Here is a 70713-nt window from a genome sequence, read left to right as displayed (position 1 = left end):
GAGCCTGCTTCCTCCTCTCTCTCTCTGCCTCTCTGCCTACTTGTGATCTTTCTCTGTCAAATAAATAAACAAAATCTTAAAAAAAAAAAAAAAAGACAAAGAAAATGTAACCCTGGGCACTGCAAAGAGGGCGAATAATTAATGTGAAGGGTGACCTGACGTTTGTCTCTGCGGGCACAGAAGTAACGCAGCCGAGGCGTCTATATGTGTTGACTCTGGCCTCTTCCCAGAGTCAGATCATACAACCACCACTTACAGGCCAGTTCCACTGGCTGCCTCTCACACGCTCCAAATTCACATCTCCCAAACAAACTCATCTTATCCTGAGCCTGCTCTTTTTTTGAGGTGACATTTTCATTGCTATAAATTTGCATAACTTAAAGTTCATCGTTTAACCCGTGGGAGTGTACAATTCAGTGGTTTTTGTATTTCACGGTGTTGTATGACCTTCATCATTAGTTCTAGAATATTTTTATCACCCGCAAAACAACCCTGCCCTCGATAAGCAGTCACTCCCCATTCGTCTCTCCCCTGAGCCCCTGACAACCACTAAGCTACTATCTGTCCCTATGAATTTGCCAGTTCTGAACCGTTCGTGTAAATGGGACCATACAACATGCGTTCTTCCGAGTCTGACTTCTCTCACTGTACACTTTGAAGGTTCATCTGTGTGGTGGCACGTGTCCCTACTTCATTCCTTTTTAGGGCCGAAACCTATTCACTGTACAGATCTAGTACAGGTCTTTATCCCAAACCAGTTCTTGTGCCAGCCTTCCTTATCTCTTGAGTGGTCCCATCCTTCCTGCGGGCTCTACACCAAAAATCAGGGTGCCTTTTTTTTATCTTTTCCTCTCACTCACCTTCATAACTCGTTCAGGTAAGATAAAAGTCTTGTGAATTCTATACCTCTCTCTATCTCCACCCACCCACCCTCCTATCAATCATCAGGGACCCTACCCCAGTGCAGGACACCCTCCCCTCTCACCCAGATGACTGCCCCCTCCCCCTAGGCTGTCACCCTGCCTCCAGCCCTGTCCCTTCCATACACCCTTTACAACATGGTGGGCATGGTCTTCCTTATTTTCAGAGCTGACCACGTCTGGCCCTGCTTAAAATCCTTCACTGCCTACCCACTGTCCTTAGGATAAAGTCCAAGTTTCTCAGCACGGCTTACAAATCCCTGCTGGCCATGTGCCCTGCCTGGCTCTCAGGCTTGTCTTGTATCCCATGCTCCAGCCCACCGAACATCTTGTCCTGAGCCAGCCAGGCTGTTCCCCTGACAAACAGCAGCTCATTGAAAAAGACTCCTGTCAGTGGCCACTTTCCATCTGACACTCTTCATCTCTTGCCCAGGCTCCAGATGGGACTAGACCCCACACAAGCCTCTCCACGGCAGCTGGGCACCTTGTTCACACCTCCACTGAGAGGTCACCGTGTCACCTCCACAGATAGGCCTTCCCTGACCATGCCATGCCACCATCCGCCCTGGTCACTCCACTTCACTTTTAGCACATATAACTACCTGAAACCTTATTAATTTGATTGCTTCTTTGTTATCTATTTCCCCGCACTAAAATGTAAGTGCCATGAGAGCAAGAATCTTGTGTTTCTTATTTATCTTGGAGCCCAACCTCAGAACACAGCATGTCACATGGAAGGGACTTGATAATCATATATTAAATGACTAATATGGGACGCCTGGGTGGCTCAGTTGGTTAAGCAGCTGCCTTCGGCTCAGGTCATGATCCCAGCGTCCTGGGATCGAGTCCCACATCGGGCTCCTTGCTCAGCAGGGAGCCTGCTTCTCCCTCTGCCTCTGCCTGCCACTCTGTCTGCCTGTGCTCGCTCTCACTCCTCTCTCTCTGACAAATAAATAAAATCTTTTTAAAAAAATAAATAAATAAATGACTAATATACGGGGACACCTGAGTGGCTCAGTTAGGCATCCGTTTTCAGCTCAGGTCATGATCCCAGGGTCCTGGGATCAAATCCTGCATCTGGTTCCTTGCTCAGCAGGGAGCTTGCTTCCCCCTCTCCCTCTGTCTGCTCCCCCTGCTTGTGCGCTCTCTCTCTGATAAAAAACACATATATAAAATTTTATCTCTCTGATAAAATATATATATATAAAATAAATGACTAATATACATTTAATGTGAAAATAGATCCTGTTTGCTAAAAATCACATAATGGTTTTTTTTAAATTGAGGTGAAATTGGTATAGAATATTATACAAGTTGCAGGTGTACACCAGACTCTGATCTTTGTATACGCTATGAAAGGATTACCACAACAGGTCTAGTTACCATGTATATACCATGTGGCCATCTTTTCAAGAATGAGACAGCTCCATATGTATTGATTTGGAATAATTTCCATAATATGTTATGTGGGTAAAAAAGATGTAGAATATGCCAAATCCCTATAGCAGCCATGTCTGTAAGAGCCAAACATTGAAAGAGCCCAGATGTCATCAACAGACGAATGGATAAAGATGTGGTATATATATTCAATGGAATATTATGCAGCCATCAAAAAAGAAATCTTGTTATTTGCGACGACATGGATGGAACTACAGGGTATTATGGTAAGCGAAATAAGTCAATCAGAGAAAGGCAACTATCATATGATCTCCTTGATCAGTGGAATTTAAGAAACAAAACTGAGGTGCATAGAGGAAGGGAGGGAAAAATAAAATAAGACATAACCAAAGAGGTAAACAAACCATTAGAGACTCTTAATCATGGGAAACAAAGTGAGGGTTGCAGGAAGGGAGGTAGGTGGGGGGATGGGTTCACTGGGTCATGGGCATTAAGGAGGGCATGTGATGTAATGAGCACTGGGTGTTATATAGGACTGATGAATTAGTGACCTCTACCTCTGAAACTAATAGTGCACTATATGTTAATTAATTGAATTTAAATAGAAATAGTATCATTTCAACATATTAATATGAAAAATTATTAATGAGATATTTAACTTTTTTTTCATATGAAAGCTTTGAAATCCTAAGTCTTCAAGGTGTACTTTACCCTAACAACACATCTCCCTTTGGGCTGGCGGTGTGTCAGGGGACCCACAGCCGCCCACGCTGGGGCCGACTGGGTTCATGACAAGCACCCAGCAGGAGACAGCTCCTCAGCTTTCATGTCCCCAGTCATCTTTCCCACTTGAAGGCTTTCTGGGACACTGGTGACTGACCATGGACCATGGGAGCAGTTGGAGGACCCCTTAAATGTACACTCTAGATCCCACCCATGGCACTGCTTAAATGCCCCAAAAGGTCTGCCATTCAGGGGGACATACGGACTCCTCCTGTTTGTGCCCTGATGCTGCCTCCCCTAGGAAGCAGACTAGCTCCCTTCATCCCAGGCTCATTTTCCTCATCCTCTAGGTGAAATTGGTCAAAATCAAACATTCAGCCAGTCCATCAACTGCGGCCTTACTTTGCGCTAATTGCTTCCCAGGCCCTGGCACGGGGGAGGGGTGGGGGAATGGGGAGACATGAGATACCTGCTTCTGGTCCTCCCGGAGGGCCCAGGCTAGTGGGAACTTTCTCCCCAGACCCCAGTCCCCCAGCCCCCGCTCCCTCTGCCTACCCCTCTTCTTTTTTTTTTTTTCACCTTTAATTTAGTTCTCCTTTGTTTTTTTTTTCAATTTATTTATTTTCAGAAAAACATTATTCATTATTTTTTCACCACACCCAGTGCTCCATGCAAGCCGTGCCCTCTATAATACCCACCACCTGGTACCCCAACCTCCCACCCCCCCGCCACTGCAAACCCCTCAGATTGTTTTTCAGAGTCCATAGTCTCTCATGGTTCACCTCCCCTTCCAATTTACCCAAATTCCCTACTCCTCTCTAACGCCCCTTGTCCTCCATGCTATTTGTTATGCTCCACAAGTAAGTGAAACCATATGATAATTGACTCTCTGCTTGACTTATTTCACTCAGCATAATCTCAGATGTCGTGAAAAGAAGGGCCATCTGTACCCCAATGTTTATAGCAGCAATGGCCATGGTCGCCAAACTGTGGAAAGAACCAAGATGTCCTTCAACGGATGAATGGATAAGGAAGATGTGGTCCATATACACTATGGAGTATTATGCCTCCATCAGAAAGGATGAACACCCAACTTTTCTAGCAACATGGACGGGACTGGAAGAGATTATGCCTACCCCTCTTCTTAAGCCTGATCCCCTTCCTGCCTCTTTGGGGCCTCAGATCTCTGCCCTAGACCTGCAGGCGTGACAGGCGGTTCCCCCCAGTGCCAACCACACCTTTTTTGGGCTTGGTTTCCATTCTAGAGTTCAGGCTGGTCTCTGCTTTTCCTGGGGAGGTTCATGTGTATTAGTCACTGTGTTCGGGGAGCACGGGATGGCAGAGATGATGCGGTCACTAGGAGGACGGGGAGGAATTCTGGCCTGCAGACCAAGGACTTGGCTCCTGGTCTCACAGCATCTGGGCTGCTCCGGAATGACCAAGGCCTAGCTCACGGAAGTCACTTGGGGTGCCACCTGAGGAAGGAAGCCTTGGGCTGTGGTCCCATCTGCCCACCCAGGCTCTGAGGGCCCAGCACAGTTCAGGGAGGCCCAGGTGCACTCAGCTTCGAGTTCCTGGAATTGCCCTGTGTCCACATAGAGGGTGACCCTAAATGAGGTTTATTCTTTTAGGTGATAAACAAACCTGGCCACAAACCTTGCAGCCATGCAACTCAATAAACAACAAACACCCACAAAGCAACCCGTAGGGGAAACCAGAAGCCTTGGGTTCAAATCTTCCTTGCTTCCCACTTACTTAGCTGTGTGAACTTGGACAAATTACTTAACTTTTCTGAACCTGATTTTCTTAGCTAAAGAGAGGTAATCTTAGCTTAAGAGAGGTAATAGCAACACTTACCCCCTAAGCCTACTGGGAGGATTAGATGAATAACCTGTAAAGTTCCAAGCACAGGGTTTTCTCCAGGGACTGAGGGTTGGAAATGAGGACAGTGATGACCCCTAGAGGACAGTTTGGGAAGTGCCGGGGGTGCTTTCCAGTGTCAGCATGCCTCAGGCCACTGGTGTAAAAGGCCCGCAGTACATTGAGCAGTAAAGTACAACGAGAAAATGCCCTCTATTCTACACGGCAAAGCAGGTTTTTGCATAATTTGAAGACACACTGAATTTCCAGGAAAGCAACTACTGGGTAAATTGAGGGAATTTCATGTGTTTTGTTTGGCATTTTACCAAGAGTTGTTCATGGATTTAGCAAATCTTACCACTGACAGTATTGTCACTTGTGGTATCTGAGCGGTCACGAAGTGAGCTTTTCATATTCTACCGTGCACACGCATCCCCTGGGGACCCTGCTAAGGTACCGACTTCATCCAGCCGGTCTGAGGTGAGAGTGAGTCTGCAGTTCTCCCAAATTCCCAGGAGGGGCCGCTGTTGCAGGGTCCTTAGCGCAGCCGCACACTAACATCACCGAGAACGTGTTTTATTAGAGATTACTTCTCTTTTTTCTTCCTTTATATGACAGGACACCATCTTCGGGTGAGTTCCCCAGGAAACAGACTCTGAGAGACATCTGTGTGTCCCTGGGGTAGGTTTTCAGAACCACCCCCACGAGGGGTGGGAAACGCAGGACCGGGCAGAGGAAGTTGTGCAGTGATGGGGTCACCCGGAGAGACCTCAGCTGACCCCTGCCGAGCTCAGAGCTCACAGCTGACCCTTCAGAGATGTCTCCCGTTGAAGCAGGAGGGGCCGGCTTTTATCCCACATCAGGGGGTCCCTGGACCATAATCTTTGGTCTCTGCAATTCCTAGGGAGGTGTCAGCTGTGAGTGGTTCAAAGCCAACACTCCTGCCACTGGGGACCGGGAGGACCTCTCCTGCATGAGGGATCCAGGCAGGACACCTGGCATCCGGTGTGAACATATTCAGAGTTTTTTTTTTTTTTAAGATTTTATTTTATTTATTTGAGAGAGAGAGACAGTGAGAGAGAGAATGAGCGAGGAGAAGGTCAGAGAGCGAAGCAGACTCCCCATGGAGCTGGGAGCCTGATGTGGGACTCGATCCCGGGACTCCAGGATCACGCCCTGAGCCGGAGGCAGTCGTTTAACCAACTGCGCCACCCAGGCGTCCCATATTCAGAGTTTTTTAAATAGCATAGGTGAATAGGTAATATTACCTAGGAAATTTCATTTTACCATAGTAAAGAGGATGTTTCAAAATATTGGTTAGAGAAGGGGAGCTTTGGGTTTAATTTAGAGCCTTTGAACATGGTCATTGGTGTACATGTCTATTAATACAAATAATAGCTCACCAAACTTGACATTGATTGGGTGCTTACTATGTGCCAGGCACTGTTTTAAGCACTTGAAGATCCATCAGTGAACCAAGCAACAAAGCCCCTGCACCTGTGGAGGTTACATTCTAGCAAGGAGTCAAGGGGTTACAGACCCAGTGATCCCGGTTTTCAGTTTTGGGTCTGCATCTGCCCTCCCGGTGGTCCGCTGCCCATCCCTTAACCTGTGCCAGTCAGGGGGTACCTCCTTCACGGCGAAAGCCTCTCCTCTCTTCCTGCTCCATCCAGGCTGTCTGCATGTAACTGTTTCTCATCCTTCTGGCTTCATCACTCACCTCACTCATGATCTCATTTCTAGCCCTAGAAACTTTCTCTGGCTACTTTCAGCAGAAAAGGAATGTGTCACAGATCCTCTGGGAGGGTAAGAGGGCCACCTAGTAATATGGGACAGCACTAGCCCAACGCCTGATGAATTCCACCCTAAACACCCAACAAAGTAAAGTAGAACCGTTTCTTCAAGGAAGATGTCCTCTGATGCCTCTTCAGTCCTCTCTGAACGCTGTTCACCAGATAATAATCCTCAGGCACAGAAAGAGCCCCTCAAAATAAGTGACTGACATGGTGGGAAAGTAGACAGTAGAATGGACCCACACATGATCCCAATATTGACAGCATTATTCAAAGACTTAATAATAACTAGGATTACCCTGTTGAGGGAAATGGGGCAGATGGGTGAGAAGGTCTTTTTCAACAGCTGAAAGTACTTGTCACCAAGCAGTGTGCACCGTGAGACAGACTGAATGAAGTTCTCATGCTGAAGGAAAATGGCCGCAGATAGAAGCACAGACCTGCAGGAAGATGAGATCATTAGAAAGAATAAATACACACGAAAATGATTATGCAAAAATGCATAACTAAAACAAGCTAGTAAAGGAGAAAAAAGTGGAATAATAAATCTGTCCAAGATTAAAAGGGCTCCGAGGGCTCTAGGAGGGAAATCACATCTAACAGGCTGAGGAGAGTTTCCAGACACCCAGGACTGCGACCCCCGGACAGGACTGCTCCGAAAGTGTAGGTTGTTTCCTTGGGGGAGGGGAGGATCGAGGTGGTAGACTGGGATAGATTTTATTACTGGCCCAGTCTCCTCTGCCCCTCCCTCCGGCACCCTCCTTGTGTGGAGCCCCGTGTTGCCAAGCTTGGCCATGCCACTTCCATTGGAGTGGAAGTGAAGTGTGTGCATTGTGAGGCAAAAAGTTCCTGAATTACTACCTTTGTGCTGTTTTCCAGCCCCCTCTGCAGTGAATATCTGGTATGTCCCAAGATAGGGGGTCCTATCAGCCTGGGCCCCACAATAAAGAGCAGAAAACAAACGCTGTTTCGGTGACGTGAAGGGCAGGCGGTGGCTCAGGAGTGTCTCTGCCTCAGCTCCAGTGGAAAACCTCTCCCAGGGTTCTGCTCTGACGGGCTGGATGATTTCTTGCCCAACCTTTCATTCGATCATTTATTTATTCATTCATTCAATTCTTACTAAGTGCCTGAACCCAAAAGTGCTAAAAAACAAAGATGATTGATTCAGTCCCTGCCCCCTTGTCCTAGCCATCAGGGGAAGAAGTTAACAGCTCTAAGAGAGAGGCACTAGTCACAGCTGGGGTGGGGAGCCGGGCGGGGGGGGGGGGGCGCGGGGGCGGTGGTTGAGTCAATGCAAACAATTTGACAAGAAAGTAATAGTAGGGACGCCTGGGTGGCGCAGTTGGTTGGACGACTGCCTTCGGCTCAGGGCGTGATCCTGGAGTCCCGGGATCGAGTCCCACATCAGGCTCCCAGCTCCATGGGGAGTCTGCTTCGCTCTCTGACCTTCTCCTCGCTCATGCTCTCTCTCACACTCTCTCTGTCTCAAATAAATAAATAAAATCTTTAAAAAAAAAAAAAAAAAAGAAAGTAATAGTAATATGATAAAGACCATTAAATCCCCCCAATCTCTTCCAATCCTGCCAGTGTCCCCCACAGACATGTTATATAGCTGTCACCAGCGTCGTAGGGTCATTTGAGGGTCATCCCTCACCGCTTCAGCAAAGCCCACCCACAGGTCAAAATGGATTCACAGGGTAGTCTGAGCCCCATGTTTACTGAAATGCCCCGGGACCTGGGCCAGGAAAGGGAGGTGCTCAGACCCTCACTGCGGGCGGGCCAAGAGCTAGCGGGGAGTCACACGCTCAGGAGATGGGGCATGACTGTGCAGCAGGATGACTATCCTGCCAATGAGTTTGGGAGCATAGGGGATGCTTCCTTTGGATGAAACTGGGGTACACATTGCTGGGTGAGCCAGAGGCCACCTTCTGGGGCTCTCGAGGCCCACTCTGAGCTTTCCCTCTGCAGCTTTCCCTCTAGCACCCAGGCCCTCATTGACTCATTTCTGGAAGAAATGTGCCCAAACTGGAGCCCAGGCAAGGAGCTAAAGAGAGGGTCTTGGGCAGGAGGCCCTTCCACAGCAACCCTTGATACCACTGGCCCCTCCATGGGGTGATCCCAGTTTCTGTCCTGAGTGTGGGTCCTCAAGGCTCATCTCCATCCCAAGGCCCCACGGACACCCAGGTAAGGGCCCAAGTGCGGGGACAGAACAGTTATCTTTGTCAATGAACATGTACACACTTTTCTGCATTTTTTGAGAGTCTAGGAGCTTGGATTTCCAGACCGGCTCCTCTATAGACCCCCTGCGGAATCAGGAACCATCAACCTCAGATAATTTTCTAACTCACTAATAAACAAAATTATTACAGTGGGTCTATTTCTATCATGTTTGATTTCCTTTGAGTACAAAAGTATACAATGGAACCGCTATCAATAGCTGAAAGGCAGATCCCTGTTCCATCTGAGATATGCTCTTTGAGACCCTGAAAAGTAAACAGTGGCAGGTGGACCCAGGAAGAAACCCAGACCTTGAAGGAACAGTGAACCAGCAGGGAAGCTTGCATTTTTTCTCCCTCTGGCATCTCCTAGCTTGGACTCAGAAACAGCTGAAAACTGGAATTGTTGCCTGGGGGCAGAGAGAAGGAATTCCAAAGAAGCTCCCTATTTCTGGTCCAAGGAACAGGAAAGGGACTCAAGCGTCTAAATGAGTGGAGGAAATCTACACTCGTGGTTCTATCCCTGCTCCCTGACCAACCTACACCAGCAGCGGCGGCAGCAGCCAGAGAGGCAAGCACAGCTCCAGGGGTGAGGTCCCTTGTCCCTGACCAGACAGCCTATCGTCTAGAAGGACGAGAAAAACCCCATTGCTTCCCCCCACCAGCACCGCTGTTCCCTCTTTGCTTGGTCCAAGTAGGATGTGTATGATAGAGCACACAAACTCAAGTCCTGGCTGTCACACCAGAGAATCAGAAAGAGGGGTCGTGGGGGAAAAAAAGGGCCAAGGAGGAACACCTGGGTGGCTCAGTTGGTTAAGGTCTGCCTTCAGCTCAGGTCATGATCCCAGGGTCCTGGGATCGAGTTCCGCATCGGGCTCTCTACTCGTTGGGGAGCCTGCTTCTCCCTCTGCCTCTGCAGCTCCCCCTGCTTATACTTGCACTCTCTCTGAATAAATAAAATCTTAAAAAGAAAAAAAAAGTGCCAAGGAGATTGTGAAGAGGAGGAACCTCAGGAAATCAACCCCATAAAGGTGTAGATGAATTAATTCCTGGGCTCATTCCCCAGCCACCCATGCATGGATCGGAACCTAACAAATGCCCCAAAGGCTCTGGGAACTAAACTCTGGGAGAGACTGCCACCTGGGGCCCAAACTGGCCACGTGATGCATACCTGGGCAGATGGGAAGGATGCTACCAAGCACTAGCAAAGATGACAGGCAAACTGGCACTGGAACCACAGCTCACAGAAGGCAAGTAGTAACTTGTAGTCTGAACCTAACTGGATCAATTACATGCTAGAACAAACAAAACAACGTTATCCGTAGGCTTTATAAGACCAGAGTCTTATAAGAGAATTTTCACAATGTCTGCATAACCAAAAACTACTCAGCGTACATCTCAAGGGGAAAAAAAGACAATCAGATGCCAATCCCAAGATGAGGCAAATGTTAGAATTATCTGGGAGGCTTTAAAGCAGCTATTTTAACCATGCTCCAAGAAGTAATAACAAACACTCTCGACCTGAATAAAAAGATCATTTCAGGGGCGCCTCGGTGGCTCAGTCAGTTGAGTCGCTGCCTTCAGGTCAGGTCATGATCTCAGGGTCCTGGGATCAAGTCCCGCATCAGGCTCCTTGCTCAGCAGGGAGCCTCCTTCTTTCTCCACCTCTGCCTGCCACTCTGCCTGCTTGTGTGCTCTCTCTCTCTCTCTCTCTCTCTGACAAATAAAATCTTTTAAAAAAAATTTTTTTAAAAAGATCACTTCAGGAAAGAAATAAAAAATTTAAAGAACCAAACGGAAATTACAGTAGTGAAAAATACAATTGCCAAAATTAAAAATTCACTGGATGGCACAGTATCAGAGTGGGCCACAAGCCATGGGCTCCACAGATTTGCAGACTAGGGTAGAGCCACAGAGGCCAGCTACAACCAAGTGGCTTTGATCCCAGAACCCTTGGTGCTGCAGCCATGGAGGCCTATGTGCGAATGCACCCAGTCCTCCCTGGCCCTGGGCACACCAGATCCCTGCTCAGAAGCCTGCTGGGCTGCCCTTCCAGCCTACCGTTTGGATTTGCTTTACCACCTCCTCTGTGAGCCCATCTCCCCATCCTGGTGTCAGCTCCCTAGGGGGGGTCCTGGTGGTTGTTCCCTCTCTTCATAATGCCCTACACACAGCAGAAGGCACCAAAAAAAAAAAAAAAAAAAAAAAAACGGGATCTGGCAGGCCAAGAACTCACCTCCAACTTGGCCTGTGGGGGAGAAACAATAGTTAGCAGGTAATAGGATCTCATGGCTGGAAACCCTGACACTTTGGCTCCCTCACAACTGATCAGCCCCATTTCTGCACTCCTGAGCTCTCTGTATTTAAGAGGAATCATATACATCAAAGCTTTTCAAAGTTTCACTAAGGATTTCATTTTTGCCAAAATTTAAGAAAAAATATGGGGCACCTGGGGGGCTCAGTTGTTAAGCAACTGCCTTCAGCTCTGGTCATGATCTTGGAGTCCCTGGATCAAGTCCCATATCGGGCTCTCTGCTCAGTGGGGAGTCTGTTTCTCTCTCTCTCTGACCCTCCCCCCTATCATGCTCTCTCTCTCATTCTCTCTCTCAAATAAACAAATATAATCTTAAGAAAGAAAAAGAAAAATATCATTAGGTATAGATGTGCTTAATCAATACCTTGCTAAAATAGCATGATGGGTAATTATTTTGTAAGGAATACACCAGATTAAATGCTAAGCACAGAAAGAAGTTGATTAAATAAAAGAAAAATGGGAACTACTTGTATGCCCAACCAAAGGGCAAAGACTGAGGATATTTAAGCAGATATATTCAGGGGACTATGTTTATGAAAGTACGAGGAAGTGAACACAGTGGGGGGTAGGGAGGAGACCAAATAGCAAGATGTTAAATGGTGGTTGTCAGACTACACATGAGCTAAAGACCTTATTTTCTCATGTTCCAGAAATTCTAAAATGAGAACGTTCTTTGGACAAAGAAGAAAGTGCTTTCTGGGGGAAGAATAAAACAAAACAAATCACTCTGTTTCTTTTGGTAGGGGGCATAGCTGGAACAATGGCTTGTCTGATGTCCAGCAAACACCATGCTTGGTAGCGCATTCACAGTTTGCTCCTGACCAAACCTCCGCATCTAGATCACTGTCAGGTCTAAGGTAAAGGCAGGCAATGTTGGTTGAATAAACGGATGGATGGCATATTTGGAAATACTTGATACTTGACTTTTTCTTAAAATACCTAGTAGAGACATAAAGGCGTTGAAAATAAGAATTATTCCAAATGGGAACTATGTAACTGAGACAAAGAAAAATAAAGGCACATGACACGAATCTCTTAGCGTCCTCACTTGTGGGTTAGGCTGTCGGGAAACATAGCGTGAGCATTAGGCAAGACACGGTGCTCATAACCCCAGGGCTCTGGGCAGCCAAACCACTTCTCCAAAACACAGGCCAGTCATGGATTTTCCGCAGCTCTGCCATCCCTCTCTGACCAGCTCTCCCTTACCTCTAAGGCCACAACCTTCCTGAGGTTCTAAGGGGAAGGAGGTAAGTGAGAAAGGGGGACAGCTGACAAGACAAGAAGAGGGAGAGTGGGGGACTTCCCCTGAGGCTGAATCCTTCAGGAGGATTCACGAGGTGCTCACTGCGTCCAAGGGCCTCTCTGGTGCTGGCAGGGAGGAAGGGACTGGGGAGCCAGTGATTTGCCACCATTGACAGGATGTCTTACATTAAATACAATGAATGTATTCTAAGTACCCGCTCACTCAGTTCCAACGGGAAGGAAGGGAGGAAGGAGAGAGGGAGGAAAGGAAGGAGGAAGGGAAAGGAGGAAGGAGGGAGGGGGAGGGATGGAGAGAGGAAAGGAAGGGAAGAAGGAAGAAATGGGAGGTAACAAGGGGAAGGAGGAAGGGATGGAGAGAACGGAGGGAGGAAGGGAAATGAACTAAAAATGCTACAAAAGCAAATAATACACTTTTTTGGAGCACATAAAGAGGAGTAAGATACAAGTCTGCTCTCTACAACTTAAACCCTAATCAGAGAGGCAAAACCATCCCCTGAGGCCACATTACCAACTTTTTTTCTGGGTGAGATCTCTCCTGCTTCCAGGCACCCCTGTCCAGCCACCATTTCCTACCACACAAGAGCTTCTGTGATTTCAGATCTTTGCTGCTTCGAACCTGCCCTTTTTTCTCATCCACCCACAGTCCAGAGCGCCTGATCTCCCTCCACGGAGACTCTGGGGTTGGAAAAGCAGTGCGGGGCAGCAGGCCTGTGCGCACACGCGGGAGGCAGCCTGGCCCCGAGGGGCTGGGACCGCCGTGGGGAAGGTGGCATTCCGAGAGGCTTGGAGACCATCAGCAGGAATGTAAGCAGTCCTTGGACAAGTGTAGAACCAGGCTCGATGGGGATGCCAAAAGACACTCTGCTCCTCCAAGAACAGGCTGAGAATACCCTCAAAAAAGAAACAGCCATGACAGAAGGTGCTTGTGGGAGAGCCAAGCAGAAGGGGCATGGAGGGAGAGCCAAGCCCACGTCCCATGCCTGGAGAGAGTAGAAAGGCAAAAGCAGTACTCAAGGCCAATGAAACCAGATGGTGGGAGATGAGGCCCTGGTCATGGTGTCTAGCAAAAGGGCTATTAGGACAGCAAAACCCAAGTAAGCCAATTAAGGAAATGGAAGACAAAAAAAAAAAAAAAAAAAAGAAAGAAATGGAAGACAAATGACCACAAGGACATGAAAGATGTTCCACATCACTAATCATTAGGGAAATGCAAATCAAAACCACAAGATACCACCTGATGCTCATTAGGGTGACTGCTAGTAAAAAAAAAAAAAAGCATGTTTTATGGTATGTGTATTTTACCACAATAAAAAAAAATGGAAAAAAAAAACTATAACAGGAAGCCATTTTACAGTAGAACGGGATACAGAAGTTTAAAAAAACACACTCTCATATCTCAGAAATAATCAGTTTTAATGTTAATTGAATATTAATCAATACTCTTTTAAGGATTCTTTGATTTGCTGTGTTGATTCCCATTCTGTGGATAAAATAGTTAATATTCAACCAATCCTCTATTACAAAACATGTTGATGGCTTCTAGTTGATTACTATTATGAATGCTTGGCAATTAAATTCCTTGCATACATTTTTTTTTAAAGATTTTATTTATTTATTTGACAGAGAGAGATCACAAGTAGGCAGAGAGGCAGGCAGAGAGAGAGGAAGGGAAGCAGGCTCCCTCCTGAGCAGAGAGCCCAATGCGGGACTCGATCCCAGGACCCCGAGATCATGACCCGAGCCGAAGGCAGCGGCTCAACCCACTGAGCCACCCAGGTGCCCCACCTTGCATACATTTTTAAGTGAATTATTTATTAGCAATAATCGCGCCTCGGATAAACCTCATTGGCTATGATACTGCCACTGCGCAAAGCTTAAGTGAATTATTTATTCAAAAAAGAGCAGTTAGGATGGGTGATGGGTCATGGGAGTGGGTGGGTGGGACAGAGCAGGAAGTACAGCTCTGGCCTGAGAGACCAGGGGCTCCTGGCAGCCAAGAGGGGTTACCCAAGGCCCAACAGCTCTCTGGGATTAGAGCAGAGCTGCCTTTAGTTCAAGGCTTTACACACTTGATCATCTCCATGACCCCCTGGAAATCTTGGTAGAAGATTCTAGTTCCGTAGGTCCAGGATGGGATTTGGCTTCTGCATTTCTGACAGGTTTCCAGGTGATGCTGCTGTGGCTGGACGTCATGCTACCCTTTTAGTAGGCCTCGGGATAAAAGGTGAACATGGGGGATGGGGCCTGTGACAAGGCTGGTGACAGGACTGGAGAGGTTTCTCTCAGGATTTGGTTCTGTGGTTTGTAAAACTCCACCCTGACTCTACCTCACAGAGACAGGAAAGAGAAAGGGGTTCTGAACACTCTGTGCCGGGGCCGCAAAGGGGGCAAGTCACTCATCCTGGGAAGCCTCCTGGTTGTGGCAGCGGGAACAGGAAACCCACAAAGGCAACTTCAGAGAAGACAGGGGCCCCAATGGGAATGTTCCCAGCTAGAGGACGCATGCATTTTTGCTTCTCTTTTTCTTGTGGAAAGGAACATTCACCATAACCCCTCCTATCCCATCATCACCTTCAACAGCTATCAACTTGTGGCCCATTTCCTCCAACTATCCAGACTATTCTCAACAGATCACTTCACTCAAAAATATTTTAAAACAAATCTCCAGAATATGAGTCCTCTCTTTACTAACTATATGCTTTGTTTTAATAAAGAAGAGAAAGCTTTCTCAAAAGCCATTTAGCAGTATTTGGTAAAATAATTTGTCACCAAATACAGGCGCGTGGGTGGCTCAGTGAGTTGAGTGACTGACTTGATTTCGGCTCAGGTTATCATCTCGGAGTCATGGGACTGAGCCCCACATCAGGATTCAGGCTCAGCGGGGAGTCTGCTTGAGGTTCTCTCCCTCCTCCCCTCTCCCAGCTCTCCAAAGCCCGCATACACTCTCTCTCTTTCAAATAAATAAGTAAATCTTTTAAAAGATCATTTGTTACAAAATAAAAATGTTAACAAAACAGTGGATTAAATTAACAAAATTTCTGCATTTCATTTCTACAGAATGAAAACCATGCAGTGTTTTAAGATTTGACATTTAATGACATTTGAGAGAATTAATTTCAAGATAGGAAAAAGTATCTTTGGTATAAAATATTAGGTAAAAAAGGGTTATAAAATAGTCAAAGCAGGGGGCACCCAGGTGGCTCAGTGGGTTAAGCCTCTGCCTTCAGCCCAGGCCATGATCTCGGGGTCCTGGGACGGAGTCCCGAATCGGGCTCTCTGCTCAGCAGGGAGCCTGCTTCCCTCCCCCTTCTCTGTCTGCCTCTCTGCCTACTTGGGATCTCTATCGGTCAAATAAGTAAAATCTTAAAAAAAAAAAAAAAAAATAGCCGAAGCAGGATGACCTTAATTTCTAACACTGTAACACACACAACATGTATGTGCACAGGAAACAAACTGGAAGAAAATATATCAAAGTTCTAGGTGGCTTTCAGGGTAATTTTAATTTTCTCACTGTGCTTTTCTGAGTGTTCAGTGACCAGTGAGAGTGTACGGCAATCATAAAAACGTTAACAAAAGATACAGTGGTGCCTAGGGTTTCCCAAAGGGTGCTGGTGTCATCCTAGGACTTGTCACTGGTGAGTGACTGCATGCACTCCTTTAGCCCACAGCATCCTCCCAGGCAGCCCCTGGTTTCTTTTCACTGGTCTTCAGAGCCTCCTACCCAGTCCGTTTTGCAGGCATTAGATCCTAGCTGGCCCCCATTTGGCTCCAGATGGTGGGAAAACCGGTTCCCTCCCCTCCCAGGTTCTCTGGGATGAGTCCTTTAAGCACCAATGGGCCCGGGCCAGCAGCTTTTGGATTTAATGGATTGATTGGGCAATGACTTTACACAATCTTATCTCTTTGCAATCTGAAATTAAATCAGACTGCAAAGTCTTATTTGGCCAATAGGTGGTGCTGTGCAACACAAAAGCACTTAGTGCCCTGCGGTTCTGAAGACAGATTTCAGGGAACCTTGTAATAATTGCTGGAGAGGGCGAGCTAACATAACATAGCTACTTAAGGGCTTGCAGACAAACTTAGCACCTGCCACTATCCCTACCATCATCACACAGGAATAGCCATTTCAATATAAATGTAGGAAGACAGAAATCTCAGGATAAAGGCAGTTCTTGAACGTGAATACATTTTAAGAAAAACTCCGTTGTATGATTCTTATTCTTGTCATTTCAACTCAGACCAATGAAAACTTGACCCTAGACCAGCACTGATGCTGAACTGGCCTTTGGGAATCCCTGCTCTAGCCAAGGATTCCAGGAGTTGAAGGTCCCTCTATTCCCCGACGTCAAATTTCCATAAAAATCAATTTGCTTCAAATTAAGAACACCTTTATGTTCCCAGCGTGCAGTGAGACATATCTACTAGACCTTTCCTCCACTCGTGGTTAAAGTGGAGCAGTGAGCCACTTTTAAGCAGAGCTATCTCTTAAAGACACAGGTTGGGAATGCCCAGGTGGCTCAGTCAGTTAAGCGTCTGCCTTTGGCTCAGGTCATGATCCCAGGGTCCTGGAATCGAGTCCCGAATCAGTCTCCCTGCTCAGTGGGAAGCCTGCTTCTCCCTCTGCCTGCTGCTTCCCCTGCTTGTGCACGCTCTCTCTCTGACAAATAAATATTAAAAACAAAAACAAAACACCACACAGGTTGATCACACCGTTCCTCTGCTGTCGAAAGGACTCAGGATATCACACCAGCAGCTTCATGATCGAGGCCTGCCTCACTCACCAGGATCAGAATCGAACAAGAGCCACCTCCGGCTCATCCCAAAAACACAACAGAAGGATGGCTTCCAGCCTTACCAACTTCAGCACTTAAACCCAGTCTGTTCCCTCCAGCTGCAATGTTGACATGTCCCTCACCTTCCCGATACCTGCCTATTTTTTTTCCAGCAAGTCAGCACAATGTCACCTCCTCCAGGAAGCCACCTCCTCTGCTCCCAAGGCACCTGGCACATAATGATCTGAGAGTACCTGTCACCTGGTTAGAATGGTGGCGTCCCCTGGGCACTGTCTGTTCAGCTTGTGTTCCCTCCTCAGGACTTGACTCAGTAAGATACCCAGTGAATCCTTGCTGATTCTTTGATTCTCCTTGTTGGCAAACAAGCCCGGGTCAACTTTTTCAAAAGCCTCCCTTAAGATCTTTTCAGTAAACCCAGGAGATGCTGGCAAAAGCTGGCAGGCTGGTTGGAGTGAAAGAAACAGCAGGAAGCCCTGGGACTTAGGGAACGGGGGATCTGGCAAAAGTACATTTGGTTTCCTGATACACTGAGTAGCCCCCGATCCTTTGGAGTCACCCTTGCAAAATATCTTTCTGAAATGTACTAGCTCTGCAGTTGCTTACCAAGAAACAACATTTCAAAAAATGAAGTTGAAAATGTCTATGAGTGACAAAAAGGAATGACTCTGTAGCAAAAGAACAAATTATTTTTCAAAAACAAAATGATATTAAGGGAAATGGGAAGAGAAGACAAGTGTGTGTACACCAGAGTTGTGGTCCGTGAGTAATGAGAAACAGCAGAAACATGAAGAAATAAAACGTACAATGATTACAGTTTACTGGGTACTTGTCATGGTCCACACACTAAGCGAAATACTTGATCTGTGCAACCATTCTAAAAAGCAGGGATGACTGTCCCTGGGGTTATAGGCTTGGAAAGGTTAAGTAACTTTTCCAAGATCAGACAACTGGAATGGAATCTGGATCTAACAGCAAAGCCCCAAATTAACTTAATATTAACTTCTTCTCTTTGGTGATACATTGTGACCAAATATTTTTAGGGGTGCCTGGGTGGCTTATTCAGTCGAGCATCTGACCTGGGCTCAGCTCATGATCCCCGGGTCCTGGGAGCCCCCCATCAGGCTCCCACTCAGCAGGGAGTCTGCTTCTCCCTCTCCCACTCCCAACTTGTGCTCACACACTCACACGTTCTCTAATAAAATCTTTAAAAATAAGCATTTTTTTAATCGCAGTTAAATATAATTGAATTCTTGACTTAGCACACAGGGTACGCTAAACACGTCTCCATCTGAAGGCTCCAGACCTCCCAGGCCTGAGGGCCCACGGCGCAGGCCAGCCTGGAGCAGCAGATTCACAGACAGCCCCCAGACCATCCTAAGTGGTCTTTGTGTTTTTAACAAATCTAAACCATCAGCTTCCTCTCCATGATTTAGCTCTCATCCTGCTCAGAGGCATGGTTAAGCCCAAAGGGCTAATTCCCTTGATCCAGTCATTTTCTAAGAACCACTAACAGACTAATCATTTACCTTTTAAATGGGTCAAGGGTATTAATAGGTGGCTCACAGAAAAGGAAATACAAATGGCCCAAATAATTTTTTGTGTGTATGCCCTCATTAGAGAAATGCAAATTAAAGCTAGGGAGACCTGTCTCTCCAGCAAAAATCAGAAAGCTCAGTAACACATGGAAAGCTCTCCTGCGCTAGTGGCCGTGGCTGCCGGAACCACCTCCCCCATGGACAGCCATTCAGCAAGACTCATCATGAAAGCACATACTCTGACCGTGGAGCTCTGCACCTGGGATCATATCTTTCAGACTGACTCGTAAGTGAAAATTAATCTGCATGTGCCATTTTACTGCAACAATGGTTGTGAGGCCTTGTTAAACAGACCATGGTACAGCCATGGAACCCCAAACAAGAAGGGGGATGCTCGTTCAGTATGGCTATGAACTCCTCAAAATACTGTAGTGGAAAAGACTCTGATGCTGGAAGGCAGCCTCTGGCGGCGGGGGTGGGGAGGATGCAGCTGGGGTGGGAGATTTCACTAGAGACTCCATACCTTCTGAACTTTAAACCACATGAAATACTCAGAAAAACGAAATTAAAACTCCTATTGAAGCTTTCCTTGTTACAGAAGTTTCTGGTTTTGCGCCAGCTCTCCCCTGCAGTATACCCTGCCTCCTGGGAACTCTAGAGCAAGAACGGAGGGACTGTAAGTACAGGTCTGCATCATGGAGGCTCTGCCCCTCTGCCAGCCCTGAAGGGGAGGGAGCCGGAAGGGTGTCCCGGGCCGCACTTCCTCCCTCTCTCGGTCCACAGGTGGCGCCACAGGGCCTGCTGCCTGGACAGATGGTGGCCTGGGAAGCCCTGGGGCCTTGGGCTGCTGACCAAGAGGCAAAGAAATAGGCAGGCACAAGTAAGTTAACATAAAATAGAAACTAGCTTTATTTATCTGGAAGAAGCAGGGATCCATAGCTGGGGCAGCAACTCTGGCGGCAGAGGCTGGCAGGAAAACGGAACAGCATAGGGGAGGAGCTGGGTCAGAGAGGAAGCTCTGGTGTCCCTCCAGGGCAGCTGCCCCCTTGGTCTCCTTCCAACCCTGGGGCCTTGGGCCCTGGTCCCTGCCAGAGAACAATCTGGCACCCCTGCTCTGCTTCCTGAGCCACTTAGGGCTATTTCCAGGCACAAGATCCTAAGACCAGCCAAGTCCCATAACATATCCATGGCGAAGCCACAAGTCACATTCTCTCCGACACCCCCAAGAGCCCACCAGGGGATCCCTGGAGAAGGGCCCTGCCCTGCAGAGGGCCTGTGGGTGCTGGTCCCCTTTTCTGTGTGGTCAACACATACTCCTTGCACGGGTGCAGCCTGGCTTCCCGGTCAGCAGAGCCTGGGGACACGCTCCGGCCACAGGCCCCACAACCAGGGCTGGAGCCAGAGGCAGGTTGGCTGCAGGGCATGCTGAGGCCACCACCAGGCCTGCCTTCACAGGGCTTCTTCCCGCCCCTTGGCTGAGGGCACCAGGGGCTGATCCAAAGTTGTAGGGACAGCACTGGGTGAGGGAGGGATGGCAAGGCGGGGCTCCCAGTCTCCCGCAGACTTGGCCTTGCCCTGCCGCTAGGAGCAGCGAGTGGCAGCAGGTCCTCCAGGCCCGGGCAGGGTCTCTCCCCACCCTTGTCAGATGGACAGGCTCAAGTGATTCCATCAGGGCAGACCCTCTGGCTCTCCCGACATCTCAGCGCCTGAAGGGTGGGAAACAACCAGAAATAGCCTCTATCAACAGAGGGGTGGATGCAACAGAGCAGGGAAGGTCCAACGTGGGTGGGCACGAGAAGGCCTCTTGGTGCTAGGCTCATCAGTTGCAAAGTCAGCAGTAATTTTGGAATTTATCATCCTGGGATGCTTTTTATCTTTAATAATGATGATAATAATAAAGAGAACAACAGTATTGTTTATTAGCCAATCAGAGGGCGACAGGCACAGTAAACAAGCCCCACGAGAGAGGCTCCAGTTCCCTCTTACTCTTTAGTTCATTTGAACCAAGGGGCTATGGTCTACAGGCACTCAGGAGAAACGGCTCTCCCCCAGAGCTGTTCCTGTCCTGGCTCGGGGCTGTGGCCCGCCTCCGAGTGTGTGGCCCACGAGGGGCCAGGCTGTCCGCTGGCGCGGTGCCTGCTGGGGCCCGGTTTCCCAGGCCGGGGCTCACTCACTTGTGGTGGGCAGGGCCGCAGGAGCCCAGAAGGCGGCAGCCGGCCTGCTCCAGGCTCCAGTCGCACATCTCCAGCACTTTGTGGCACTCACTCCGCGGCCGCAGACCCAACCCAAAGAGCTGCTCCACCTGAGGGAGCAGAGGGTGTTGCCATGGGACACACGGGGGCTGAAGGGCGGCTCCGGGGAGGCCAGGGTGGGGGCAAAGGAGAGCCAGAGGCAGGCTGGTGGGGAGGGGCAGGGGAAGGCGAGTGCAGCAGAACCAGTCCTCAGGGTCCCTGAAAGCCAGAGTGGGCGGGAGGTGGCGGTACCTTCAGATACTGGGCAGCCCGCTGCACGCTCCAGCTGTGGCTCTGCAGGGCCGCCTGGCACTCCTCTGTGGTCACCCCATGCACCATGGCCTGCAGCTGGGCACACCCACCCACCTACCCGTCAGCTCCACTTGGGCCCATTCCTCTGGGGCCCTGGGGCCCCTGCCCGCCCCCTGCCTCCCACCCCAGCACCCGGGCCCGGCACTCACCATCTGGATCTTGTCTGCCGGCCGTCCAGCCTCTGGCCCATCCCCAGGGCAGCCTCTCTGTGGCAGCCGAGCCGTGGCCCTCAGGGCTGGTGGCCGGGCCCCTGGGTTACTGTTGTTGGTGGAGAAGTTGGCCTTGGGGTCTGGGGCGGCCTGGGGCATTGGTCGAACAGTGGCCGTGGGGGCGGCAGGGGCTGGGGTGCTGGGCGGGGGCAGCAGCAGAGGCACAGGCAGAGGGGCCGGCTCTTCAGGGCTCTGGGCCTCCCGCAGGAAGCGTTGATAGCGTTCTAGGTAGGGTGGGCGCTCCGGCAGCAGGTAGTAGTGGGTGCTGCTGACCTTCTTGCCATCGCGGACAATGGGGAGAATGCAGGGGCCCGCCCGTGGGCCAGGCGCCTGGATCACTTGGGGCGTGGCATACTTGGGGTCAGAGGCGAAGCTCTGGGTGGTGGGCATGGTCTTCCCCGGTGAGCTGGAGAGCCGAGCTGGCAGCGGGGAGCTTCCAGGTGGTACCAGTGGGCTAGGGGTCCTCGAGCCTTGAGGGGACAGGGGTTCCCGGGGAGGCACCCGGGGAGGGGAGGCAGGTCCGGGCCACCGCCCTAGCTCCTCCTCACTCAAGGGGGCTGGAGAGAGCTCGCCCCGTGGGCGAGTGGGCCTTGGGGGTATGGGCACGCGGGGGGGCACCTGGGGCTTGTCCTCACCCGCTGGGGCCGGGCCAGGAGAAGGGCCCAGGGAGGCCGCTGGGACCTGCAGCTGCCGCATGCACTCCTGCTGCAGCGCCTGGAAGATCTGTGCGGTCTGGGCAGAGCTGGGCGGCTTGACCCCCGCCTGGGGCGGGAGGAACAGATTGTCCTCCAGGGGAGGGAGCAGAGGTGCCTGCTCAGGCACAAAGGCGTAGTTGGTCTCTCCTTGGCTGGGCCCCGCACAGACCCCTGCACCCACAAGGGTGCTATTGATGGAGCAGACCTCAAAGTCATCCTCATCCTGGGCCACATCGTCGTAGGCAGGAGGTGGGGGCAGCGGGCGCGCATCCCAGTCCACCACGGGCGTGGGGTGCAGCGGCCGGGGCAGGGCCCGTGTGGGGCTCTGTGGCGGGGTCTTGTCCAGCAAGGAGCAGGCGTCCATGGCCAGCTGCGCCAGTGAGGGTGCACAGGGCCGCGGGGCAGGCACGACAGGCTCCTCGCCAAAGTCAATGAGTGTGACCTCACCCCCGCTGCCTCGGGCCGCCTTGGTGCCCGGTACCCGAGCCGAGGGCTTTGCGAGCCACAGCCCACGGGTCAGGGCTGGTTTCCGAAGGCCCAGCCTCTTGAAGTCGCTGGACAGGGGGTCCTGATCCTCACTCACGGGGTCGTAGGTTGGCTCTAGGATAGAAAGGGAGACCCCGCCAGGAAGGCAGTGTCAGACAGGGGGACAGGGGAAGAAAGGCAAGTATCATTTGCAACTCCCCACTCCCACTGCCCCCAGAGGTTAGCCCTCGGCTGCCAAAATTCTCAGTGCACACCAACCCTATTCAAACAGGAGCACAGAAACTGCTCTGGACACTGCCAGCTCTCCAGGGGGCTGACGCGACCCTGCCTCCATCTCGGCTAGAGCAAGCAACACCCTGCAGCAGCCTGACACCCCAACACACAAGACCCCCCAAATACCCCAGGCTCCTGGGCCCCGTCAGTCCCTGCTTAGCCCCACCCCGTTTCGGCACACCATTAGTGCGGAATGGAGGCTACAGGCAATCACCCACCACCCAGGGCAGCTGGCACTGTTCTTGGAGAGCACGGAGCTCCTGACCAAACACCACAAAAGCCCAGATGAAGTCGCCACTGCAGGTCCCAAAGGGAGTGGGGCAAGGCCAGCTGATGGGGGAACAGGTGGGCACCAGGACCACACACCTGCTCCAGAAACCCAAGCTTTTAGGGGTCGGGGGAGAGGCAGGCATGCTGGGCTAGGTCAGCGGCAAAAGCTCACAGCACACACCCCACACCCCCTCCCACCCAGCCAGCCCACTGGGGCTCTGTACCTTCCAGAAGGAGAGGAGGAATGAGAGGAGAGAGGGGGGACGGGGGCAGGGGCCAAGGCACCGAGAGCAGCCCCACTTACTCTGAGCGAAGATGGCAGGCTGAGGTGGGCGAGGCGGAGGCTGCCCTGCAAGAAAGGCCGTGTGGAGAGCAGAGGGGCGGAGCGGGACAGACGGAGGGTGGGGAGGGAAGAGGGCCAGACGGGAGGGCAGAGCGTGGATAGAGACAGAGAGAGAGCAGTGAGTAGAGGCGCATGAACGTACAAACCCAACAGCAATGGGAAGCAGTGGGGCGGCAGGATGGGGGGAACCGTGTTCCGGAACGACAGGCACAGGATCCGGGAGATGGATGAGGCTCCTGGCCAGCATGAAGCCTGTGGGGTGGTTTTGGCTCGGGAGAGGACAGCAGGATTAGGGGGAGTGAGGAAAGCCAGGATCTGAGCACAGCGGGGAGGAGGGCGGAGGGAAGCTGAGGTGGGCAGGCCAGTACAGGACTGGCCTTGGGTGCCCACCTCGGCGGATACAGCTGCCTCTCATCTTCCACCCCACGACCAGCGGGAGCCAGGGCTCAGCTGTCCCCAGCAGCCCTGACCCAACTGTCCCAGAGCCAGAGCAACCGGCTCAGCGTGCCCCGTGAGGACAGTACCTCTTCCCGGGCAGCTGATGAACTTGGGGGGGCTGGGTTCTTACTTTTCACCCTTCCTAGATGTTGGGTGGGTCGGGAAGTGCTCAGTTCCACACTCAGCAGGTCAGGAGGGTCCATGGGGTTTCCCAGGTATAGTCTGTGGGGAGACAACCGAGTCAGAGGAGGGAAGCAGGGGAAAGGCTGTGCAGTGGCGACCGTGGAGAAACCTCAGGTGGAGACTAAGACCCTGGGCACGTGCCGGGAACCATCCTGTCCAACCCCTGCACAGACTGGGCCGGGAGCACAGGACTTCCAACTCCTTGCAGTTCCCCACAAACTGTACCCCAGGGACAGGGGTCACAGAGAGATGGCAGGGCAAAAGTCCTGAGTGCAGGCTGAAAGGCTTGGGCTGAAGGGACTCTAAGAATACCCTCCAGGAGCAGAGCTGCTGTCTGCAATGGCTAGGGCACCCCACCCACACTTGTCAGCCACCTGCCGGCCCTCTTGGGAGCACCCAGCCACACGACCCTGGCAGGGTGGGTAGGAGGTACACTCTTGCCCCACGGCCAGGTGGAGGAGGGGCTGGGCTGTCTGGCCCGCTCCCGATTCACCCTCTCCAGCCCTGTGCTGATTGTCAGGCCCTGGGACTTAGTCACTGGGCTGATTAAAGCCCGGAGGAATGGGGCTGGGCCGGCCACAGCACGCCATGAGCAGGGCAGAGGGCGCCGGGCCTCCTTTCGGAGGGCGTCTCCACACCTCGCCCCAATTCCCTCAGGCCCGAGCCTGGCTCTTGGGAGGCGAGCGACACCAGCTGCTCTGCAGGGCTTCGCTTCTGGTGTGTGAGGGCAAGGGGAGGAAGGCCTGCTTCACGGGCCTCTCAGGGCAGAGCCGAACGTCAGGAGAAGTCAGAGGAGAAAGGGCTGCCTGGAAGCCCCCTGGGGCCAGCGGAGAGAGGAGCTGCCAGGCAGTGCCCTGGGGCAGGGCACTCAGGAAATGACTAATTCTTCTCCGTGTCCTCCCCAGATGCCCCCCAATGACCTCATCCTTTTGCTTAAAGGGGACTGACCCCCCACACCAGGTACAGAGTTGGCAGGCAGGTTGGGGTGCTGCCTAACCTTCCAACTGGCATCTCCCCACAGGGAGCTCTTTCTCTGTGCCCCCGAGTCTGGGAACACGAGCTCACTTGACCACTGGGCCCACAGGCTCAGTCTCCAGGACTCTAGCAGCACAAGAAGGGAAGCTTCTACATAAACACTAGGGAGCATCATAGCTTCCCTGCTGAGTTCCTTCCAAAAGCTGTTCCCAGTCCCTTATCCCAAGGTCAGTGCACCAGGGGTGGGGGATTCCACCCAACAGAAGTGTGTCTCCAGCCCAAGCTCCTAACCCCGGTTCTGCCTGCAGGGAACAGCTTCTGGGCAGTAAGAGACCCTCTGCCTCACGGCTGTGACAAGGACCTCGGAAGCCAGCAAGAGCCTATGACTCCAGAGCCACAGGTGATCCCCACCCCCAATCGCACTCACTCATCGATCTTGTCGGGGAAGCCCCAGCAGTGGCGGGGGTCGCTGTCGCCATGTCCTGTGTGGATGAAGCTATTCTGCAGGGGTTGACTGATGTCCTGGGCCGACAGGCCAGCCACGGAGGTCACCACATTGCGCGGGAAGGGCCCTACACACAGCGTCCGTGTGTTCTGCCCACGCCACCAGTAATTCTCAGCCCTGCTCAACAGAGATGACATGGTGAACCCCAGGGCATGGGGGCAGGGAGGGGGACACTTCCCATACCAAGCTCTCTAGCCGTGCTATCTGAACAGCTGGGCAGAAGGGCCCCGAGAGTTACAACCTTGAGCCCAGTGGGGTCTGCTATCAGCCCCAAGACCAGTCACTCCTCTGGTACAGGGCCCAGCTGTTTGCACACACTTTACCCCAAGATACCTAGGTGGGTCAGACAGCTCTTCCTACAGTTTACAAATAAGGAAACAGGTTCAAACAAGTGACAGGACTTGCCTACAGTTCCCAGAAAGATCACAGCAGACCCAGGATTCAAATTCAGTTGTTAGTCTGCAAGCCAGCACACTTCCTACAAAGCTGCCTCACCTCCTTCCTCCCGGCAAGGCCTGAACCCCCACCCTCTGGCCACCGGACCTTACTCTTCAGCCCAGTTTCCCGGCATCCTGAGCTGCAAGGTCCAAAGGAGCACCATGGTCTCAGCACTCAGCTTGGAACCAAGCCCTCCAACCACACTCTATTTCCGGCACGCAGCCCCTCATGCACCTGGAAGCCCTCAAAGCAATCCACGCCGTCCCATTACCAGTTCTGCATGTCCAGTGCCTTCTGCAACTTCTCGGCAGGGCTGTGGGACCCTCGCCTTAACCCCAGCCATCTCCTGGGGAACACCACTCTTGTCTTAAATACAGGGTCTAGAAAGGGACCCAGCGTCCCAGTGTAGCTGGACTGTGGGACCCAGCTCCTCATTCTGACCTCTGCTGACGCAGCCTAAGCCCGGGCCTGGGGTGGGGGTCGGGCCAGGAGGGGGCCCTCCTGGACACTTCGAATGGCAGGCTGCAGCTCCCTTATCTGCCGCTGGGCTCATTACACCTGACGACGTGGGCAGAATCCAAGCTAAGGCAGGAGAAGGACAGCCTCATGCTGCTGTGCACCACGTGTGCATACCCAGTCAACCCCCACCTGCAAGGCCAGGAGCGTAAAGGTCTCCTCCAAACTGGACCGAGGGGGGATGGAGGCTGAGCTCCTGGAGCCTCCTCTAGAAGGTAACGTGGCCCCCTGGGAGCAGCATGACCTCAAACCGCCAGCTCTAGAGGTCACAGGTCAAGTCCCAAGAGTCCAGCAGTTCTCGGGAAGCCAAGAGGTGGGGCAGGGGAGGGCTGGGAAGCCAGCCTCCTTCTAAACAGGACCGCAGACCAGCCCACCACCAGACACAGCAACCCTGTGATTACACCCGGCCCTGGGGTGGCAAGGGCAGGAGAGGAAGGAAGAAGAGAGGACAACACCCAGGAAGGGACAAAGGGACAAAGCCATCAAAATATAGCAGGGCCCTTCCAAGAAGAGAAACGCCCCCCCACCCAGCACCGCAGCTCCCCGGGCGGGGAGAGGGGTGGTGGCGGCTGGCAGGCTGAGGTTGACATCTGCCCATGAAGCAGGGTGAAGAGGGACGTCTGCCACCAGGGAACTCTGCTGCTGGTCTCCCCTCCCCTCTGTGCCCACTGGTGCCCTGGGTTCTGCAGGCCTCTCCACAAACTTCTCGGACACCCAACCAGGCTGGACAATGGACTCTGCTCTCCACGCCTCTTCAGAGGTGCATATTAACCTGGGTGAGAGAGGCGGCTGAGGCAGAAACACAGTCCCGTGGAGAACCGAATGAATCACGTCCAAGGCCAGGTCTGCCCTGTGGAAAGGTCTGCCCTGTGCCCTATGCCCTCCCTGTGGACCCTGAGCAAGGTGAGATTGCCAGGAGGTCCCTCCCTCCACCCCCTGCCTCTTGCCAGCACAGCTGAAGTCCTGACACAGGGGTTCCTCTGGACCCACTTAGGAGAGTGACAGATGCCAGCCCCCTCCTCTTACTGTGGGTATGGCCGAGCAAGAGTGCTGGGCCCGCTGAGAGTCCTGATATCAGTGACAACAGTTCCCACACTCTGCTCCCCGGGGAGGGGAGTTGGGGGTGCAAAGCACGCTTAGGAAAAAGACACTCTGGGAGTCACATCCCAAGCACATTCAGCAGCGGCACCCTCCCAACAAGACGTAACTCTTGAGATGGCCGATGCTCTCCTGCGCTGCCCACCGACCCCCTCCGAGGTTTGGTGGGACCCAGCGGCTCACACAGGGAGGTCACCCATCCCACCAGGCCTGCACTGGCCACATCCACGCTCCCTCCCCCCATCCCCCCACCCCCGCCCCACAAATGGGCCAGAGTCTCCACAGCAATGGGAGGGGTCAGGCCCACTGTGGGCAGACACTGCCGCGAAGACAGAAGTCCCCGGGGAAAGAGACCAGGGCCCAGCACCTCTGGCACAAACAAATGTTCTGTCTCCTGCTGCCTGTTGGCGTCCAGGGACAGGCAAGAAGTTGAGTGGCACCTGGGAAACCTAGGTCTGAACTGAGAACTGCCTAAGGCTGCCCCTGCTTCTACTTGGGACCAGCTTCTGGAAATCTCAGCCCCCACCCAGTCCTGGCCCAAGGTAGTCCAGCCCAGAAACAGCTGATAATTGTTGCTTAAATATTCTGCTCAAAACACAGCCCCACTCACTTCTGAGTGACCCAGGCATCCCTGGTGTTGGACCACCCAGGCCCCGGGTTCCCCCTCAACCTACCCCTGGAAGCAGAGGCTCCAAGGACCAGGCCAGGCCAAGGCCCTGAAAATAGATTTCCACACCTGTCTCCCTTCTCTAGTTCTATAAAAACAGAACACGGAAGTGCTACAGCCATCCCAGCTTCCAAACAAGATTCCCCTGGAAAAGACCCGCCCGTCATCTGTCCCTCCATCTAGACAGCACCTCACAAGTTTGACAGAGCATCTCCTGCCTCTCTGCCCACTGTCCTCTCCTGCCCACTGCCTGGCACCCCAAGAAGCCCCGAGCTATGGACAAGGGGATCCCAGACTCGGCACTGCTTCCGCAAGGGGAACCCATGGTTGCCAGAGAAACAGACACAGAGCTGCGAGCCAGGCTAAGAGACGGGAAAGCAGAGAACCAGAGAACCATGCGTACAAGTCCAGACCCTCCACCCAGAGACGTGGAGACAGAGTCAGCCAAACAAACACAGAGACATCTGGGCACCAAGAAAACAAGGGGCCAGAGTGAAAGCACACAGACCCACCCCCAAAGCCTGGCCAGCTGCCCCTCACCTCCCACCTCCTGAGCAGCTCCAGGAACCATGTGTAGGCACCGTGGTCCAAGTCGGTGCGGGCCGTGGAGGAGGAGCCCAGGGAGCTCACACCGGCAGGCAGCTGCAGAGCCCGCCCGCAGCTGGGGCCAACCAAGGCCTGGGACGCAAGGGTGGGGCAGGGCACAACCTCGGTGCCTCCCAAAAGGAGTGGCTCCCCCGGGGCCCCGCCTGCTGCCCGCCTCGCTCTGGTGGAAACCCAGGCCACCAGCTTCTGAGACACACACTCCAGAACACAAGCAGCAATTGAGTCACCTTCTGGGGAACACTGGGCCCCCACTGACTGGGAGGAAATAAAGACCTAAGGGCTATGGTGCACAAGAAGGATCAGGTCCAAGGTTCTCAGGTTCCTGAAGGTGGGAATGATATGGGTCCAGACTTCCGACTTTAGGCCCTGCCATGCCCCTCCAGATGGGGCATCTTCCTATTTCCAGAATGCTCTTCAGAGACCCATGCCTATAGTCCTCTGCCTGGCCCCCAGGCTCAAATCCAGAGACTAGCTACCTTCTTGACCTGGGGGCCTCTCACCTCCTAGAAGCTTTCTGCTTTTGTCCACCACCACTAACTCCCCAAACCTCCACCCCCACAACTCGCTGATATGTCATCTATATTTCCAGACACTGGGCCCAAAGGCTAGGGGAGCCCTGGTCTGGCCACAGTGAGGGCAGGGTGTGTGTCCCCAGAAGCACCCTGGGCTCCAAGGCCCACTCCATCACTCCGACTCAACCCAGAAGCTCTCCTCCCTTACCCTTTCCCCACTGGAGACAGACCCCCATGGAGACAGAACTTAACTATGAGCTCAGACCCCCAAACCTGAGGCCCAGGGAAAGGGCTCCATGGGAAGCGACCCCTGCCTTCAACCCCCCACCCCCCAGCCTGGCCATGCGTCACAGAAGCTGGGAGCACAGGGGATTTCCTCTGCCTCGCTCCTCTTCCTGGTCCTCCATGCTCACCCAAAACCCCAAAGGCACCTCAAGCCTGCGCTGCCCCAACCAGTTCCTCAGCTGCCCTGGGGATCAGATAACAGAGGGTGGGGTGAGTGATGGGTAGGGCCTCCTGGGCAGAAGGGCTCCAACAGGGGCTGCAGGAAGTTGACGTGACTCAGGAGATGCCGCCTGGAGGCAAAGGCAAGCATCCCAGGTGTCTGGCTGTGGGGAGAGCTCAGGAACAGAGGGCTCTGGGATCCCACGTGGGCAGCCCAGCAGAGAGTGGAGCGGAGCCCTGGGAAGGGGCAGTGGGGCTCAGTGGGAGGACAGAGGCTGCCAGGAAGAGGGTGGGTTGCTTTGGGGGTACTGACAGGCACTCAGGTGGGTAGTCAAGAGTCCCTGTCCTGGGAGGAGGCGGGAAGGGAAGGGGAAGAAGATGAGAGGAATGTTCAAGAGTTCCAGAGTCCCTAGCTGTGGCCCCGAGGCCAACTGAGCCACTTCCTACGCCTCACCGTCACAGCAGCTTGGCCCTGACCCACACAGCCAGGGCTGGAGCCGAGTGGGGAAAGGGTAAAGGAGGTGGTGCTGGTCAGGGACATTCCCTTGGAGCGGCAGCGTCTGGTACTTAACCCCAGGCACTCTAGAGCGAAGCCAGGCCTATCCTCCCCTTACTGCACAGCTCAGGCTCCCCCCACCCTATGCTGTCATGGGAACCATGGAAGCAGCAGAGCTCTCTGCCATCCCCACCCTGTACTCCTTGAGGCAGTGCAGGGGCAACCCTGCTCTCCCTACCTTCCCTCGATGACGGTGATGACATCGTTCATCTGGATGTGTAGCTTGTCTGGTTCCTCAAAGTCCTGGAGGGCCCGCATGTCTGTGGGCTGGGCCTGGGGGCCGACACAGGTCACTGCCCAGCCTGGGCCTGACCCCTGCCCGGATACCCCAGCCCCACGGTGCTGGCCTCCCCTCACCTCCAGCAGGAAGTCCCGCAGGGCCACAAAGGTGGGTCTGTCTTCTGGCTTGTGGGCCCAGCACTGAACCATGACATTGTAGATATCCTGGGGGCAGTCCTCGGGCCGTGGCAGACGCTCCCCCTCTTTGTCAATCTTATGCAGAATCTGGAAGTGGGGTGGCACAGTCTGAACATGAGCGGAGCCCCCAGATCCTCACCTCCCACCTTCCCTCCAGCCCATGGAACTCCTAGAGCTGTGGGCTGCCAGGCCTGGACCCCAGAGGAAAGGTCTCCAGGAACCTATCCCCGGGCCTCTGACCCTCAACCTCTGGCTGGGGCCTCTGGGTAGGTGGCCATGGCAAGGGAAAAAAGGTAAGCCAGCCCCAGTCTGGCCCTCTCCTCACCATCAGGGGCCCTTCTCTCTGCTCAGCAATCTGGGAGGTCATAGGAGGCCACAGAGCAGGGGGGACAGGGCCCTAGTGAGTAAGACCCAGTCCCAACAGGGAACCCAATCGACCCCCACCCGTCCCGTAGGGAGAGCATCTCCAGCCCCTCACCTGACTGCCGTTGAGACCAATCCAGGGCTCCTGGCCATAGGTGAACATCTCCCACAGTGTGACCCCAAACATCCAGGTATCACTGGCATGGGAGAAGGTACGTGTCTTCAGGCTCTCAGGAGCACACCTGGCAGAGGCAGAGGTCATAAAGAAAGCCTCTCAGAGCACGCCCACCCACATCAGCCCACCGGACATTAAACACTCACTCAACATGTGGTGGGCCTGTGTGCCAGGCTCACCAGTAGGTACTGGTGACATGAGTGAAGTGATCAGGGACAGGACTTACTGACTGGGGGAGGCACAGACTTGTGGAAAATCATCTATGCTCATGTCTTTATTCCCCTGGAGCCTGGGCGGGATGAGGGGGATGTCTGCAGGTCAGGGAAGCAGTTGGGGGTGGGGGGAGGTCAGGGGTTCCAAGAGTCAGTGAGGGGGAGGAGATGGGATAAAATCTCAGGCTGTTTTCTAATTGTGGTGGGAGGAGGACAAGTTCCGGATTTGGGGCAGGATCCTGGGATTTGGGTCATTTCAGCAGGAAGGTGTGGGTGGGAAATTTGGATAGGGTCTGGGGAAGAACCGAAATGGCTGGAAACAGTTATACTAGCTTCACCCAAGTATCCCACACTCCCTCTGGGACTCCCTTTTGGGTGAGACAGAGAAATGCCACACAGTGTAGGCAGCAGAAGGGCACTCCCTGGGGGGCTAAGGTGCAGGGTGTCGGGCAAGCCGACCTAACAGAACCAGAGACTCTCTCCTGGGACTGGAGAGGTGGCCCTGCCACTCCAAGGGCGCGGGACACAGGGACAGTCACTCAAGATCCCCAAATCTCATGTTCCTCATCTGTGAAACAGGAGTGACAATAACCTGCTCGTCTCGGGGCGCCTGGGTGGCTCAGTGGGTTAAGCCGCTGCCTTCGGCTCAGGTCATGATCCCAGTGTCCTGGGATCGAGTCCCACATCGAGCTCTCTGCTCAGCAGGGAGCCTGAGCCTGCTTCCTCCTCTCTCTCTCTCTGCCTGCCTCTCTGCCTACTTGTGATCTCTATCTGTCAAATAAATAAATAAAAATCTTTAAAAAAAAATAAAATAAAATAACCTGCTCGTCTCACAGTGGCTGTCATGAGGGGACTTCATCATTTACCACCCGACCTGGGATGCCTGGGTATGAAGGGGGCACTGTTATTGATTCCAGAACAATAGGCAAAGACCGGAATGTGTGGTCACCCCACATATAAAGTAGGTTATTAATTAGCGGGAGCCGTGGATCCCGGGTTAGAAGGATCTTCTGGCAAGGAGAACCAGGCCTACTCCTTGCAGCCCAAAGCAGGAGACCACAGTCCTTCGGAGGTGTCTGGAAGCAATGGACCACGATGGTCTAAGCAAGGAGAAGCTCACACAAGGGCTGGCACAGGACCCTCCACGCACAGGTTAAAGTCCCTGTCAGCCCCCCAGGCCCAGCATGGTCCGGCCCTGCCTGAGGCTAGCTCTCCCTAGAACGTACTTGCCGACCAGTCTGCCTGGCTAACTGCGGACATTTCGGGAGCTTCCTACGGAGTCCTCCAGAAAGCCCTTCCGAGCCCCCACAGTCCTCACCCCTGTGCATCACACTACCCAGCACATAGGCCCAGAGAATTCCTAGATGGATGAGTGGATGGACTGCACACGAGACAGGCACCCCAGGTCCAGAAAAGACAAAGGCTACTGTGGTCATTGAAGCCCTGGGGGGCTCCGAGGCCGGGGCGTGCAGGGACCGGGATGGAGCAGGGCAGTGCCCAGACCCGATGAGCTGGCAGCTCCTGTCCCTCACCAGGCAAAGGGCACCTTGCGATGCTCCTGCATGACGTAGTGGTCGTCATTCTGGGGCAGTGCACGCATCAGCCCGAAGTCCCCAATCTTGACCAGGTCACGGGCAGCCAACAGCAGGTTCCGGGCAGCCAGGTCTCGGTGAATGAAGCGCTTGGACTCCAGGTAGCCCATGCCCTCGGCCACCTGCACAGCATAGCGGCTCAGAGTGCCCAGGAGGAAGTGGCCCTGGTGCTTGCGTAGCCGGTCCAACAGCGATCCGAGCGGCGCCAGCTCTGTCACCTAAGGCCATGGGGCAGGCGGGAGGAGTCAGTGTGGCAGAGCCCTGCCTGTTCCCCCGTGCCCGATGCTGGGCTCCCAGTCCCTCTGCTGAAGGCCTAAGCCATTCTCCTCCCTGGCCTGTCCTCTGGGGACCTCTAGGCCTTCTCCAGCTCCCCAAGCCTCTCCCTCCAGGTAACGTGGGAACCTGAGGCCCCAAAAGAAGCAACTGCAGAGGCTCAGATTAGAAAATTCTAAAAATGAAACTCTAAGGCCAGCCCCTCCGATGAGTGCAACTCTCTGCCAGTGAGCACAAACAAAACCCAAAGATGGACACAGGCTCCAGTGGCCACAGGACCAGGCCCGGCCCCATCAGGTAGGGGACCCACGCATCCTTCATCAGGGTGGAGGACGAAGCCCAGCACAGGCAGGGGGACAGGCAGATCTGGGGGCCCAGAGACCCTGCCTGAGCCCCCAGCCACTAGCTGCAGTACTCACCATCTTCATGGGTGGCGTGAGCACCACGCCATAGAGGCGAATGAGGTTGCGATGGTCCAGTGAGTGCATGGCGTTAACCTCCCGGATGAAGTCGTCCATGGCTTCTGGCTGGCTCAGCACATCAGGCTTCAGGCACTTCACAGCCACACTCACCTGCCCGGGGTGGGGATGGGGCGGGGTCAGGACAGGTGCCGGGCTCCAGTGCTCTGCGCCAGCCTGCTCCTCCCTCCGACTCAGTCCAAACAGCCCTGACTCGGGTCTGCTCATCTGGGTGGGCGAGGACGTCACAGGGGCCTGTGGCCTGGCTGGGGCAGGGCCTCCCCTTCCTGGGGAAATGCCAGGTGAAAGAGCAACTCGACTAGAAGAGATGATCAGTGTGGTGACAGAGTATTAAAATGCTGTCATAAATGGAACACTAAAAATGTTTTTGGTGTGGAAGGAAAACACTGTAAATACAATTCCAAAAGGAGCACCTGGTGGCTCAGTGGGTTAAGCATCTGCCTACAGCTCAGGTCATGTTCTCCAGGTCCTAGGATCAAGCCCTGCATCTGCTTTTCCCTCTCCCTCTGCCTCTTCCCCCACCGCCCCCCACCCCCTGCTTGTGCATACTCTTTGTCTCTCTCTAATGAATGAAGTCTTAAATATATGTGTATATATGTTTATATACACATATATTCCCAAAAAGCTACACATATGGTCAAAAACGAACCCATAGTGACAAAAATCAAAAGAGTGCTTCTCGTGGAGGAAGAGGACACTCAGTGGAGGGACAAGAGGGAGCCTTCTGGGGTGCTGGGACTATTCTCTGTCACGATCGGGGCAGTGGTTACATAGGTCTGTGCATTCATAAAAACTCACTAAGTTGAAATGCCAACTCTGCTTCCTGAGTGGTGGGATTACAAACAACTGTTTTCTCGTATTTTTTAAATAATTTCCGAAGTTTCATAATAAGTACATTATTTTTGTAACTTAAAAAAAGAAAGAGACGTGTCTAGTTAAAGCTGAGCATGGAGTCCACAGCAAGCCCCTTTCCGACCTATGCCCAGCCCCATTCACATCCCAGTAGAGGGGAAAGACCTGCCTCAGAGGCAGCACTGGGGACACTATGCCAGAGTCTCATAAAGGCCTGTCCCTCTGCCGCACCCCAGTGGACCCAGAAAGCTCACCGTCTTCCCCGAGGGGGCATCCCACTCGCCCCTGCGCACCACGCCAAAGGAGCCATCTCCCAGCTTCTCGAAGAGATGCAGGTCCTTCTCCCCAATGAGGCAGGTGAGGCTCTGCAGGGGCCCCTCCCCTGCTGGGCCCCCTGGTGTGGGTGAGGTCTTCCGGAAGGTGCTCTGAGAGTGATGAGGAGGGAACTCAGCCTCCAGTCGCTTTCCACTGAACACCTGTTTAAAGGCAGCCAGGGGCCAGATGGAAGCCTGAGGTCCCGGAGCAGGTCACTGAGCCCTGCCCCACAGGATCATCAACTAGGCCTCCAGAGAGGTCCTGGCTTTGCCAAGCTGCCAAGGGGCAGCCGGGCTGGAGGCCCTCCCCTCCTCTAGACCACACCCTCAAACAGGAACCCACAGTCTCAGTGTGGCCTCGGGGTATGTGCCAGAAATGGACTGACAGGCATGCGGCTTGTGACTGCTGTGGCCCCACACCCAGCTGTGGGGTCAGAGAGAGCCCAAAGCCCCTCCAGACCCATCTTCTGCACCACCTGTCCCTCCCTGTCCCCCTCCCCAGCACAGACTCCAGCCCCTAACCGGAGCAGATGGGCAGGAGCCCGAGGGGCCCTCCACAAACACCTCCCTTTCCATTTTTAGCCCTGGCCCCTTCTCTGGGTTGCCCATTTGGCGCTGTCTGTCTCCACCCTCCCTGGGGAGCTGACTGCCCTTCATCCTGACAGGAGAGAGGATAATTTGAGCCTGAGGCTGGACCATGAATGTGTGTGTGTGTGTGTGTGTGTGTGTGTGTGTGTGCGCGCGCGCGGGAGGAGGGGGGTTGCAGATGAAGCAAGGCCTTGCTGGGGAAGGGCCTGGGAAGACAGCTGAGCTCCTGGAGGGGCGCCTAGAGCGGAGAGCTGAGAAAGGAAGACTGGAGGGGACTCTGCAGCCTGGGCTGTGGAGGGACAGGGCCAAAGGTCGGGGGACAGGAGGAAGGAGGCCTTGAATAGCAGAGTTGGCCCCATCGATCTGACTTGGCCCCCTGCACTGAGGCATCCGAAGCCTTGGCCTCAGGCTGCAGACCTCCATTTGGGCCCTTGGCCCCCAAAGGTTGGCAGAGCCTTATCGTATGGGTTAGGAGGTGTCTCCAATACGAAGGCCTCTTCTAGGCTCTGCTCTGTCCCTCCTCCCAGTAACTAAACTACCTTGTGTTTGCAGGCAGTGTTCAGCTAAAAAGGCCCTTTACAGCCTTTATTTTAAGGGACCCTCTCCACTGCCCAATGAGGTGAGCTAGACAAGTGTCGCCCGCACTCCCACTGAAGACAGGCCTCGGGTCCGGACAGGTTAACCGACCAACCCGAAGACGTCCTATGTGGTGGGTCCACCACCCCTGAATCCAGGCGCTCTGCACAGCTCTTCCCTCTTGCCTCTATCCACCCAACAAACTCATCCTTCCCTAAAACCTGGGCAAGGGACCAGGACAGTGTCCCCAGAAAAGGCCACAGAGTCCCAAGAGACAGCCCCTTGGCCAGATCACAGCCAGGAAATCTCTGCTGCCCAATCCTGGTCCAGCTGTTCTGCCCTGCCCACCCCCCACCCCAGCCCTGAGGCCAGAAGCGGGGAGGGAAGGCCCTGGCTGGTTCACTTCCTCTCGCATTGTCTTCCAGACAATGGGCAAAGTTCCACTGAGTCAGACCAGGGACTCACCACTCCAGAGACCCAAATTAGGACAAAGGGAGAAGGGGGGCAGGCAGTGGGGAAGGAAGCTGTCAGCAGGCCCAGATGACCAGAGAAACCCCCTGCCGACTAGGGAAAGTGGAGGAGGAGGGAAGCCAGGCAAAGATGTCCTGGGTCCAGACAGTCCCCACCACTCTGCCCTGGACACTGGCCCCAAGAGGCAGACAGAGGAAGGGCTCAGGTTACCGCGTGCTTGTCAGCAAGTGCCTGTTCCACGCCCAACACGACTGCACAGCGGGCGGGGGCGGGAAGACATCACGGCACACGGACTACTCACATGCCCTCTCCAGTGGGGACGAGACACTTAGCTGGGCAGTTCTGTAGGCACCCTGCCCAGTAAGACCCTGGAGGAAGGAGGTCTGGACCAGGTACAAATCACACCTGCCTGGGCTCGGGGGAGATCCCCAGGACTGACCTCCGCGGCTACCCGCCCCATCTTACTCCTCGTCCACGCACCTTGCTCATCCAAGACTTGCGTTTGCACATGGCCTTTCTTCTCTTCACAGCCTCCCACAGCCGCCGCTGGCCTGCGGGGAAGGAAGGGGTTTCAGATGTTGTTAAGGTAGCTCATATCCCCCAGAGAAGCTGCCCGCCTGCATCCTTCCTTGGTCCCCCTGGGGTGCATCCACCACTAGGTACTGCCCAGCACAGTGACACCAGGAAACAGACCATTCCAATCAACCAGGGGCCACAGTTAACCAGACGCATTCCACATCTAGGCAGTGGTTCTTGAACAAGAGGGAGGCGTTTAACCACCAAAACTGAACAACAGTGGTCTTTTTCTAGCGTTCAAGAAAAAAAAAAAATAAGGTAATGGGTAGAATTTGCCCAATTTTGAGTTTTTTCTCCCATTTTATTATGTTCCTGGCATCAGATACCAACTATCTAAGCCAAAACTAGCCCATGTCAATGTCTACTTTAGCATGTTATTACTTATTTAGCTATTTTAAGCTGAATGTACTAATAAGTTTCTAATGCGAGGAATAAATACCATTGCTTCTAGATGTTATAGTCAGTACTTTTAGGATAAATACATAGGAAAAAAATGAGTTCAACTGACATGGCAGATCGTGGTTCATGGGAACGAGACAGAATGAGTTCACTATACAGCAGATCTTTGTGAGAAAGAGACAGATTAAGAGAAAATGGACCAAAATTAACCATCTGAGGGTTTCTTATCTTCTCCTAGTCACAAGGATCTCTGGACCCCGGCCCCTCTGGGGTTCAGAATGGTGAGCAGGGCAGACTCAAGTCCACATTCACAGTGGAGGAGGAGCTGGAGGAATGCATCCCCAAATGTCTGAACAAGCCAGAAAGGGTGTGTGTTTAATCCTGAGTCTCCAGAGCTCTAAGACTGCCTTGTCCTCCAGCTCCAGGTCACCGCTCCCACTGCCAACTGCTCTCCTGCATTCACGGTGCGCAGCATCTACCAATGGCCCTCCAGCCCACCATGGGGGCTCCAGGACAGGCCGCGGGCGTCCTCAGCTCTGCCACCCCAAGCCAGGAGGAGGAGGGCTCTTCCACGCACTTGGCCGTCCTGAGGGCAGAGAGGTGAACGGTCAGTGGGGAAGCAAGCGGCAAGGCCAATGTCCCCACCTACCGGGCCGGCCCATGCCGATCTTCTCCAGGTCCTCATTCTTGACATACTCGAAGTGGGACAGGCGGGTGACGTTGAGGTCATCACGGAGCCGCAGGAAGTACTGCTGCAGCTGCACCTCGGACAGCAGCTCCAGCAGCCAGCCCGCGCCCTCCTCCGGCTGCATGCTGCTGCTCCCCAGCCTCTGCGGGGGGAGGGGTAGGGACGGCTCAGGGACCTGGGGTGTGGGCTGGGGGGGGGACCCCCTCCCCGAGGGCCCTGGGCTCACCCACCTCCTACTAAGCTGCTTCAACGAAGGGCCCAAATCGCCTGCCTGCTCCCCCAAACTGTACAGAACGCCATGCAGCCCTGTGCCCTCTTCCCACTGGCCACAAGGACAGAGCTGCGACAGCCAGAATACAGCCCAAGCCCTGGCGTCGGGGTCTTAAGTCCAAACTGCATCTGCAGCTGAGTGACCAGAGAGCCACCACTCTGTTCTCAGAGGCACAAACCCTATGAGAACCACGAAAACTACTGATTGTGTCTCCAGGAAAACAGACACATTCTTACAAAGTTTTCATTAAAAAACTGGGGAGGAGTAGCAGGCTGGCTCAGTCGGTAGAACATGTGACTCTGGATCAGGGCTGTGAGTTCAAGCCCTGCACTGCGTGTAAAGATTACTTAAAAATAAAATTTTTTTTATGGGTGGCTCAGTTGGTTAAGTGGGCACTCTTGATCTCAGCTCAAGTCTTGATCTCACAGTCATGGGTTTGAGCCCCGCACTGGACTCCATGCTCGGTGTGAAGCCTACTTAATATGTATATACATGTACTTTAGTTGGTGGGGTACAGGGTCCCTTGAGACCCACCCATAGGGTCCCCAGACCTGATGGACCCCAGAGAAAGCACTGTGGACTAGATGAGCTCTGAGTTCCACCAAATGCCTGACATCAGCAGAGCCTCCCCTCCCAATCTGAAGACCATCCCACAGGAGACCACTTGAGTGCCCGACAGGACCACATAAGTGAAAGATAAAAAGGGAGCAGAGGCTAGGGTGGCCTTTTATTTATTTATTTTTTTAAGATTTTATTTATTTATTTGACTGAGAGAGACAGCGCAGACATACAAGCAGGGGGAGCGGCAGGCAGAGGGAGAAGCAGGCGCAGCTTTGAGCAGAGAGCCCGACGTGGAACTCGATGCCAGGACTATGAGATCATGACCCGAGCCAACGGCAGACACTTAACTAAACCAGCCAGGTGCCCCTGGGGTGGACTTTTAGATGCCGGCTCAAAGAGGCAGCCCTGCTTAGCTCCACTGACCGCTGTCACTACAGACCACCGTCCAGCGTCATTAAAGCTTCCAATTTTTTCAAGGAATACTGGAAATCTGAATCTAGATGTGAAATATCGCCACTAAAATTCTTTTTGAAAAGGTAATATATGCACATGGTAAAATATTCAAAAGGCACACAGGAGCCATGAATTCTCGTTCCCTGCACTCCTGCACAGTCACCTAGCCCCCACCCCCAAAACCAGTTGCCATAAATGACTTCTCCGTATCCTTCCAGAATGTTTTCTCCCAACATTCACCCATCAACCACACCATTCTCTTCCTTGTTTTCACTTAATATTACATCTTTCTCCTAACTTTTTAACTATGTCAGCCAATTCAACCCTGAAACACAGACACACCCGCGTGCACACGCACATGCATTCTGTGCTGGCCAAGCAAAATACAAGTGCAGGCTATAATCAGCCAATGGGCCACCAGGGAGCAACCTGTGACCTACACTCTCTGTGGCCTAAAGAAGGAGGACACAGGGGCCCCCCTGAAATGACGGACTGAACCCAAACCCATCCTTGTCCAAGTAAGATACCACAGAGCTGAGGGCTGACCCGCATTCAGTTCCCCACCAAAGAAGAACCACGAGAGGGACAAGGCCAGCGACCACTCAACCGCCCTCCAACAAGTCAGAGGTGGCCTTGGCCCCCAGCTCTCACCACCAGGCGCACTCAGAAAAGCAGACACTGACAGCTCAGGCCCGCCATGCATCTCTTGCCCCCACAACTCCCCATGGCGCTGCCAGCCCAGTGCCAGGACTTCAGACCCCCAGGCAGCTCAGGGCAGTACAAAGAGTGACCCATGGGATAGAGAGGCCCTCAGTTCAAACCTGCGTGCCCCCCCCCCCCGCCTCCCTGCAAAAAGGCAGCTGGGCCACAGGGGTGTTCCAAACTTCAAGCTGTGACCCTTTACCCAGATGGTTCTCCCGAGAGCAGGACGGCCCCCTAGGGGACATTCTTGGTTGTCATCATGTTGGGGGGCCACAAGTGGCATTTCGTGGGTGGTTGGGAGATAAGAACACAAGTTATCCTGTAACATACAGGGCAATCTCACTCACTGTCCCACATCCCACACAACTTAGTTCATGCAGGTGAAAAATGGGTTTATGATCATCTGAACCTAGAACTGAATCCCATCTTACGTGTGAACAAAAGTTATTTTGCAGTTTCAATATACACTGAACCCTCCTCCAATGGAACTAACATGTAAGCTGAGGGAAAACTGGCCTTTGTTTTGTTCAGAACTCACTGCAAGTTATTCGCTAGTCAGAAAAATGTCACTGAAGGCAACCTGCCTTTATGATTTCAAAACTCCCCTCTCAGTCAGCATCTGCAGGCGCGGCCTCCACACTGACTGAGGGCTCAGCGCTGACTGCTTCTTCCTGTCAGAACGTCCCAACATATCAGAATACCTAAAACATCATCCTCACTTTTGTGTCTCCTTCAAACTACAGGTGACATCATGTTGGCGGACTATACACATGGTAAAAAGGACATATTTCTAATAATTTAATTGAAGAAGAGTAACAGTAAAAATAACTCTGACACCTGAACTCCACTTATTATACGCCAGGCACGGTTCTAAGCATCTTGCTGCATTAACTCACCTCTCCTCAACAAAACTGTCTGTTACACACAAGGGAGCGAGGATATGAGAGGGCAGGAAGCTGCCGCTTTCCAGAAGGCCCCAAGGGCACACTGTGAAAAATCACTGACCGTAGCTCTCGGCGGCCTGGCCAGTACTTCCACCACCACTACCCTGTCCCTGGACCAAAGGGACTGCACCCACTGTGTGCCCCAACATGTGCCTGCCAGCAGGGCAAGCGGTCTAAAGACCCCCTCCTCTTCTTGCCCAGGCTCCAAGTCTCACCAGGCTCCTCACTGCCACCTTCCCCTTGAGGCAGCTGCTCCTCAGAACAGCTCAAAGCCATGCCCTAGGTGGTCAGGGCATAGAGCCCTTCCCCTGAAGCTGCTCAGAAAGCCCAGCCTGGCCTGCTTCTCTTCCCTGAGACACCAGTGAACAGATCTCCCTGCTCAGCTGGACACTCCCCTCCCTGCTTCTCCAGCCCCAGGAACAGGGCTGCTCTGCGTAGGGGTGTGCGGGGAACTAGAAGAACACTGGGATCCCAGTGAGGGGAAGCAATCAGGGTCTCAGTCCTGACTCTACCGCTGGACGAGCCCCCTCCCCTCGGCTAAGTGCCCCTTCCACAGCAAGTTTCTTTGTCTACAGAGCACGGGGAGAGCACTGGCCCAGCTTCTCCCCAACCCTGCTCACACTCTCCAGTTCTGCGTGTGCCTGGCCCCCAGCACACCTGCAGTCCCATACCTATGTCTGACGCAGGGCGCAGCACTCTCCTGGCGCACACACTTCCCTCGTACATTTTTCTAACACACGCACCAACCAGGATGCAGGGGCCAACCAGGATGCAGGGGCCAACCAGGATGCAAGGGCCGAGGGGAGAGGCCCTAAGCCCAAAACCCCTATCAAGTCCTCAGCCATTCCCAGTCCTGTACTCTAACCCTCAGTGAACTGCTGGCTCTGCACGGGGCCTGGCCCAGTCCCCAGTCAGTCCTACTCACACCCCCAGCCCCCACTCACTGTGTACAGGCGTCGCCGTAGTCTGGCCAGGAGAGGGAAGGAGAGCTCTAGGCCAGGGAACCGACGAGCTGCTGGCATCTCCACGAAGTTGGACCCCCTGACCAGGTCACTGGGGCTCTGGCCCAAGAAGTGGGGGAGCAGGGGCTTTAGCTCCTGAATTCAAGGTTCTGCCCAGAATGGAAGTTGACCAGAGGTCTGTCCCAGGAGTTCCCCAAATCCCACACCAGGGGTGGGAAATGGGGCAGAAGAAGAGGGTGGGCCCCTTTTCTCTGCTGCACAGCTGTTTCCACAGCTGGCTGGTCTGGCAGGAGCAGGTTAGCTCTTCTCCGGGCTGGCTGCAGCCTGGGTGCTCTGTCCTGTTTCTCTGACTTCTCTTTAGTGCAGTGGTCACAGCTCAGCCCTACTCCCTGGCTCCCCCGCCTGACCGCCCTCCTCCCTCCTCCCTCCCTCCCCAGCTGAGCAGCTCTGACACTGGCTGAAAAAGGACCTTTCTGAATCACTGCCAAGAGGGTGGCGGGAATGGGGGGACTCTTCCTCCCAGCTACCCGCGCTGGCCCCCCTGCCTCCCCATACACAAGGCCCCCTGTCTCTGGCTTCCACCCCAACCCCCATAGTTGCAGACAACTCCTGGGATTTTAGGGTGGGGGCTATGTAAATCAAGCAGCAATGTACAAAGAGGGGCTACAGGCTCCCATATAGGCTTGTCTGGGGCTGTGGGGGCTAGAAGACAGCCCGAGTTGGGGGCTTGGGCCCCAGACAGTCATTTTCGGGCCCTGTAGGCAGACCCCTCAGAGACCCTCCCCCATCTCCAAGTCCCAGCCTTGGCTGGGCGTCTCCTGGCTCAGACCCTAATGTGGCCCCGTTACCCTGGTGCCCGACGGAAATAGGAGGCCGGCAGCCTGCCAGAGTGGGGCAGTCCAGCCAACAGCGGGGGGGGGGGGGGGGGGGTTGTGGGGGTGAGGAATCTCCACCCCCTCCCCTGGGGTTGCCTTGCACTGCCCACAACATCCAGGGTGCCTCCTCCCCCAGACCAGCTGGCTTAGATCCAAAGCCCCCTCAAAACAAACAAATATGCCCCCAGACCCTGCTGGGATGCCCCCACCCCAAAGCAACAGGATTCCAGACTAGAAGATGTTTCTTGTACAGCACCCCCCCACAAAGACAACAGCCTCAGCTAAAAGGAACTGGAGACACTCCATCAAGCCCCCATAGGCCCCCCATGTTCCTACAGCTGACAAATGATCCCTCTGCCCCTCCTCAAGAGTACCAGCTGCTCTCACACCCCCCTCACTACAGCCCCCAGACACACCTGACAGCTGCAGGAAGTCCTCACAGTCTCCCTCCGCAACCCCTCCCCCCCCCCAGCAGCCATGCCCAGGGAGCCCACTTCTTGTATACTGCTCTCTTGTCCCTATCCAGCTGGCTACCGGCTCTGGGAACCCCAGCTGGCTGGTGGAGCAGGCAGCTGGCTGAGAGTTTTGGGGAGTTAGCATCTTAGGCTCTCTTTCCAGGACCTCTCTTAGGACCCGAGCTTCCTAGCAGGGAGTTTACCTGAAAGGTCAGCCATTTCCTGCCCCGACCCCATGGGGGGAGGTGGTTGTTGGTGGGGATAGGTATGTAGGGGGTGTGGGTATTGGTGGACCCTCCCAGCACTCAGTCCCTCTTACCCAGCCCCAGGTCATCACCATGAAAGCTTGTGGAGCCAGCCAGGTACAGCCTCCCCTTGGTCCAGTGAATCACCAGTCTGAGACTGGGGTCAGAACTAATGGACAAGATGAAGTCAGGCTGAGGTCACTCTGGAACTGACTTTTCCCCAAACCCTGGCAGACAATATCCATGGCTCAGAGAAGCCTACTGCCTACTTCCCACCAGGCACCACCCTGAAGGAGTTCCGGGGACCTGACTTTAGGAAACAATTTAAGAAAAATTACTCCCTTTACTGTAAGACAGGGGCTGCTGGGTCAGAATGGCCAGATTAAAAATCCTAACTACCCCCAAAAGATTGCCCCAAATCCATCAGAACCCCACACCTAACTCTTCCCTCAGATGTCCGGTAAGAACAAGCCTCAGTAGCTTGCTTAGCAATCCAGCTGGAAAAGGTTGTGAGGAAAAGCAAAGCATGGTCAGAGGTCAGAGGTCAGAGCTCAGGCAGTTCTTGGACCCCTTCTCCTGGCCCTGGAAAACACCCTCCACCTTTTCTGTCCCCCTTTGTCCTATCAACTACCGCCCTCTGCCGACCAAGGGAGAAAGTGCATGATCTCCAAGAAGGGAAGCAGCTCCGAGAATACAGGATCATCTTTTTTCTAAAGCAAACAGGGACATTTGGCTTCATATGCATATTCGGAAAGTAAGTGGGAATGTCCAGGGAACAAGGACTCAGTGCCCATAAAAGACTACACCCAAATCCTGGCATTGCTCCTGGAGGCTCCCATGGAGAGCGGAAGAAAGCCCAAAAGACAGCTTAATTGGGTCCCTGAGAACCCAGAGACACTGAGGCAGGTGGCAGCATCCATAATCCGTAATTACCACCAATCACTGGCCCCTCACCCAACACCTACACACACGAACACCTCCTTACCCAGCCCCCTCAAGCCCCATGATCCCTCTGGGGGCCCAGAAGCACAGATACCCCTCACTCCTGGGAGGCTGCTGCAGAGCAGAGCTGGGCCCTCAGCTCACTGGCGGATGATGGGGTCTACCACCGGGGTACCTGGCTAACCCCCAGGCTTCTCCCATTACCTGTGGTCCCTCTTCACCCCCAGCCAGGCGCTGATACGCAGATCTCTCCCCCATGGCACCCACACTCCGGGCACTGGGGCCAGGGAGGGGAGCAGAACCCTCCCACAGCCCCCGCCCCTCCAGCGGCACCGGCAGCGGCAGCGTCACTGCCCTGCGTCCTGAGGGGCCGGGCCTCCAGCATCCTCCAGAAGGGCAGGGGTTGCTAGAGCGCCTCAACTGGGGAGGCCGGACCATCTCCCCCATCCAACCCCCCCCACACCCACCCACAACCTCTCATCCGCGGCTGGCTGGCCGGCCAGAGCCCGAGCCCAACCCGGATGGTCGGGTCGCCTGCACTGCGCTACGCCCCGCCCCTCCCCCAACCCTGTCCCCAACCTCCATTCCAAGGAGCCGCCGCCTCTCCGCGGCACCACCACCCGCTGACCCCCGGAGACAGCCAGGGGCCGTGGCGTGGCCCCACCTCTGATGACCCGCAGGGCTACAGCTCCCTCAGCTCCTGGGCCACCCCCAGGACTCCAGGACTCCACCGCCACCAATTAGCTCCTGGGGATTCAAAAAGAAGCCCCCTATTCCATAAGGAGGTCCATCCAAGAAGCTCACATAAGCTCCCATCCTGACTTGACCTGAGACCCCTCCCCTCCTTCGGGCTTGATGCCTATCCCTCCACCCTCCCGGCTTCCACACCACCAGGCTCCAAGCATGCGCCCACCTGCTGGGCTCCCTGCTGCTCCACTCAGCATTCTACTCCCTCCGCGCCCAAGAACCTGCCCAGCGGTGGAAGCCACGCCTCCAGCACCCGGAGGGAGACCACAGGCCGGCCCAGCCCCATGCGTCTTCCCAGCCCGGCCTTGACATCTTCCTGCCTGCCCCCCTTCCCCTCCCACAGTGGGCCTGGGAGCTCGGGGCAGGGCACTCTGCTGTGGCTGACCTCTGGCCTCAGCAGTGTGCCTCGAGTGCCCACACTCCCGGCGAGAGGAGGCGCTCCAACACGTGCCCACACAGGGCTCTGCCATCCAGCACTGGGGTGAGGCCATTGCTAGCAGAGGAAGTCCCACTGCTGAGCTCCTCCTCTCCCAACAGGCCTGAGGGCCCCACGGTACCCCACGCACCCTCTCATTCTACAGGCATCTGAAGCATCCACTGACTCCTTAGTGCCAGGTATTTAGGGCTGAGCTCAGGAAACCCTCCCCTTCCGGGGCTGGGCCGAGGAGGGGGTGATGCTGAGATACCACTCCCCTTCATACACCCCCAACAAACTCAACGTCAAGACTGAGGAGGAGACTAGGTGTGTTCCCACAAGGCTCACTCCCCTCACAAGCTCGTTCTCCACGCTGAAGCATGCTGGGGTGGGGGATGACCCTGCCAGGCAGGGGATCTATTCAAGGCAGAAATTCCTGGGCACCTTACCACAGCTATAGCAGAAACTAGCTTTGTGGGAGGCTATAAGAACCCAAAGTCAGGAGGCTGTGCTGACCCAAAGTTAGAAGAAAAGAGCCTGAAAATGCCAGGCCCATCGCTGGATGAAGAGTCTGCTCCAAATCATTCCTCCTTCCTGCTTTCTCCAACTCCCCTGCTTCCTAATGCCATCCTGCTGTAAGATATCCACAGGATCCAAACCGCCTCTAGGATCTGAGGAATCCACCCTACATGAAACCCCTCCACCTGCCCCCTCTCTAAAGGGAGCTGGGAGTGGCTAAGAACCAGCTTGCCTCTGGTGTCCACTTCCTTCCCCCAGCCTCTCCAACGGCATCAGTGAAGTGACAGATCCACACTGAGGAGCAGACATGACATGTAATTTCCGGCCAAGAGATTTTTTCCAAAACAATCTACCGTATTCTTGGGAATATATGCCAACCTCAACTCCAAGCCAGCCCTCTCTTTCCCCCACCCTACCTCTTCTCTAAGCCCTGGAGGGAAAACAACGTATTGGGGAAAAGGAGGGGAGCTTATAGTTCCTCTCCCAGCCAGAGGATTATCTTGCCTCCACATGCCAGCCCCACCAAGCCCAGTCAACCTCAGCTCACCTGTTGTACACAGGCCCCAAGCTTCTGAACCAAAGCCAGGCTGGCTCCCCTTGGGACCTCATCCCAGAGGGAACTGCAGCAGGCAACCCCACACCTTCAGGTCAGGCCAGGTCTGACATCACACTGGTCTGGGGAGGAGGCTGGCCTGGGGCCAACAGAGAGAGGGGGTGATTCAGACACACACCATGGCTGTCCACACCCTCTCCATTTCCAGGACGCAGGGCCCAGCCCCTCCCAGGAGAGCTTGGCAAGCTGTGGTTCTGAGGAGAGAAAAAGCTGAGGCATATTGGCTTAGTGGTGCTGAGCCCACAGGCCCCAAGTCCAGCCCTGGAGCCTCTTCACCCATCTCCTTAACTGATGTTTCCCAAAGACTTCAGAATTCATCCTTCCTTCTCTCAGTGGATGCTCTGCTTGCTGGGTGTCACTTTCTCTCCTCCTGGGGCTCCAATTACCACGTGCTCTGTCTCCATTTCTAACCTCCTGAAGCCCTAGGCCCACGTTTCCAGACAGTTCCAGGACAGTTCCACCAGGACGATGCACAGGTACCACAAATTCTATATATCCAAACTGAGCTCATGAGTACCCCCCTTAAGCTAGCTAACACATGTTCCTCTATCCTGACTGAAAATATCACAAGCCAACACTGGCCACCCAGGCTAGAAACCTCACTCCCACCTCTCCCAACCCTAACTCCCTACCTTCCCCACTGGGCAAGCCACAAAATCCAATCAATACCAATGGGATCAAGAATCAGACAGACCTGAGCTGAAATCTTGGCTCTTGTCAGTTTCTAGTTGGGCAACTTTTGGGCAAATGACTTAACCTCTAAGACTCAATTTCCTCATCTGTATAATGGGAATAACGAGCACCTCCTTCGTAGAGTGCAGATTCAATGAGATAATGAATAGCACACTTAGTACAGCACCTGGCACACAGCTGCCTATTGCTGTTAGTCCTATTGCCTATTGCTGAAGTCCCTCCCCTGCTTCTATCCTTCTGTAACTCCTCAATAAGCCAGATACAAGGTGCTTCAGGATCCACTCCTTGCCTATTTGTCACCTCCACACCTTATCATTTTCCTCAAATGTCTCCATATTCCAACGAAATCAGATACATGCCCCTTCCTGATATAAAATCCATGAGCAGAAATGAGTTGCACTTCTATACACAAACAATGAGACAGAAGAAAGAGAAATTAAGGAGTCAATTCCATTTACAATTGCGCCCCAAACCGTAAGATACCTTGGAATAAACCTAACCAGGTTTAGGTGAAGGATCTATACTCAGAAAACTACAGAACACTCATGAAAGAAATCGAGGAAGACACAATGAACTGGAAAAACATTCCATGCTCATGGACTGGAATAACAAATATTGTTAAAATGTCTATGCTATCTAGAGCATCTATACATTCAGTGCAATCCCTATCAAAATACCATCAACCTTTTTCACAGAGCTAGAAAAATAATCCTAAGATTTGTATGGAGCCAGAAACGACCCTGAAGAGCCAAAGGAATGTTAAAAAAGAAAACCAAAGCTGGTAGCATCACAATTTCAGACTTTCAGCTCTATTACAAAGTTGTAATAATCAAGCCAGTATGGTACTGGCACAAAAACAGACACAAAGATCAATGGAACAGAATAGAGAACTTAGAAATGGACCCAACTCCATGGCCAACTAATCTTTGACAAAACAGGAAAGAATGTCCAATGGAAAAAAGACAGTCTCTTCAGCAAATGGTGTTAGGAAAATTGGACAGCCACATGTAGAAAATGAAACTGGACTATTCCTTACACCACACACAAAAACAGACTCCAAATGGATGAAAGACCTCAACGTGAGACAGGAATCCATCAAAATCCTTGAGGAGAACACAAGCAGCCACCTCTTCGATTTCAGCCACAGCAACTTCTTGTAGATATGTCTCTAAAGGCAAAAATGAACTACTGGCGGGGCGCCTGGGTGGCTCAGTGTGTTAAGCCGCTACCTTCGGCTCAGGTCATGATCTCAGGGTCCTGGGATCGAGTCCCGCATCGGGCTCTCTGCTCAGCAGGGAGCCTGCTTCCCTTCCTCTCTCTCTGCCCGCCTCTCTGCCTACTTGTGATCTCTCTCTGTCAAATAAATAAATAAAATCTTAAAAAAAAATAAATAAAAATAAAAGAAATTTTAAAAAATGAACTACTGGGACTTATCAAGATAAAAAGCTTTTGCACAGCAAAGAAAACAGCTGACAAAACCAAAAGACAACCACTTGAATGGGGGAAGATATTTGCAAATGACATATCAGATAAAGGGCTAGTATCCAAAATCTATAAAGAACTTACCAAACTCAACACCCAAAGAAGAAATAATCCATTCAAGAAATGGGCAGAAGACATGAACAGACATTTCTCCAAAAAAGACATCCAAATGGCCAACAGACACATAAAAAATTACTCAACATCACTCAGCATCAGGGAAATCAAATCAAAACCACAATGAGATACCACCTCACGCCAGTCAGAATGGCTAAGATTAACAAGGCAGGAAATGACAGATGCTGGTGAGGATATGGAGGAAGGGGAGCCCTCCTACACTGTTGTTGGGAATGCAAGCTGGTGCAGCCACTCTGGAAAGCTGTATGGAGGTTCCTCAAAAAGTTGTAAAGAGAGCTACCCTACGACCCAGCAACTGCACTACTGGGTATTTACCCCAAAGATACAAATGTAGTGATCTGAAGGGGCATGTGCACCCCAATGTTTATAGCAGCAATGTCCACAATAGCCAAACTGTGGAAAGAGCCTGGATGTCCATCGACAGATGAATGGATAAAGAAGATGTGGGGTGTGTGTGTGTGTGTGTGTGTGTGTACACACATACACAATGGAATACTACTCAGCCACCGAAAAATGGATTTTTGCCATTGGCAACGACATGGATGGAACTAGAGGGTATTGGGCTAGGCGAAGTAAGTCAACCCAAGAAAGACAATTTTCATATGATCTCATTGATATGTGGAATTTAAGAAACAAGGCAGAAGATCATAGGGGAAGAGAGGAAAAAATAAAATAAGATGAAATCAGAGAGGGAGACAAACCGGAAGAGACTCTTAATCATAGGAAACAAACTGAGGGTTGCTGGAGGGGAAGTGGGTGGAGGGATGGGGTAACTGGGTGATGGACACTAAGGAAGGCATGTGATGTAAGGAGCACTGGGTTTTATATAAGACTGATGAATTGGGACACATGGATGGCTCACTTGATTAAGAAACTGCCTTCGGCTCAGGTCGTAATCCCAGAGACCTGGGATCAAGGCCAGCACTGAGCTCCTTGCTCAGAGGAGAGCCTCTTTCTCCCTCTGCCTGCCACTCCCCCTGCTTGTGTGTTCTCGCTCTCCCTCTGACAAATAAATTTAAAAAAAAAATTAAATTAAAAAAAAAAATAAAGGCTGTTGAATCACTGAACTATACTGCTGAAACTAATAATACACTAGATGTTAACTGAATTTAAATTTAAAAAAAATTTTTTAGAAAGATACTTGCCCTTCCCTAGACCTACTCCCTCCTTTAATGTCTCTGAGCTATTCTCTTCGTGATGGTTCTTCTCTTTGTCTACATGATGACACATTCCTCAAGACCCATGTCATCTCCTCTGTAAACTGCCATTTCCTACCCCCAAAATGTTTTGGGGTTTTTTTTTTTTGCCTCTTTCTGTTACTGTTAAAATGATATTTGAAAACAGGAATGGTATAAACATATAATATAGTTCACCCTTGAACAACATGGGTTTGAGTAAGGCAGCTCCACTTATTTGTGGATTTTTTTCCAAAAATATGGTACAGTACTGGAAATGTATTTTCTCTTCCTTATGATTTTTAGTAACATTTATTTTTCTCCAACTTACTTTGTTCTAAGAATACTGTATACAATACATAGAGCATATAAAATATGTGCTGACTACTTATGTTATTGATTAATTTTTTCAGTTAAGAGTAGGCTATCAGGGGCGCCTGGGTGGCTTAGTGGGTTGGGCCGCTGCCTTCGGCTCAGGTCAGGATCTCGGGGTCCTGGGATCGAGTCCCGCATCGGGTTCTCTGCTCAGCGGGGAGCCTGCTTCCTCCTCTCTCTCTCTGCCTGCCTCTCTGCCTACTCGTGGTCTCTCTCTGTCAAATAAATAAATAAAATCTTAAAAAAAAAAAAAAAAAAAAGAGTAGGCTATCAGTAGGTAAGTTTGGGGGGAGTCAAAAGTTACGTGCAGATTTTCAACATGCAGATTTACATGTGAGAGGGGTCAGCAGTCCCAACCCCAAAATTGTTCAAGAGGCAACTACAGTATAGAACATGTAAAAAATAGCCAAATGAACTTGAAAATGTTTAATTATCCATCATGCTCTGATCCTTAATGGGTAACTATTTTTATAACAATCTGTATTGGTACATAATTCTACTGAGAGTTCTACACACAAACCTCTACTGTGGTTTGTACCTTGTAAAGTCACCATCTGTTTTCATCTGTCAACTTGAAGGCAGAAGCCAACAAGGTACCTGGCCAAGAGAGTTTGCTGAAAGGGACTTCAAACCCATAAGATGGACCCTGGAGAAAGGAAGGCTGCCTTACTTCCAGCAGATACCAGGAATAAGGCTCACTGTCTCCCCCCCTCCACCCACCCTGGCTTTGCTCCCTCCCAGTATTTCTAATCCAGAAAAGCAAGCACCTTTGTGGAGAGAGGGGCTGCCAATTTCATTACAGCCCCTCCTGTCCCAGAACCACTAAGCTACTTTGCTCCCGCAAAGCTGGTTCAGCACCTGGGAGGACATGGGCAGTCCCTCTGGCAGAGAGAGCCCAGAATCAGCCTTCTGGAGAAGGCTGCATTCTCACTAGATTCTGCAGGGACAGCTGGAGTACACACACCGTAGCGTTAATGGGAAGGAAGTCCAGTTTGTCAGGCACCCCATCCTTACCAAGGTGGGGGGAAGGCAGGGTACAGAAGCAGATACAGGGACCCGCTAAGCCTCATCTTCTTCGAGTGCAGCAGCGGTGTGAGTTCCAGAGAAGAAAGGAAAGAATCTGACTGAACACCACTGCACAGACCCCCATCAAACTCAACACCTCCCCACTTGTACCAACTTGGTCTTGAAAGTATTCTGGTGCTGTTTCATGCTCCAGCAGTTCAAGAGTGGCCTGCCAACCCTGACGCCCAGAGACAGGACCCTGAGAGCCCTAACACGTTCCTGGAGCATTCCTCCCACCAACAGAACACCACCCATGTGAGGCGGAGGATAAATTCCAGCAGCTGTCTGGGTTTTGTGCACACGCACCCCAGGCACGTCCTGGTGCCAGCGCCGGGATGCGGGTTCTGCAGAGGGCCGTCTCTTGCCAATCCTCTGGCCCAGGCATCATCTCCACAGCACCAGTGATGCAGTGACTCCCGGGGAGGGAGGAGGGAGGCAGTCCAGCTGCTGGCAGCCAGCCACTCCCAGAGCTCTTCCAGGGCTGGTCCTTGCCTAGTTCTCCGCCTGCTGCTCAGGCCTCACCCCACCCCCACCCCTTCAGCAAAAGCCTAGAGCTGAAGGGGCCCATTGTTGAGCGCTGGAGGTGGGGTGGGGAAAGAAGCCAGGGCTGGGACTGGTAGAGCATTTATTCTGCAAGAAGGACTGCTCGTCCCCTCTGGACCACATCCATAACCAGAACCCCAGGAACGAGCAACACCCAGTGCAGGACAGGCGGCAGGGCGCAGGAGAGGAAGAGTCTGAAACTGGGAGCAAAAGAAATGTTGAACTACTTCCCACCCACTATATCCTGCCTCTCCACTTTAGCAATAACGGAACTGAGAACCTGAAAGGGAAGGGACTTGCCCAGTTCAAAGCACTCACAGGGCTATGATCTGGACCTGGGGGAGTGATTCTTTTCTAGCCACAGAGGGGCAGCCATGCCAAGCCAGGGAGGAGTAAAGATGAGGGGCCAGAAGAGGAGACCTGCTTTATTAAGAGACACAGCAAATAGGAGACAGGCAGAGAATGGTAGAACCTGGTGTTCTCACACCAAGCTGAGGCCCTTGGCTCCAGGGCTCCCAGGAGGCACCATTGCTGAAGGAAGAGACCAGGCCAAAACTCTTACTCCAACCCCCTCCTCAGTCACTTACCATATACCTACTACGTGCTCACCCTGTGCAAGGATTTAGGGAAAATAAAAAGGCAGGAGAAGTTATAGTCTGTGTCCTCAAGAAGACACTATGCACAGGGGTTTTTTTGGGTTTTTTTTTAGTTTTTTTTTTTTTAATGGAAAGCAATGGATTTTTTGTTAACTAATTTATTTTTTTTTTAAGATTTTATTTATTTATTTGACAGACAGAGAGAGAGATCACAAGTAGGCAGAGAGGCAGGCAGAGAGAGAGGGGGAAGCAAGCTCTCTGCTGGGCAGAGCCGGATGCAGGGCTCGATCCCAGGACTTTGAGATCATGACCCGAGCTGAAGGCAGAGGCTTAACCCACTGAGACACCCAGGTGCCCCAACTAATTTATTTTTAATAATCTCTACACCCAGTATGGGGCTCAAACTCAAGATCCCAAGATCAAGAGATGGATGCTTACCCCACTGTACTAGCCAGGTGCCCCTATGTACAGGTTCTTTAAAAGCTTTATCTAGGGACGCCTGGGTGGCTCAGCTGGTTAAGCAGCTGCCTTCGGCTCAGGTCATGATCCCAGCGTCCTGGGATCGAGTCCCACATCGGGCTCCTTGCTCGGCAGGGAGCCTGCTCCTCCCTGACTCTGCCTGCCATTCTGTCTGCCTGTGCTCGCTCTCTCTCCCTCTCTCTCTGATGAATAAATAAAATCTTAAAAGAAAAATAAATAAATAAATAAAAGCTTTATCTAGGGGTGCCTGGGTGGCTCAGTGGGTTAAGCATCTGACTCTTGATCTCAGTTCGGGTCTTGACCTAATTATTAATTAGCTCTAATGATCTTGATCTAAGATCTAATTATCTTGATTAATTTTTAATTTAAAAACAAAAAAGCTTTATCTGCATTGACTGATTACAAACCTCCCCTTACTACCCTGCATTATTCCTGTTTTACAGATGAGAAAACTGAGGTTTGGAGAAGTGACCAGGGTCACGCAGAGAGTAAGAGAGAAAGCCAGAACTCAGCTCCTATACAGCTGCACACTGAATTTCTTGGCTCAAAGATGCGGGCCCACAGAGTCCTATCATTAAAAATATACTGAATGGAGGCGCCTGGGTGGCTCAATCATTAAGTGTCTGCCTTTGGCTCAGGTCATGATCCTAGGGTCCTGGGATTGAGCCCCGTATTGGACTCCCAACTTGGCCCCTCTCCTGCTTTCGCTGCTTGTGTTTCCTCTCTTGCTGTGTCTCTCTCTGTCAAATAAATAAACAAAATCTTAAAAAATATATATGTATATTTATATATATTGAATGAATTCAGGGATTCTGTGAGGAAGTTTAAGGAGAGGATAGAGGCTTCAGAAAAAGACAGGAGATTGCATACCCACACATAGTTCCACTCCTTCCCGAAGCCCCACCAAAACTACAATTTTAAGAAGAGAAAATAAAAACTTTAAGAGAAATTTGTTGAACAGCAGAAGTCCCTAAGGATGGGAAGGACAGCAGAAGAAAGAACCACAACAAAATTTTGGAAGCTGGAAAGCAGCTGGGCCAGTGACAAGTGGGAGCCAAGCTGAGAAAAGTCACAACCCCCAAGGTGAGAAGCATCTAACTGACCCCACCGAAACCTCAAACAGCTTGGGAAATGGAAGTCTCAAAAACCTCTCCAAGAGGAAGAGGTGGCAGAGGGTAAAGTGCTAAAAATATAGAGTATTATTTAAAAGCTATTTAAGAAGCAGTAAGACCTCCCCACCCCCACCCCGTACAAAGCCACTGGGTTACTATCCTTCTACCATCCTGCAAAAGGCAGGGATTCCCCTAGAGGGGATAAATGGAACATCCCTTCAGGCACAGAGGGCCTGACTGGAGAATGGGGGAGGGGAGGAAGGGGCAGGAGGGAGGGGTGTGTGTATGTGTGTGTGCACGCGAGCCATGCGCACTACATCAAAAATAAGGAAAGCATACATAGATGTTGAGATCCCAGTCCCCTTCTTTACTTCTTCCTTGAACATGGAGCTTGGCTTCCACCTCTTGGCAGGAGACAAGAGTGTCTTTTCTGGATAGTGGCTGGGTGGTTCAATTACTAAGCGGCTGCCTTCAGCTCAGGTCATGATCCCAGAGTCCTGGGATCAAGCCCCGCATGGAGCTCCCTGCTTGGTGGGAAGCCTGCTTCTCCCTCTCCCACTCCCCCTGCTTGTGTTCCCTCTCTCACTGTGTTTCTCTCTGTCAAATAAATACATATTTTTTTTAAATTTATTAAAAAAACAAAAAGAGTGTCTTTTCTGGTGACTCTGACCAGGTCAAGAAATACATAAAGATACAAACACCAGTTCTCAACAAATGGCCCATCCAGGTCACCACACAAAGGAGCTCCATCAGCAAGCCCATCCAGTGCTGTAGCTTCCCCCCCTCAGCTGAGAGCAGACAACACAAAATCACCAGACACCCAAGGCAAGCCTCTAACACGGAGGAGAGAGAGCAAAATACATAGGAAAAGACAACCAAGAGGAAACAAACTATGCAGGAGAAGAAAATTTCAGACAAAAAAACGCTCATTAATATATATTCAGAGAGACAAAATATTGTCTTTCTGGATATTATTGGGGGGGGATTACAAACAGTAGGTGACATACAAAATTCAACAGATGCTTCCCCACTCCAACCAGCAGAGTTTGGCCCACAGCAGGTGCTCACTCATAGTATCTACTGAATGGATAAATGAAGTAGTGATTCTCAAACTTTAATGCACACAGTTCACCCAGGACCTTGTTAAAATGCAGATTCAGATTCCATGGATATGAGATAGGCCCCAAGATTCTCCATTTCTAACAAGTTCCCAAATGACATATGGTTTGGTCCAGCAGACCACACTCTGGGAAGCAAGGGTCTTCTGGAGCTGTTCTTTGCACTGGCTAGGCATTAAAATTACTTGGAGCTAGCAGAGTGTCCACGTGGCAGCCCCACCCATTGAGACTCTAATCAGCTTAGTCTAGATGAGACTGAGACATAGCTTAAAGCCTCTCCAGATGAATCCAGACCAGAGTTGAGAACCAATGCTCCACAGAAAGCCTGTAATTGTGTCAATCATTTGACCTGGCCAGAACTGTCCTGTTCTCCCCCACTGTTGACACTGACCACTCTTTCTGAAGGCCCTTCTCACCGTGGCCATAAGCATCAGTTTACGGGATGACTTACTACACCAATGATGCTTCTCAATTCTGTGTAAGTCCTGTTAATGTTAGTGGATGGAGAAATCATTCTACTGAATTCCCAAGATATTCATTCTGAGAATGTTGTCCTTATTAGATTCTCACACTTACCCTAACCTTCCTAATTTCTTTGTTACTTTGGACCTTAAAACTTTCAGGTTAAGCCCTTTTAGGGAGGAGTTTTTTATTTGTTTTAGGGAAATGTGGATATTTTCCTAACCAAAAATCCTAATCCAGTTTCCCAATGTTCCTATTACTAAAGTAGAATTTAGTAGTTTTGTATCCATCTCATCCATGCCAAACATGGGATAAAATAATATCAACAGACATTTACTGCTATCAAAATTGCTAAAATTACAATAGAAAGAATGGAGGACAAGTTCAGGTCTTTCACAATAAAGAGCAAAAGACATAAAGATGGCAAAAAGGAGAGAAAGAAATAAAACCAGATGATCGGTACAAAAAGGTCCAATATCTAAACAAAAGGAGTTCAGAGGAGAGAGGGGAGGGAGGGAAATAACCAAAATAATACAAGAAAACTTCCTAGACCTGAAGTACAAGCTTCCAAATCAAAAGGGTTCACTGAGCATACAGCACAAGATGAAAACAGACCCACAATGAGCTACATAATTAGGAAATCATTAGGAAACAGAATACTGAAGATAAAGATAAGATCTTACATACTTCTGGGCAAGGGAAAGGGTCCCACATAGGTCCCACACAGGATGTGGAGTGACTTTAGACTTCAGTGTTAACTCTAGAACCTAAATGCAATATCCGCAAGATGCCAAAGGAAGGCAATTTCCAACCTAGACCTTTACATTCACTTGACTGAGTTTCTATTATTGTGTCTTCTTGTGTCTTCTAGTTCACCAAGTTTTTCTTCTGCAGTGTCTAATCTGTCTTTAATTCCATTCAGTTTATTTTTTCATCTCATGCAATGTAGTTATTTATGTATTTATTTGAGAGAGAGAGAGGGAGAGCACAAAGGGAGAATAAAGGGGAGAAGCAGACTACCTGCTGAGCAGATAGCCTGACATGAGGCTCAATTCCAGGACCTGAGCTGAAGGCAGATGCTTAACTGACTGAGCCACCCAGAAGCCCCTCATACAATGTAGTTTTTATTCTAGAAGTTCAATTATAATCTCTCTAAAAATACATTTTTTAGGAGTACCTGGGTAGCTCAGTCAGTTAAGCATCTCAAGGTTGTGAGGTAAAGCCCCATACTGGGCACAGAGCTCACTTTAAAAAAAAAAAAAAAGATGACAGATTTCCTATAGAAATGGAAATGAGAAGACAGTGCCAAAATATTATTTAAGTACTGAAAGAATAAACTAATGACCTAGAATTCTAGTCCAATGGAAATCTTTTTTAAGACTAGTGATGCCTGGGTGGCTCTGTTGGTTAGGCATCTACCTTAGCTTGGGTCATTATCCCAGGGCCCTGGGATCAAGCCCCACATTGGGGTCTGCTCACCAGGGAGTCTGCATCTCCCACTGCCCTTCACCCTGCTCATATTCTCTCTCTCTCTCAAATAAATAAAATCTTTAAAAAGAAAAAATAGGGCACCTGGGTGGCTCAGTGGGTTGAGCGTCTGCCTTTGGCTCAGGTTATGATCTCAGGGTCCTGGGATCGAGTCCCGCACCGGGCTCTCTGCTTGGTGGGAAGCCTGCTTCCTCCTCTCTCTCTCTGCCTGCCTCTCTGCCTACTTGTGATTTCTCTCTGTCAAATAGATAAATAAAATCTTAAAAAAAAAAAAAAAAGATTCAATTTCCATTATCAAAAAAATAAAAGAAAGAAAAAGTAAAAATAAAGACTAAACAAACTTTTTAAACCTACAAAAGTTGAAAGAATTTATCACCAGCAGACCTGCATTGCTATAAAAGAAGTCCTTCAGATAGAAGGAAAATAATACCAAATAGAAATATGGATCTACGCAAAGAAATGAAGCACAAAGAGGGGCACCTGGATGGCTCAGTCAGATGAGCATCTAACTCTTAGTTTCTACTCAGGTCATGATCTGCAGGTTGTGAGATCAAGTCCCTGGTCAGGCTCTACACTCAACACACAGTCTGCTTCAGATTCTTTCCTTCTCCCTCACCCTGCCCACTCCATGCCTCCTCTTGCTCATGGTTTCTCTCTCTCTCAAATAAGTAAATAAATAAAATCTTAAAAAAGAATAGGGGGCACCTGGGTGGCTCAGTTGGTTAAGCATCTCCCTTTGGCTCAGATCATGATCTCAGGGTCCTGGGATCAAGTATCACATCAGGCTGTGCTCAGCAGGTAGTCTGTTTCTCCCTTTCTCTCTGCCCCTCCTCCCCCTGCCCTTGTGTACTCTGTCTCTCTCCCAAGTAAGAAAAATCTTAAAAAAAAAAAAAAAAAAAAGAGAGAGAGAGGGGCCCCTGTGTGGCTCAATCAGTTAAGCACCTGCCTTCAGCTCAGGTCATGATCTCAGGGCCTTGGGATTGAGCCCCACAACTAGCTCCCTGATCAGCGGGGAGCCTGCTTCTCCCTCTCCCTCTGCTCCTCCCCACCCTGCTTGTTTGCTCTCTCTCTGAAATAAATAATTAATAAATAAATCTTGAAGAAAGGAAGAAAGGAAGGAAAAGAAAAAAGAAAAGAAGTGAAGTGAAGCACTAGAAATAGCAACTACATGGGTAAATAGTTTAGATGTTTTTATGATTTAGATTACTTTAAAAGACACATGGACTGTTTAAACAAAAATAAGATGAGTATAGTGTGTATTTACAACGTGTATAAGAGTAATTTTGACAACAGCATAAACGGAAAGAAATAAAAATTTTATACTATTATCTATTTATACTATTACTAATAAAAATATGGGTATTTATACTTGAAGGCAGACTGTAAGTTAAAGATGTATATTATGATTCCCATAGACAGTACAAGAAAACTGTCCTTATAAACATAAAAGCACTCTTAATTATAGGAAACTAACAGAGGGTTGCTGGGGTGGGTGGGGAGAGGGATGGAGTAACTGCGTGATGGGCATTAAAGAGGGGACATGATTTAATGAGCACTGGGTATTACATGCAACTGAAGAATTACTGAACTTTACATTTGAAACTAATGATACACTATATTTTAACTAACTGAATTTAAGTAAAAAAAAAAAAAAAGATGCAAAATTCTTTTTTTTTTTAAGATTTTATTTATTTATTTGTCAGACAGAGTACAAGCAGGGGGATGGCAGGCAGAGGGAAAAGAAGGCTCTCTGCTAAGCAGAGAGCCCAATGCAGGACTTGGTCCCATGACTCTGGGACCATGACCTGAGCCAAAGGCAGATAGATGCTTAACCAACTGAGCCACACAGACATCCCTAGATGCAAAATTCTTTTTTTTTTTTTAACTTTTTGTGTATTTTTTTTTAAGAGATTTTATTTATTTGAGAGAGAAAGTAAGAATGGGAAAGAGAGAGCACGAGAGGGAAGAGGTCACAGGGACAAGCAGACTTCCTGCTCAGCAGAGAGCCCGATGTGGGACTCAATCCCGGGAGTCCGGGATCATGACCTGAGTGGAAGACAGTTGCTTAACCAACTGAGACACACAGGTGCCCCTAGATGCAAAATTCTTAACAAATTCTTTAGCAAATAGAATCCAACAATACATTTAAAGACTAATACACCATGAGTTCCACCTGAGTGGAAGACAGTTGCTTAACCAACTGAGCCACACAGGTGCCCCAGATGCAAAATTCTTAACAAATTCTTTAGCAAATAGAATCCAACAATACATTTAAAGACTAATACACCGGGCGCCTGGGTGGCTCAGTGGGTTAAGCCGCTGCCTTCGGCTCAGGTCATGATCTCAGGGTCCTGGGATCGAGTCCCGCATCGGGCTCTCTGCTCAGCGGGGAGCCTGCTTCCCTTCCTCTCTCTCTGCCTGCCTCTCTGCCTGCTTGTGATCTCTCTCTGTCAAATAAATAAATAAAATCTTAAAAAAAAAAAAAAAAAAAGACTAATACACCAAGTGGAGTTTGTCCTAGGAATGCAAAGTTGGTTTGAAACATTTGAAAATCAGTTTTAACAAATCAGTTAATTCAACATATTAACAAACCAAAAAAAAAAAAAAAAATCCTACAGTCACAGGAAAAAAACATTTGACAAAAGCAAAACAGGAATAGAGGGAGCTTCTTCAACCCGATAAAGATCATATATGAAAAACCTACAACTAACATCAGGCATAATGGTGAAACACTGAATGTCTTCCCCTGAAAATCAGGAACAAGTAATCTCATCTTCTATTCAACCTTATCCCAGAGGATATAGCCAGTGCAATCAGACAAGAAAAAGAAGTAATTATCAGGCATAAGGAATAGAAAGGAAGAAGTAAAACTGTCTTTATTAGCAAATGACATGGCAGTCTATGTATAAAATCCAATGGAAGCTACAAAAAAGTAACTAGAATACATTTAATAGGTGGTAGGATGCAAGGTCAATATATAAAAATCAGTTGTGTTTATATATATACTAACAACAAACAATAGGAAATTGAAATTTAAAAATACCATTTTATAGCAGCATTACTGACAACAGCCAAAAAGTGAAAGCAACCACCAGTAAATGAATAGAGAAACAAAATGTGGTATATTCTCACCATGGATTATTATTCAGCCTTAAAAGAGAAGGAAATTCTAACACATGGTACAACATGGATGAACCCTGAATACACTGTGTCTGGTAAGTGAAAAGAGCCAGTCACCAAAGGACAAATACTGTGTGATTCTATTCCTATGAGGTAATTTAGAATAGTCAAATTCACAAAGACAAAGTAGAACATGGTTCCAAGGGCTGGGGCAGAGGGGGAATGGAGAGCTATCGTTTAATAGGCACAGACTTGGGGCGCCTGGGTGGCTCAGTGGGTTAAGCCTCTGCCTTCGGCTCCGGTCATGATCTCAGGGTCCTGGGATCGAGCCCCACATCAGGGTCTCTGCTCAGTTGAGAGCCTGCTTCCCTCTCTCTCTCTGCCTGTCTCTGTGCCTACTTGTGATCTTTCTGTCAAATAAATAAATAAAATCTTAAAAAAAAAAAAAGGCACAGACTTTCAATTTTGCAAGATGAAAAGTTCTGGAGATAGATGGTGGTGATAGTTGCACAGCAATGGGAATGTACCTAACACTACGGAACTATACCCTGAAAGACACTTAAAATGGTAAATTTTACTACAGTTAAGATAAATAAAAAAGCCAAATACCATGTAAAAAATACCATTTACAATAACATAAAAAATACATAATACTTAAGTATATCTGACAAAAGATGTGAAAGAGCTGTATAAACTACAAAACATTGGTGAAAATCTTAAAAATCCAATACAGACATACACATTGTTTATTGGTGAGAAGGTTCAACATTGATAAAGATAATGGATACCTCCCCAAATTCATCTATACATTCAACACAATCCCAATCAAAATCCCAGTGGACTTTCTGGTAGAAATTAACAAATGGATTCTAAAATGTATAGGAAAGTGCAAAGAATGTGGAATAACTAAAACAATTTTGAAAAGGAAGAACAAAATTCAAGATCTTACCCTGATTTCAAGATTTTCCATAATCTAGTGATCAAGATAGTGTGGTACTAGGATAAAGACAAACAAATTGATCAATGGAACAAAAAGAGAGTCCAGAATTACATCTACCCATATACAGACATTGATATTTGACAAAGGTGCAAAGGCAATTCCACGGAAAGACAAGTCTTTTCAACAAACGGTGGTGGAATAGCTGGATCTCCACAAGCAAAAAGTTGAACTTCAATTCCTACCTTGCACCACATTCAAGAATTAACTCCAAATGGATCACAGACCTAAATGCAAAACCGTAACTATAAATCTTCTAGAAGGGGGCACCAGGCTGGCTCAACCAGTAGTGTGACTCTCGATCTTGGGACTGTGAGTTCAAGCCCCCAACACTGGGTGTAGAGATTACTTAAAAACAAAAATCTTTATAAAAATAATAATAAATAAAACTTCTAGAGGAAAAATAGGAGAAAACCATTGTGCTTGGGTTAGGCAAAGATTTCTTGGACATGACACCAAAAGCAAAACCATAAAAGAACAAATTGTTAAAATTTTTTTTAAAAAATTGTTAAACTGGAGTTCATTAAAATTGAAAACCTCCACTTGTCAAAAGACACTGTTAACAGAATTAAAATGCAAGCCAAAGACTGGAAGGAAATATTTGCAAATCAAACAGAGACAATCCCAACATATTCAACAAAGAGTTTGTATGCAGAATATATAAAGAACACACAAAATTGAATATGAAAAAAACCCACAACTGAAAAATGGGTAAACTATTTGTTTTTTTTGTTTGTTTTTAAAAGATTATTTATTTATTTGACACAGAGAGAGCACGTGCACACGCACAAGTGGGGGAACGGGCAGAGGGAGAAGGACAAGCAGCCTTCCCGCTGAGCTGGGAGCCCGATGTCAGCTTGAACCCAGGACTCTGGGATCATGATCCAAGCTGAAGGGAGATGCTTAACAACCGAGCCACCCAGGCGCCCCTGGGTAAACGATCCGAACAGACTCATCACCAGATATACAAATGGCTATCTAGCACATGAAAAGATGCTCAGTAATACAAGCCACTGGGGAAATGTACATTAAAATCACAATGAGATAATCACTACAGACCTATTAGAATATCTAACATTAAAAAGACTGATCACACCAAGTGTTGACAAAAAAGTGGACAAACTAGAACTTTCATCCTCAGTTGGCAGGTATGTAAAATAGTACAGCCACTTTGGAAAACAGTCTGGCAATTTCTTTAAAAGTTAGATGCATCCCTATCGTATGACACACAATTCCAATCCTAAGGATTCACCAAAGAGAGATTAAAAAAAGAGATCTCCACAGAAAAACTAATACATATGTTCACAGTTTTATTTGTAATAAACAAAAACTAAAAAGAACCCATTAACAGGAGGATGGATAGACTGTGGTTTATACATATAATGGGATGCTACTCAGCAATCAAAAAGAATGAGTTACTGAAATACACAACATGAATGAGACTCAAAATAATTATGCTTAGTGGAAAAAAGCCAAGCAAAAAAAGAGAACATACTGTCTGATTCCATTGACATAAAATTTCAGGTAATGCAGACTAATACAGACAGACAGAAAGCAGACTGGTCTATTGCCTGGGGAAAAGGGAGAGCAAAGGAAGGGCAGGATGAAGGAATCGGGGAGGGGCAAAAAAACTTTTGGAAGTTTGGGAATAATGGTATGTTCATTGTCTTGATTGTGGTTTTGGCTTCCCAGATATACACATATATTAAAACTTATTGTTTTAAATATGTTCCATTCACTGTATATCATTATACCTCAATAAAGCTGTCATTAAAAAATGAAAAGAATAAACACTTCATTTTTCAGACTGAAGCCCAGGGCAGGGGCTAATCTTGGACTTAGGAACCGGAGGACAAGATCTAGGAGCATGATACCTCCTCTCCAACCTCTGCCAGGAGGAGCCAGGGTCCCTGAGAAAACGGGAACCAGGCTGCCAGAGAGGCGTCTGAGCCCTCTACACTCAGGACAGAGTGTCCTGCATGGAAACTGGAGCCCAGAGACATTATCTTGCCCCGGGAGGTTACACAGCTAGTAGGTGGCCTAAACCTGGGTCTGTAAAGTGCTTCTCCTCATCTACCGCAAACTCAAAAAAGCTGATCTGAAATACAATGAAGATAAATGCTTGTGTGTCTTGTGTTTAGAATAGACAAGTCTCCCGGCTGAAGCCAGAGAGCCAGAACCAGTTTGGCCATCCCAGAAGAGCCAGGCACCATGGACACAGCAGCTGAACTTCCAGTGCAAGAGTGTTTGGGGGTGGCGGGGTGACAGGCAGGCGTGGGACGAAGCCGACAGTCGGTCTGGGCTTTGCGTGAGGAGCAGACTAACCGGCTCCTCCAGCACGGTTCCAGCAGCCACCTGCAGAAGGCTTTGCTGGGCCCTCTGCCCCAACAAGAAAGCACTACCTCCACCCACACAGGCTCAGACAAGGGTCTGGGGGGGGCCATCTTATTCCAAAACCACACTTTTGGTTGGGTCAAAGAAGGGACCCAGCTGAGGCCAGCAGCAATCCGGCACCCACCCTGACCCAAGGGCTAGAGAAAGAAGCAGGAATTCACATGGTACCAGGTAAGAGGCGAACAACCCTAGGAAGATGAGGTCCATAAACCGGCCAACCAAGCCCCTCTGGGCCAGGAATCAGTAGGTCTGGCATCCAGACCATGGGGGACCACAAGAAGCCAAATTTAGTCCCCATCCCTGCAAGCCCCACTTCTAGGATGGGCTAGGAGCTGGCCCGGGCTGGTACAGAATCCAGGATGCCGCAGCTGCCCCTCTGTCCACCTCCATGGGGTGAGGCTGAGCTCTGGGCCCCAGATGATGCCCAGAGTCCAGCAGAACGGACATCCCCTCCTCAACCACCCCACCTGAGAGCCCACACTCCGTATGAGGCCTCACCCGCAGTTCTCTGCCCTTCTGTCCCTGTTCATCCTTGGCCCTGGGCCCTGGGATATTAATCAGCTGTGACTAGAAGGTGTGATGGGAGCAGGTCAGGTTCACGCTCAAGTCACGAGCGTCCACACTCACATCTCAGATCACGTGGCAAAGAGGTTCCTAGATAAGATCCTGTTAATGCAATGCTGCCCCTTCCCTTTTATGGACTGTGTCTGGAGGACCTGAGGAAACCTGTGTTGACTGCACCATCTTGGCGCTGGCACCGAGGCACCCCATCAACAGGGGTAGACAGCTGGAGGGGTGACCACCTAGGCCTCTGCAACCTCAGCCTGGGGCTACCCCTCTCTGCCTTCTGCCCAGGCCTGGCAGCCGCCCAGACACCCTCATCTCCAGTCTAGACTGGAAGGAAATGCCCCATCACTCCAGTTGGCATTTTTAGTGGTTGGGGAAGGGATCCGGTCTTGCTATTCAAAAATTGCACTGCTTCCTTCCTCCCAGGTTTAAACACAGGAGGGGGGACGCGAGCAGTCTGGAGACCACCCTCTCCTGAAATAACTGCAGCCCCCTGCTTCAAAACACACCAACTCCCGCTGCGAAGAGAATTCGGTTTCCTTACCTGCTGCCTTCTGCTGCCTCCCCGCAGACACAGTTTCGATGAGGTCCAGGCTGAGGTGGCAGAAGATCCAGTAGGACACACTGCCTGCTCTCGCGCAGTGGGTTCCAACGCTCCGACGCTCCGATCCCCAAACCCCTACATTTTGAGCGCCGCTAGACCCCGGAGCGATCCCGGTGCGGGGCAGCCGGCCTGCAGTTTACCACCTCCTCCTCCGCCGGCGCCTCCGGATCCTGGGCCCCTCAGGGGGCCCCTCTCCCTCCCGCGACCCCTTCTCGTCCAGATATGTCTCCTGGACAGCCCGCACCACCTGTCCTTCCTGCACCCCAGGAAGCCAATTTGCTTCCTGCACCCCCAGGCGCCCTTCCCCCTCAGGCCCCTGGGGCCCCACAAGCCGGGCCCTCCCCACTAGCTCGAGTCTCTCCCGGCGCGCTGGGGCCGCTCCCAAGACCACCGCCTCCCGCCTGAGGTGCCCGCAGCTCTCCCAGTACCGCCCCCCCTGCTCCCCGGAACTTTCGAGCCCCTCCCCGCGCTCCCAGGAGCGGTCCCCGAACTCGGAGAGCGGCTCCGGCTGCTGCAGCAGCCTGCGTGGGCTCCCCTCCCCCTGCTCCTGCACCCCGGCGCGGGCCTCCCCACGCTCCTGCACTGCGGGGCTGCCTCCCCCTTTTTCCTGGTGCTGCTTGCGGGGCCCCAGCCCCTCCTCCTGCACTACAGGCCAGCCCGCCGAGCCCGTCCACCGCGGCGGGCGCCTCCAGTCCGCGCCGTCCGACAGACCCCACACCACCCCCAGACTGGGCTCCCGGCCACCGCCGCCCCGTTCCTGCACCCCCGGGCCCACCCCGCCCTCCTCCTGCACGGCCGGACCCACGCCCCCCTGCTCCTCCACGCCGAGCTTCAGCCCGCGGAGCAGCTGCGGGCCCCAGCTGAGAACCCCGACTCGCTGTGGCTGCTGCTCCGGCAGCGCCGGGCTGAGCCCACCGCGCTCTTCCTGCGCTCCCCGCCCGACGCCCCCCGCCCGCACTGCCCAGCGCACTCGCCTGCCCCCAAGAGGCCGCGCGGTCCCACCCCTCCAGATGGTGCTGCCCTCGGCGCGCGCTCACACCGCCCCCCGCCCGGCTCCTTCCGCCCCGTACCCCTGGGGAGGGGGCTGCGCGTTGGCGCCCCCTCGGGTTCCGCGACCACCCCCACGTCCCAGGCCTGCCTCCTAGCCCTAGCCTCCCTGCGTGGACGTCAGCCCGCCGGGCGCCGCGCCCAGCGCCGGCCCCCGCAGGTGCTGCGGCCCCGCGCGCCGGCCCGCGAGCCAGGAGCGCCCGCCCTCCCGCCTGAGTTCCTGGAGCCCGCCTGCGCGTGCGCCGCCCCAGGAGGGCGGGGTCCGGAGGGGTTGGCCCGCCCCCTTAAGGGGGCCAGGTCTCGCTTGCTCCTCCCCTCTTTCCTTTCTTCAGTCCCACCACCAATCCCTCTTCTTCTCGCGGCAGAAATCTCCCCGCCCCAGATCCACCTTGCGCCTTCTTAAGTGCCTATAGGCAGAGGTGAATACGAAGGTAGGGAGTTCACCCTGAGACTTTGCAGTCAACCAGACCCAGTGGAGGAGCACTGAAACAGGAGTCTCGAATTCTCAATAGCAGCAATTCAGCTGCTGCCGACTTACCTTGTGAACAGTGTGAAAAGTCATTTCCATCTGGTCTCAGTTGCTTTGTTTCTAAAATGGGGAGGCTGGATTGGGAAGTTTCCAAAGCCACAGTCCCGTGAATGTTTGCAGAGCGGGACTCATCTCTCAGCAGGAGCCCAAAGGCCTGGGAACCTGGGACACCCCTATCCTTTCCCTGGGGCCATGGGAGGACATTTCAACAAGGGAGAGGTGGTTTCAGGCCTGTGACGCTTCCTTTCCTGGCAAAGGGGCCTTCCTCCCTCCTGCCCCGCTCCCTCTTGGATGTTCTCCTCCCTGCAGCCACAAAGAAGGAGAAAATTCAGAGCTCCTCCTCCCAGGGTAGTGCAGCCCTCAGACCCAGATCCTAGCTAGCTGATGGCAGCCTTGAGCCATGGTGCCTAGAACCCAAAAGCTTAAGGCCATTTGGCACTGTTACTGACTACCTCATCTATAAAATGGGTACAATAATAAAACAAGTCCAAAGAGAACTGTCCCAAGGATCAGACATCAACAAGCAGTGTAAGGATGGCTCTTTCAGCACCCCTATTGTCGAGCATTGGGCCCCAGGGCCCTGGCCAGAGGGCAGGAGGGCAATGAAAAAGGGATGGGTTCCAGACACATATGGGGGACTGGATGGGGTGGATTTGCATCATGGTATCTTGCCCTCTGAGGTAGGCAGGGCAACTTTCCACTAAATGATTTTTTTTTAAAGATTTATTTATTTTTGAGAGAGTGAGAAAGAGGGCAGAGCATAAGCAGGGAGAGGGGCTGAGGGAGAGGGAGAGAATCTCAAGCTGCCTCCTGGTAAGCACAGAGCCCAGTGCAAGGTTTGATCCCACGCTGAGATCATGACCTGAGCCGAAATCAAGAGTCAAGAGTCAAGAGTCAGATGCTTCATCAAGTCACCAGGTGCCCCTCCACTAAATCATTTGATAATGTTGTGGAGCAGCTTGCCTTAATCAGGAAGCCAGAGCCACCAAGCAGAGGGTGAATACACCCTACCTGGTCCAAGAGAGAGTCTAGGGCAGGCAGGACTGACCCTATTGCCTGATCTCAGGGGGAAAAGCCAGAGAGGAAGGAATCTGAAAGGCGTCCTCTCCCAGATTCCTTCACACTACCTAAGTAACGACCCTTGCTAAGGTTTAGGGAAGCTTCCTGTGGGTAAGGCCCTACTTGGCATGTATTCCCATCTAACTTCCACCACAATTGAATGAGGAACTCATTACCATCCTCGTTTTTTTAAAGATTTTATTGATTTATTTGACAGAGAGAGAGAGAGACAGCAAGAGAGGGAACACAAGCAGGGGGAGTGGAAGAGGGAGAAGCAGGCTTCCTGCAGAGCAGGGAGTCCAACACAAGGCTCAGGCTCGAGGCTAGATCCCATCCCAGGACTCTGGGATCATGACCGGAGCTAAAGGCAGCCACCTAAGGACTGAGCCACCCAGGCACACCCTACCATCCTTATTTTAAAGATGGATTTTACATCATTAAGTAATTTGCACAGGGTCGTACAGCTGGTAGTATTAAAGTCAGACTCCTGATCCAGTTTTTGACTCCAGAGTCCGCTCAAAAGCACAAACACACAGAAAGCAATGCCAAACCCAGGAGCCTCACCTTGGGATGCATTGGTGCTGACTAGATTTGGGGGGTCAAGAGATGCAAGCCTATAAATCAAGCTCCAAATCAAACAAAGCAAGAAGTCGAGGCACTTGTATCCTGGTCTGCCTTGCTAGGTATTTGTCTAGGGAGGCCAACTCCCCTTTCTTCCACCTCCCCTCCAGTTGCCCACAAGCCAGATCCACGCCTCTTACATCCCTAGTGCAAGGTTATCTGGAGCTTTAGTTTCACAAAAAAGAGGGCTCCTGCTCCCTTTCCTCCTCATCCTGCCTAATCCCAACTCCTGGACTGTCCCCCCAACCACCACTGAGCCCTGGGGGGTGTACTGAGAGGTATCTGAGGCCATCTGTCTCCTTCTCTGCACTGTTCTGCGAGCCCAGTAATACTAGTCGCCTGGTGACATCCAGGGAGACTGTTCTGCCCCCAGGAAGCTGACAGCTTATGGGAGGAAGTGAGACACAGTCTAGAAGCCTAAAACTCAGGAGCTTCAGAAGGCAGCTGTGGGGATAAACCCCAACCCTGTAACGTGCCTGTACCAGTCTCTTCCCAGATCGGGAACTTGAGAGTTGGCCACAGCAGAGTGACTGCGGAGCGGGGGAAGGGCTTGTTGGGTCTCGTTCTAAGTGGAAGCAGACCAAGCTGCCTGAGTCAAGATTGTGGGGGTGCCCTTAAGAATCTCCACCGTGAGATGTCTGCACTGAGGGGTATACCGGAGGCCAAGGAAGGCAACCGTGGGGCAGTGACGGGCAGCCTGGCTCATACCTGCAAACAGGTGCTCAGTCAAGAGCAGTGGATGCTGTTGAGTGATTGGGCTGAAGGTTTTTGTCCTCTTTCTTTTTTTATAGAGAAATGTTTTTTTAAACTACTGTTGCAACCTGTGAGCGGGAGATGACCTGAATTCAATGGGTTCAGTGGGTTTTGACTGGATTTTTTTCCCTTTTTTAGTGGAAGAGGACAATAATGCAATAGAAAATATGAGAATGTGGTTTTTTTACCTTTTTGTTAAAATGTGACATACATCCAGGGAAGTGTAAAAATATGCACATCTTACAAAGTTGAATATACCCAGCACCCAGATCAAGAAACAGAGCATATATAATGAGCATCTAGACGGACCTCCACATTTAATTTTTTAAGTAAGTATTATATTAATCTAGCATGCCCTTCATCCTCAGGATTTACTTCTAACTCTCTGATGACCCTCCTCCCTCCCCAAATGCACAATAATGGAGGGTTCTTTCTGCATTTACAAGTAGTAAAGGGGTTTTTCTTGTGACATCTTTTTGTTCCTTAAATACACACATGTGCTCTGCTCCTTGATAGTAAATCTATTTCTGTAGGTCACAGTCAGAAACTTGTGCTCCCAAAAACCCCTGTTCCGGCTTGACAGCATTGTGGAGGCTGTGATTCAGGCCAGGTGAGAGCACGGGGGAGCAGCCAGGGTATTATGACAACAGCGCTTCTCCAACTTCAGTGTCATTCAGCAACCAAGGGACCTGGGGATCTTGTTGAAACGCGTATTCTGATTCAGCAAGTACAGAAAGGGATGCTAAGATTCTACATTTCTATGAAGTTTGTATACTTTGAATAGCAAGGCTTTGGTCCCAGAGATTTTTTTTTTAATTGTTTTAAAAGATTTTATTTATTTATTTGACAGAAAGAGAGAGATCACAAGTAGGCAGAGATGCAGGTGGGGGGTGCTCCCCACTGAGCAGAGAGCCGGACTTAGGGCTCATCCCAAGACCCTGAGATCGTGACCTGAGCAGAAGGCAGAGGCTCAACCCACTGGGCCACCCAGGCGCTCCCCCCACCCGACCTTTTTTTTAAAAAGAATTTTATTTATTTATTTGTCAG

The 70713-nt window shown here is 51.4% G+C and overlaps 1 protein-coding gene and 1 pseudogene across 7 annotated transcripts; both read right to left on the bottom strand.

Annotated features, from left to right (window-relative positions):
- Positions 1 to 14281: 14281 nt before the first annotated feature.
- LOC122910936 lies at positions 14282 to 14362 on the bottom strand (annotated as a pseudogene).
- A 5338-nt stretch (positions 14363 to 19700) lies between these two features.
- Positions 19701 to 66112, bottom strand: TNK2 (tyrosine kinase non receptor 2). 7 transcript variants are annotated; one of them, XM_044252110.1, is made up of 16 exons: positions 65598 to 66112; positions 38509 to 38689; positions 37365 to 37435; positions 35190 to 35411; positions 34024 to 34176; positions 33272 to 33549; positions 31468 to 31594; positions 30930 to 31076; positions 30751 to 30845; positions 25658 to 25852; positions 24203 to 24294; positions 23596 to 23640; positions 21508 to 22862; positions 21299 to 21412; positions 20990 to 21117; positions 19701 to 20521 (listed from the first exon to the last, which is right to left on the bottom strand). In XM_044252110.1, the coding sequence occupies exons 2-16, from the start codon at positions 38669 to 38671 to the stop codon at positions 20515 to 20517; spliced, it is 3192 nt and encodes a 1063-aa protein (XP_044108045.1). In that variant the 5' UTR covers positions 38672 to 38689; positions 65598 to 66112; the 3' UTR covers positions 19701 to 20514. The 7 variants fall into 7 exon arrangements, with proteins under 7 accessions (XP_044108045.1, XP_044108040.1, XP_044108041.1 ...); XM_044252105.1 differs by lacking the exon at positions 65598 to 66112 and adding an exon at positions 42423 to 42809; XM_044252106.1 differs by lacking the exon at positions 65598 to 66112 and adding an exon at positions 42423 to 42809 and having other exon boundaries at positions 21299 to 21394.
- Positions 66113 to 70713: the final 4601 nt, after the last annotated feature.

The sequence above is a fragment of the Neovison vison genome, chromosome 6 (genome assembly GCF_020171115.1).
Source record: "Neovison vison isolate M4711 chromosome 6, ASM_NN_V1, whole genome shotgun sequence".
Classification (NCBI taxonomy): Eukaryota; Metazoa; Chordata; class Mammalia; order Carnivora; family Mustelidae; genus Neogale; species Neogale vison.
The sequence above is the reverse complement of the archived record's forward strand: the minus strand, read 5'-3'. Positions and strand labels throughout refer to the sequence as shown.

Excerpts from the sequence above, each read along its gene's own strand:
- TNK2 (XM_044252105.1), bottom strand. The coding sequence starts at position 42,500 with ATGCCAGCAGCTCGTCGGTTCCCTGGCCTAGAGCTCTCCTTCCCTCTC. Across the intron at positions 35,412-37,364 it reads GCAAGTCTTGGATGAGCAAG|GTGTTCAGTGGAAAGCGACT; the intron begins GTGCGTGGACGA and ends GCCTTTAAACAG. Across the intron at positions 30,846-30,929 it reads TGCGGGACTTCCTGCTGGAG|GCCCAGCCCACAGACATGCG; the intron begins GTGAGGGGAGGC and ends GTCGGCCCCCAG.